Genomic DNA, 60,948 nt, shown 5'->3' with positions numbered 1-60,948 from the left:
TCTTTGCACTCCCTGCACCTCCCCTCCCCCCAAGAGTTCCTTAAGACAAGGTCTTTAACTGAATTGTTATAAGCCAAGGGAATGAGTGTTTTTAGTGTCTGCCAAGGCTGGGAATCTCCCAAGCTTTGAGAAAATTGTGTGTGAGGCCAGTTGGTTCTCTTGCTGGGGCCTACCTTGCCATCTTGGCCAAAGGAAGACAGTAGGATTGTTTCGTCAGGGGTTGGGAGCGCTTAGCTAGCTTGTGAGTTAAAAAGCCAAGTGTTACTACCAAAATGGTCCTTCCACAGCATCCCTGGAAAGGGCAAAGACTTCACTTTGACTTTGGGTTAGGTACCCCATAATCTCCTGGGGTTTGCACACTCAAGCTCCACACTGCATGAAGGTCAACTTAGGAAGCCCACGTCACTTGGGGAGAGGAGCTAATGTGGGTCATCTCAGTCCAGACTCAGCCTTTGACAGGTTTATGGGTGGTGGAAGGCTTTGGGCTCCCAGCTGGCTCAGGTTGGGACTCTGTTCAGTCCCCTCTTTGGGCCTGCAGATGGATTAGGCCCCAGACTTTCCTGGGGTAATTTGGAAACTGCACAGGACCTCTAACACATGGCCCTGATAAGAATCTCTCTCTCAGAGATAAGGAGCTGTTTAAGGGAATCTGAGGAAGCCTGGGGGTTTGTTTCCATAAAGCTGGACAATGTAAAGTGTAATCCCTACACAGATGTAATTAGCTGTTAAGCATATTAAGTAGCAAGGGAGGGGTGCTTTTTTGGTTCACAAATTCATGTGAGACCACACTAGGGGAACTGAGAGTGGGTATCTTTTCCTGCCAGATCATTAGAATCACAACTTGCTGATGGACCACCAGGCTGCAGCAACCAGGAGACTCCACAGGACCTAGGGGAGCCACAACCATGAAAGACCCAAGGCCCAGGGGCCTCTTGTTTCTCTAATACTGGGAAGGTCAGAGAGTCATCTTTGAGGGAGGCTTCAGATAAGTCATATCAAGGCTCACTATGGAGCCAGCTCACTTAGTGTTTTCTGCTAACACAGGGTTTGGCACTGTGGTTAGGTTGCTGGGTGGTCTCTGGGAAGGCTGAGAGCCCCCCTAGAACTGCCAGCTGGATGAAGCTGCAGTCTGTCAGACAGAAAGTCTCACTTGTGGCCAACTAGCTACTAAATGGCCCTCACTGCGTGTACCAATGGCATCTCCATGGCACTTCCGTTGATTCAATATAAACTAATAATGGACAATTATTAAGAGCTTACTCTGTGCTAGGCAGAGTACTAAGCAGTTATAGATCTATCATCTGATGTCTTTCTCATAACAACCTTAGGAGTTAGGTAGTAATATCATCACTAATTTACAGATGAGGAAACAGGTTTAGGTAGGTTAACGTTTTGTACAAAGTTATACAGTTAGTAAGTAGTGAATACAGGTTTTAATCCCAGAAGCTGATTCAGAGCTAAAATTTATATCATACTTTAAGGCTCATTAGAAACCTCTCTCCACAAGCCTTGTGGAAAAAATCTGCCATTTCTCAGACTCCAGTTGTTATCAAGATCAACCAAAAATAAAAAGGATTAAAAAAATACCTTGGTAGGGCGCCTGGGTGGCTCAGATGGTTAAGCGTCTGCCTTCGGGTCCTGGGATCAAGTCCCACATCGGGCTCCCTGCTCCTTGGGAGCCTGTTTCTCCCTCTGCTTCTCTCTCTCTCTCTGTCTCTGTCTCTCGTGAATAAATAAATAAAATCTTTAAAAAAAAAAAAAAACCTTGGTAGAGTCTATAACAAAACGCTCTTCTGTATCTCCTCTTTGTCTGCCTGGTCTAGCCTGATCTTTGGAAATTCATTTGGGGCTTTTCTGTCATAGTTGACTTTATGTTGTTTGGGAACTTTTCAAGATGATGAAAGAACAGAGTGATCAGTGAAAAGCAGTTGTAATCATGTCTTTTGAGTGTCTTCAAATTTTATAGAGGTTTTCTAGGCAAATAACCAACAGTCAGGTGGAATGATGGGGAGATCACTGCAAGTTAGAATTTGGGATTAATAAGCAAAATCTAGAGACAGTGTCTTTCCTTTGAAACGGCCAGCTATCACTCCCAATAGTCAGGCTCTCTGGAGTTCATGTGTCTGGAGAGGATAAGATGCTCAAGGGTAATGATTGGCATGCTACTTTTTTGAGTTGACATTCTCTTTCTCTTCCAGCCTCCTTTATGCATCTTCCAATCAGAAACCGTTGAACACTAAAAATGTCTGATCTGAGAATCCAGTTTGCGTTCACTGCAGGGACAGATGGTGATGTGACTGCTTAGTGACGCAACAGCTCTCTTCATGATGCTGGCTTGATCCACTGACCTGTGATGGGAAATCCCTAGGGACTGAATCACACTCTAAGAGGAAGCTTTTGTGATTACTCTAAAAGGACAGAAGATTTTCCTACCAGGCACTTAATTAAAAGTTAGTCTGAGGCTAGGGGTGCCTGGGTGGCTTGGTTGGTTCGGCTCATGTCATGATCTGGGATCCTGGAATCAAGCCCGCCTCGGGCTCCTTGCTCAGCGGGGAGTCTGCTTCTCCCTCTCCCTCTGTTCCTCCCCCCACCCTCATGCTCTCTCTCTCACAAATAAATAAATAAATCTTAAAAAAAAAAAGAGTTAGTTTGAGGTTACTAATGACCTCCGCCACAACCTACTGGGGTTCTTGGTCCACGGTCTTGCTCGGGCCCTGCGCTGTAAAACACTGAGTCCACACAAGGGGACAGTATGACGGTCCAGAGCATTTAGCACACCAGATAACAGAGTATGTCCAATAGACTTAGGATGGCAAGGAAGTAAGTGGCTTTGTGGACAGCAAGAACCAGGTGGGCCTGGAGTAGAGTGACCAGGTCAGCCAGGCTATGCCCAGACGAAAACACAGCTGACTCCGTATCTTATCAATTGCTGTTTTGCGTGATTTAAGACAGCCCAGTATTAAATGGAAAAATGTGTGTGGGGGGGGTGGGGGGAGTGAAGTGGGGCAGGCATGGAGGGAAATCTAAATGCCGAGGTACTCATTTCCAGAGCCTTCAGGAGATAACGTCCCACCAGGCGCTGTGTGGGGCACTTAGGGCAGCGTAACCCAAGGTGAAATAATAATCACAAAGTGATCTTTACATTTTCTGATAAAGCTCTCCCTCTTGCCTACTGGCAGCAGCTGATGAACATTACATTTGAATTAAGCGTTAAGAGTAGCAGGGAGCTTTGAGATAAACCACTGCAATTATGAACTCACTTGCCGTTTAATGGCATGAAAACCATCAGTAGTGTGGTAGGCCTGACTGAGTTCCCACAGTGATCCCACCGTCTTGTGGGCCTGGTTTATTATGTTTTATTGGCAACCCACAGCTTGTGTTAATTGTGCAGCCATCCCCGTGAACAGCTGGTCCCTGAGAGGTGCAGGGTTGTCTCTCCTTAGACCAGCTTGCTTCCTGGTTAGAGAGGGTGATGGGTCAGTTTGAAAGTTGCCATTCTTATTTGTGGCTCTCTGATTTTTTCCCCACTATTTACCTCAAAATATATCTAAGTCACCACACCCCTACCTGTCCCCCACTGTACCCACCAACTGCTCAGACCCACACGGTGCTTTTGATAATCTGTGATGAGATTTTATTTCTGAGAGTTTGTGGAACTCCTCTTTTAAGCAGGCACCATTCATAACAGCCTCTTCGCTAAGAGTGATTTTACGAATATTCTTGCATGAAAAAATCTTTTTGACGCTTGTTGGCAATTTATAAAAACGGAATGTGTGAAGATTCCAGAGCCCTGTACCTTTCATAAGGTACCAAACACATAAAATATTTAAATATTGTATTCACTTGATAGTTAAAACTAGACTCGATAATTACTAAAATACAGTCAAACCATTGTGTTAAAGGTAACGCTTGACAAAGTAGTTTTGAAAACAAAAAATAAACACTTTCATAAAATGAGCAGATCCATCCACATCCTCGATCGTTAACGTGTTACAAATATGCAGTCACGTGGAACAGGCTTCAGGTGGGTTTTATTAGCTCCCCAAGAACTAGACGTCAGTAATGAGGTATTTTAGAAGCAAAGACCTCTGTCCCAGGAGGAACCTATATGGAAAACCCCAAAGCAAATCCCTGCCTCGAAGGTTTAAGGAAAACAAGGATGGAGATGTCCGCGAAGGTGTCTTTATCAGTGAAAATGCGTTCGGGTGAAACTAACAGAAAATCCTGAAGCTGGTGGGTTTGCCCCTGAAGACCCTGACATTACCTTAGAATAATCTGGGTTTTAAAATCGCCCTAGAGATTCTGACACACAGGGAAAGTTAAGAACCACTGGTTTAAGCAATAAGAAATTCATTACCTCACATGACAGTAAGTCTAGAGAAAGAAGGAGCTTCAGCACTACAATGTCCCCCGAGGACCCAGGTTATTTCCATGTCTCTGCCTTCCCATCTTCAGCGGCGGGTTCAGTGTTTTACAGCAAGATGACTGCCACTGGCCCAGACTAGTGTAAGGCAGCGCTAGTGTACGAAAGAAAAGGAGAAACCATCTCATCCTGGGGCTCCCTCTCAGCAGCAAGCAAAAAGGGTCCCCAGCAGTTCGCCATCTCCAGCAGGACTTCGCCTGACAGCTCCTTGGCCAGAGTTGGCCCATTTCTGAATCAATCACTGACAAGGACCAATCAGGAACCCCCTTGGAACTGGAGGTGGGATTGCGAAGCCCAGAGCTTTGTCAGGAAGGCCCTGGGTGCCTTTGTTACCAAGTATGGATGAGGTAGGTGATTCAAGCGCTCGCTGGAGTATAATTCTCTATGAGTAATGAGGTGAAGTGGAGTGACATTTGGCTTTATTTTTCTTTGACTTTTACGACTTTGTTTTCAGGTCACAAAAGTAATATATGCTCTTAGTGCAAAAATTTTAAAATTCAGGAAGTTAAAACCATATTGTTTTTTACCTGATAACATTAAATTTTGGCTTCTACCTACATATATATTATAAATACAGACTTATATGTACATAGTCATATAAATATGTATCCTTAGAATATATCCATTTTTAGGATACATAAATATACAGAACACATATGATTAGAAGCCAAATATATATATAGTTACAAGTCAAATGTTAATATTAATAACTCACACATATATATTTTGTGTATATATGTGTGTATGTGTATTCTATATGTGCACACACACACGCATACATATATGTGGATATAATGGAATTATAATAAAGCACAGTGTTTTGTACATCTGCTTTTTCACTAAAAATATCTTGTGAACATTTCCTCATTTTATTAAATACTCCTCTAGATTCTAATTTTTTCCATTGTTAACAACCTGTTATGATATTTGTTGTTTGACATTGTTTCCTTTCCACATTTTCTTTATTATAAATAGTAATTTGATAAACATTGTTGTGTTGCTTTCCTTCTTTCTTTTGGGCATCTAGTCCTAGAGGTGGAGTAGCAGACTTAAGTAAGAACATTGTTTAAAGCTTTTAATAACTATTGCCAATTTATCAACTGATACAATTGGTATGACCTAGGAAAGCAATTTAGAGAATGTATTTGGGCAATTGTATTGAAAGTCTTAAATATGTTTATATCTATTAATCCTATTCCTGGGAATTTATGCTGAAGAATTAATCTGAATTAAACAAAAGTAGGAGAGGGCTATCTGTATAAAGATGTTCCTGGCAGCATCTTTTATAATATTAAACTCTTGGAAACAACCCAAATGCATTAAAAACACATTACTGGAAGGGTTCTTGGAAATCCTGTAACTCTTATTTTTCAGATGTGGAAAAGTAACATCTAGAGAGCTAAAGTAGTTTCCTAGCATCACATAGAAAGTCGAGGTTCTCTGACTCCCATTGTGGATTGTAGCAGTTGACTGCTAAAACTTAAAACTTTCAAAACGTTACAACCTTTTTCGTAATGAATACTCAGCTCTTAGTGACTGAATCTCTTTTGGGGGGAATAGAGCTTTACCAAAAATTTACCAATTTCTTTTGAAATTGTTCGCCATTACTTTATACATTCATTTCTGATTTCTGGTTTCAGTTTCTTTTTGCATCCATTCTTTCCTGTGAGGACTTATGCATTAATAACTTCCTTTGGGCGCCTGGATGGTGCAGTCGGTTAAGCCTCTGGCCCTTGATTTCAGCTCAGGTCATGATCTCAAGGTTGTGAGATCGAGCCCCATGCTGGGTGTGGAGACTGCTTACGATTCTCTCCCTCCCTCTCCCTTGCCTCTCCTTCACCTGCTTGCTCTTTCATTCTCTCTCTCAAAAAAAACTTCCTCAATCTTTGTTAATCTGATGATATTTATCGCACCTTCAGACTTGAATGATAAGTTAGCTAATTATACAATTCTTTCTTAAAAATTTTTTCATAACTATGAACATATTATTCCATTATCTTTTGGTAATTATTATTGCTGATCAGGATTTGCTATCTAATAGCCATTTCTTTGGAGATAATTGTTTTTTCTCCCTTGCAGCTTTAACACTTTGTTTTTGAATTTAATATTTGCAGTTTTACTACAATGAGCTGAGGTATAGATTTATTTTTATCTATACTGCTCCAGATGTAGGGTGTTCCTTCAATCTGAGGTCTCATTTATTTCTTCATTTCCAGAAAATTCTCAGCTATAATCTCTTTGAATATTGCCTCTCTTCCACTCTCTCTGTTCTTTCTGGAATTTCTATAGATACATTGGAGATTGGAGATTTTCATTCTATCTTCCGAGTTTCCTTGATTTTTCCTTCACGTCTCTCATCTCTTGGCTCTCTGTATTGCATTAAGGTAATTAACATTTCTGTGCTTTAGTTTCCTCATCTGTGACTTGTGGATCAAACAGTTCTCACATATCAAAGGTTTGTGGGACTGTAAAATGAATTGCAGTAGGCATCCTTGAAAATGGTCTCCAGTGATCTTTAAGGAAGAAAGGAAGGAGAAGGAGATGAAAGAGAGAAAGGAGGAGAGAGAGAATGAAGTTATATCCCCAACATTCTCTTTTTAAAGACACTGCTGCAAGTCAAAAATGCAACAAAATGTTCAAGGCAGTGTGTACCCATGCTTACTATTTGGAGATTTACCCAGAAGGAAGATGAGGTCTTCAGTCCACCTAGGCCAATATAGGAAGAAAAATTTATGAAGGTAAACATTTACAAAATAGCTCAACATTAAAATTTAAAACATTATTTGAGCAACAACATGGATGAATCCCATCCATAGATGTATTGAGAGGCAGGTGTAAGTGACAAAAGGATACCTATGGTTAGAATTCTTTTGGTTGAAGTGCATTTGTATAGAATTCAAAATCAGGCAAACCCAAATTACATTGTTTTGGGACATATACATACTAAAACTGTGGAGAACAACCAGGAGTTTTTATCACTAAAGATTACATAGTGATTATCTCTAATGAGAAAACAGGAGAATGTAACTGGGCAGAACCATGTCGGGAGGGCTTCAGGGACACTAGATATATTCAATTTCTTGAATTAGGCAATTGTCCTCAGAAGTGGATCTCTTTCGGGATTTGGGTCATAAGATGGTATTAACTTTATAACTATTTTAACTATATCTAAGTCTTATGCGCTATTCTGGATTATGATAGATCTCATATTAAGAAGAAAATATATAGGGATTTTATTTTATACTTATTTTTTGATCAATTTTCATATCTAATGATATGATGTATGTTTTCAGAAATAGAACCCTGATTTATAATATTAAATCTGTGCTTGTAACAGCTTGACAACATTTTCACTGTGGCCTAGAAATCGCTTGTCCTAACTCAGACCCATTTAGGTATTCATTTTTAAATAAGGTCCAGTTCAATAGAAGATTTTTCAACATGGAGAAGAGAGACTGTGATGGGGAGTGGAGGATTGCACTAAAGACACATCTTAGGTACTTCCTGATTCTCTGCAGGATGAGCTTCTTCACCCATTCTATGGTTCTTATGTCCCCATAGGGTGCTATCCTTATGCTATTGTTTAGGGGTGGGTATGAGCAGAGCAGGAACATCTATACATGTCCAATGTTCAAAGTGACCTTCAGTGGGGAGAGAAACAGGGCTCTGGAGTGTTCATCAAGGGCACGGAGAAACAACAAACCCCAGGAGCAGTCCTCTCATGAGAACAGATATCCAAAACAAAAAACAGAAACAAAAATTAAAACACATAAAACTGTGCTGGGTGGAGAATAATAATGCTGGGGCAACTATTTCTATTAGAGGTAGGAAGAGCGTTCTGGTTTGGACAGGCTTGTATTTACTAGAGGGTGAGGAAGGGAGAGGCCAAAGGCCAGGGAGGATGTGCTTCCTTCCTCCTTTTAATTGTTCAGGCAGTTACTAACACACACACACACACACACACACCCCTAACACACACACACACACACACACACACCCTGTGGTCTACAGTGTGTGCTTGCCAAAAGTAGATTGTCCATATATGCACAGGTGGAAAAGCAAGCTGACTAGATACTAGCCTTTCTACTTTTATTTATATGTTCTATTGTACAGAACACATTTACCTTATACTGTACTAGGTGCTGTAGCTGATAAGCTTTAGTGTTAGGCAGCTTATATTTGAATGCTTTGGGTCTTACCAGCAGTATATCATTTGGTAAATTATTTATCCTGGCTAGGCACTGGTTTTCTTATCTCATTCTTACCTTTCAGGATTATTGCAAAGATGGGCAACAAGGTAAGGTGTTTAACATGGTCCCTAGCTTTATAGCACTTGCTCAATGAATGGTAGCATCAGTAGTAATAGTTTCAGTTGTTCTCTTATTGGGAGAACATACTAGCCATTTAGACAAAGATATAAAATTGTGTATTTAATCAAGACCTTGCTGGGAAGTTGTGGGTTTTTTTGTTTTTTTTTGTTTTTTGGTTTTTTTTTCTGCTAGAGCTGAGTAGAGAGGGTGGTTGAAATGTGTGGATCATTTGAAAGTTACTCCAAGATTTCCAATAGGAGGGATCATTATTCATTTGTTCAACAAATATTCAACAGGGCTTTACTTTGTGCTAGACACTATAGTAAGTGCTGGAGATAAAATGGTGAGAAAGATAGATACATTTCTGCCTTCATGGTGTTTACAGTGTAGGGAATTTTTTTTCTTTTGGTATCCTTTTTAGGGCTATATAGGAAATATCCTATGGGTTATAGTAGAATAACAAGATCTTTTGAGATACCCATTTATAGACCTTATCCTCTCAATAGATCTCTTAGTCTGAGTGTTTTGGGAAGCAAATGCTTGCTACATTTGGGGATCCCTAGCTCAGTCCCAAACAGGACACCAATCATGAACTGGCCATGGCAAATTCAGGCAAGGAAATCTACAACTTCAGGAACCTGGACATTTCCGACCTATTCTGGAAGGATTTGAAAACCACTTAATATAGATATCCTGTAAAATTCTGTTCTCCTGGGATCCTTTAGTCAGTTTTTTTTTCTTTAGTCAGTTTTTATAGAAGTATTTTCTTCTCTCTGTAAATTAAGAATCACAGCAAAGAAAGAGCAACTCCCCAACTACTCCCTCTCTGCCTGCCTACCCCTTTCCCCTTTCCTAAAGAATTTGTTGGGCTTCTTTTTTAAATTTCCAGGATTTGAACTATGAATACTTCAACAGCATAGCTGAGGGAGTTTTACAGTGTATACCTGAACATTCTCTACCTATAGCCTGCCATTGACATTTAACTATATCTGCTTTCTTGTGTATCTATCGATCTATTTATTTCCCTAAATAACCATTGACCCATTTTTTTCTTTATTGCAAAGTAAATTACAGCATCAGTATTCTTCCCTATAAATATTTCAGCTTGCATAACATTAAGTAGAGTTCAGTATTCATTTATAGTTTTTCCTTTGATGTAAAATACACAAACAAATCTTCATAAGTACTAAGTATATATTTGCTGATTTTGACAATTCATGAAACTGTATAACCTAAACCTCTTTCAGGAAAAAAGGCAGTAGCATCAGGCCCAGGAAATTGTCTTCTGCCCTTTCCTTCTCAATTTCTGCCAACTCCTGCCCCCACCGTCAACCACAGTTCTGATTTTTTCTGCCAGAGAGTACTTTTTTCCTTGTTCTAGAATTTTGGGTAAGTGGATTTGTACAGAATATGCTCTTTGTGTAAGGTTTTTTCCACTCAGCATAATATTTTTAAGCTTCACCACGTTGTGTGTATCAGTGGTTCATTCCTTTATATTACTGAGTAGTAGTCATTTTATGAATATGCCACAGTTTCTTTTCCTATTGATGAACACCTGGTCTGTTTCCAGTTTAGGCTATTTTAAATAAAGCCACTGTGAACATTCTTTTTTTTTTTTTTTTTAAGATTTTATTTATTTGACAGAGAGAGAGAGGATGTGCACAAGTAGGGGGAGCGGAAGAGAGAGAAGTAGGCTTCCTATTGAGCAGGGAGCCTGATGTGGGGCTTTATCCCAGGACCCTAGGATCATGACCTGAGCCGAAGGCAGATGCTTAACCAACTGAGCCACCCAGGCACCCCCACTGTGAACATTCTTGTACAAGTACTTTGTGAACATATGTTTTTATTTCTTTTGGGTAAATACCTAGGAGTAGAATTGCTGCATCAAAGACAAGTACATGTCTAACTTTATCAGTTATTGCCAAACTGTTTTCCAAAGTGGATGTACCATTTTATAGTCCATCAATAAATGCATAAGAGTTGTAGCTGATTTACACTGGGGGTCGGTATATTTTTTCTGTTAAGGGCCAGAGAGGAAATATTTTTTTTTTTTTTTTTAGATTTTATTTATTTATTTGAGAGAGAGAGAATAAGAGAGAGCACATGAGAGGGGGGAGGGTCAGAGGGAGAAGCAGACTCCCTGCTGAGCAGGGAGCCCGACAGAGAGGAAATATTTTAAGCTTTGTGAGCTATATGGACTCTGTTGCAACTAAACAACTCTGCTATTCACATCTTATAAACATGAATGAATTTGGTTGTGTTCCAGTAAAAGTTTATTTACAAAAAAAAAAAAAGTTTATTTACAAAGACAGGGGGTAAGCTGGCTTTGGCCTGCCAGCAGGAGTTTACCAATCTACCTCTATATCTTCATTAGCATTGGTGTCATTCCTTTTTAATTTTAGCCATTCTAATGGGTGTGAAATGGTATCTCAATGTGGTTTTAATTGCATTTTCCTGATGACTAATGATATATTTTATGAAGTGTCTGTTTCAGCCGTCTGCTCATTTTTTAGCCATACTATTTTATTGAGTCCTGTGACTTCTTTATGTTCTAGATACAGTCCTTTCTTATATCAATGAATTGCAAATATTTTCTAAAAGTCTGAGGATTGCCTGTTTATTGCTTGGTCATTCTACCTGGCATATGGTGGTGTCTCATTGATGTTTTTAATTTGTATTTCCCTAATGAAAGTTGATGTGGGACATCTTTTCATATGCTTATTTGCCATCTGTTTATCTTCACTGGAGAGATATCTGTTAAGACCTTTGGCCCATTTTTAATCACATTATTTGTTTTCTTTTCCTTATTGTTGAATGTCAAGAGTTCTTTGTATATTTTGGGTAACAGTCCTTTATCCTTTATGAAGTATTCTTTTGAAAATATCAGTCTGTGGACTGTCTTCTCATTCTTTTGACATTGTTTTTTTACAGAGCAGAAGTTTTTAATTTTAATGCAGTTCAGCTTTTCAATTCTTTCTTTCATGGATCATGCTTTTGGTGTTGTATCTAAAAAGTCACTGCCCTACCCAAGGCCATCAAGGTTTTCTCCTATGTTCTCTTCAAGGAGATTTATTTATTTTTTTTCATTTTTCATTTAGATCTGTGATCAATCATTTAGAGTCAATTTTTGTGAAGGGTTTAAGATCTGTGTCTAGGGTTTCTTTTTTTCTTCTTTTTTGCTTGTGGGTGTTCAGTTATTCCCACACCAGTTTTTGTTTTTGTTTTCTTTTCCAAGAGAGAGCACATGCATGCAGGTGGGGGAGGGGGGAGGGGTTGGCAGCAGAGGGAGAGGGAGAGAGGGAATCCTAAGCAGGGTCCATGCCCAGTGTGGAGCTGACACGGAGCCCAATCTCATGACCCTAAGATCATGATCTGAGTGGAAATCAAGAGTAGGACACTTAACCAACTGAGCCCCCCAGATGTCCCACCCACACCAGTTATTGAAAAGACTATCTTTGCTCCATTGGATTGTGTCAAAGATCAGTTGACTTTATTTGGGACTCTATTTCTGGGCTCTCTGTTCTGTTCCATTGATCTATTGTCTTCTTTTGCCAGTACCACACTGTCACGATTCTTGTTGCTTTATAGTAAGTCTTGAAGTTGGGAAGCTTCGGTCCTCCAACTTTGTTCTTCTCCTTTAATATTGTGTTGGCTATTCTGTTTCTTCTGACTCTCCATGTAAACCTTAGATTAAGTTTGTTGATATCTGTAAAATAACTTGGTGGGATTTTAATTGGAATTGCATCGGATCTATAGATCAAGCTGGGAATAACTAACATCTTGACAACATTGAGTCTTCCTATCCATGAACATGGACTATCTCTCCATTTGTTTAGTTCTTTGATTTTGTTCATCAGTTTTGTAGTTTTCCTCAATATAGATCTTATACATATTTTGTTACATTTATAAGTATTTCATTTTGGAGGTGATAATGTAAATAAGATATTTTAAGGAAGAGTGCACAACTTTGAAAAGAATCTTCTGAAGTGTTCTTGGTCATCTTATGGAAGCAAGAGAGCAGCTGGCTTAGCTGACAGGTTTGTGTATGTGTGGGATACCACAAGCAGGAGGATTTTGTGTAAGTTGCCTGATCACACTGGCTGCATCAATGAAGTGGTTCCCCCCCACCCCCCACCCCACCGCTGAGCCCATCACTCTTTCTGCTTCCAGTGACAAGAAACTGTGTATGGGGGAGAGTCAGTGAAGATATGAAATGGAAGACTCTAAGCCTGCTTGAACTTGAGACCTCAGATTACCACTTATGCATAAGCAGCATCAAATGGTGCCCAGGCCAGCACCCTCCCTTTGGATGAAGAGCATTACTAGCAAGAAACAAGGAGGTGGCCATATTCCAATGGCCACATGTATTCCATTTCAAGTGGTTAAGGCAAGCTTCCAGTGGCCTCTAACAACCACCTGCCATATTTCACAGACTGTTTTTCTTCCTTTTTTTTTTTAATAAGATTTTTTTCCAAAGGGACAGACATTGGCTTTTGAAAAAGGGCTTATAGTTTCCTGTTTTCCAATCCAGGCTGAAGAGAGGGAGTGTGACTGAAATTTGTTTGTTGGGGATTTTTTTTCAATAACTACTTTGTACGATATTTTCTTTCTGTGCTTCTCTGACTTATTTTATATTAAAAGCCAAAAATGAATGCCTTTTTACTGGGCAAAAAAATGTGTTTTCAATTTTAAATTTCACTTATTCATTGTTGGTTTATAAGAAAGCAACTGACTTTTGTATTTAGCCTTATATCCTGCAAACTTGCAATGATTGCTTATTAGTTCCAGGAGTGTTTTTGCTAATTCTTTTGGATTTTCTACATAGAAAATCATGTCATCTGATAACAAAGACAGTTTTATGTCTTCCTTGTCAATCTGTATGCCTTTTATTTCTTTTTCTTGCCTTATTGCATTAGTAGGACTTCCAGTATGATTTTGAAAGGGAGTGGTGAGAGAGGACATTCTTGCCTTCTTCCTGATCTTAATAGGAAAGCTTTGAGTCTCTTACCATTAACTATGATGTTAGCTATAGGGTTTTTGCAGATAGTTTTTGTCAAGTTGAGGAAGTTCATTTGCATTTAAAGCATTCCTTTATCATGAATAGATGTTAGATTGGTCAAATGTTTTTTTGCACCCACTGATTTGATCATGCAATTTTTCTTTTTTGGTCTGTTGAAGTATTGAATTACATTAATTGATTTTTGAATGTTGATCTAGCCTTGAATGCCTGGGACCCCTTCAGTTTTTAACGTTCAGAGTTGTCCACACTCAGCCTCCAATAATTTACCAATTACAGTTCAAGTGTTTCTACCTTGGCACTGGGTCCCAAGGAGACTTCTGCTTGTGAATTTCTGCTCCAATAAGTTATGATTCTCTGTATTCACCTGTCTGTTTCTCCAGTATGAGGGGGCAATGGTTTGCCTGTGACCTCACTTCTCTGACATATCTGAAAAGAGTTGCTAATTTTTCAGTTTGTTAAGTTTTTAACTTGTTAGTCAGAGTGACAGCTTCTAAGCTCCTTGCTGGACTAGAAACTGGAAATATGTTACCTATTTTCCTCATTTTTTCTTCCTTCCTGTATATTCAAGTTTCTATCTGGTATCTTTAGTCTGAAAACAATTTTTTAGCATTTATTTTAGTATAGGTGTGCTTGCGGCAAATTCTCTCAGCCTTCTTTCATCTGAAAATGTCTCATTGTTACCTTCATTTTTAAAGAATTATTTTAGTTGAGTTTAGAATTCTACGGGGACAGTTCTATTCCCTTTAAAGATGTTATTCCATTATCTTCTGATACATTTTCTGTCTTGCATAGTTTCTAAAGAAAAATCAGCTACCATTCATATCACTGTTCCTGGTTAGTATGTCTTTAATTTTCTGGTTACTTTTTTTTTTTTAAAGATTTTATTTATTTATTCATGAGAGACAGAGAGAGACAGAGGCAGAGGGAGAAGCAGGCTCCCCGCGGAGCAGGGAGCCCGATGCGGGACTCGATCCCAGGACCCTGGGATCATGACCTGAGCCGAAGGCAGACGCTTAACTGACTGAGCCACCCAGGCGTCCCTCTGGTTACTTTTAAGATGCTCTTTTTCTTTTTATGTTTCATCGATTTGGTTACCATGTGTTTAGGAGGGATTTTCTCTGTTTCGTCTTGCATGAGGCTTGTTGAACTTCACAGATCCATGGTTTGATGTTTTCATCAAATTTGGAAAGTTTCAGTTATTTCTTCAAGTATTTTTTCTGCCTGATTCTCTTTCTCCTCACCTTCAAGGACTGCAGTTACATATATGTTAGAAACTTGATATTATTCCATGCTTATCAATAATCTATCTACTTTCCTACCTTTTTTCTTCTCTTTCCTCTTGTTTGAATGATTTCTATTGATTTTGCTTCCCATTCACTGATCTTTCTTCTGCAGTGCCCACTTGTTCCTTGTAGGCCCCCAAATATCTTAGAGATATTTTTCAGTTCTATAATCTTTTTAATGTTTGAATTGTTCTCCTGAAATACTCCATTTCTTTATGTATTATATTTGTATTTTCCTATAAATTATTTAACATATCTGTAATAGTTGTTTTAAAGTCTTGGTCTGATAATTCTCATAATTGGGCCATCTTTGGATCTGCTTCTATTGACTGCCTCTGCATCCTAACTGGAAATATAAGCTCTCTTATGCATTTAAAAAAATGCCAATTCTCCTAAAAGCTTTTTAGTTGGTGCAGGGAGGACTCCAACATGATCTGTAATGCCAATGAAGCCTCTTTTCTGGCCCAGAACTTACCTAGGAGGTGGAAGACAGAATGGGTCCAGAGATGGTGGAGATATTTGAGTGGCTCTAGACATCTGAACAGTCCTGGCTTTTAGATGTGGGAGATTTTTTTGGTTCAGTTCTAGACCCCACCCTTTTCTTACTCTATATATTTTTACTGCTTGATATGTTCCATTCTTATGACTCAAATTACCATCTATATTCTATTGAATTCCACATCTGTGTCTGTAGTCTGAATCTCTCTCCTGAGTTCCAGACCCACATATCTAGCCACGTACATTTCCACTTAGAGGTCATACAGGCACTTCTAACTGAGGAGTGTTGAAGACTTAACTCACATACATGTTCTCTCTCTCACTCTTTCTCTCTCCTGCTAGACTTTAGGCTTTCACAGTAGAAAACTTATAAAATATTTTAGAAAAATTTTATATGAGATTTTTATACTTACTAAAAATATTTGGGTAAAAATACTAGATTCCTAAAGTACACACTTTAAAAATTAGAGTAACATCCTAGGGATACCTGGGTGGCTCAGTTGGTTAAATGTCCGACTTCTTCATTTTGGCTCAGGTCAGAATCTCAGGGTTGTGAGAGAGCTTAAGATCCCCCCCCTTCTCTCTCCCTCTGCCCCTCCCCCCTCTAAAAATTAATAAAGTAAAAATTAGAGTAACATCCTATACTTAAATCATTTTACATTAGATTTTTTTATTATTTAACCTTTTGTATATCTATTACTTATATATCTATTACTTACATAATATATATTACTTATATAATCACAAATTTAAAAGCCTATTAAGGCACCTAAGTGGCTCAGTTGTTAAGCGACTGCCTTCGGCTCAGGTCATGATCCCCAGGGTCCTGGGATTGAGTCCCACATCGGGCTCCCCTGCTCTGCAGGGAGCCTGCTTCTTCCTCTCCCTCTGCCTGCTGCTCTCCCCTGCTTGTGCTCTCTCTGTCAAATAAATAAAATCTAAAAATACATACATACATACATAAGTAAATACATAAATGAAGTTATTGCCCAGGAGAAAAAATGATTTGAAAAGAACATAAGGGATTGTTTTTGAGTGTGTAAAGGGATCATGTGCAGAAATGCAATGTCTATCTGCACTTTATCCAAAATCAAATAAACAATTCTCCTAACCTCTCTGAGTTGGTGTGAGTTGGTAAACTCTATGAAAGTAAAGTATGAGTATCAGTAATATCTTTATCACTGAAACTTGAAAAATAAGATTTTGTTAGGTTTATCCTAGGAAACCAAAGGGCATGTGTCACATTCCTTAGCCTGAGATATGACATAGTCCCCCAAAATATGACTGCTAATGTGAAATTTACAGGTAAAACTGTCATGTATTTCTCCCAGTATGAGATTACTGGAAAAGACAATCTTCCCTTTCTTTCTTTAAACAACACAGGTGGCAGTTTGTGGTTCTGTTAGTAGCAGTTGGATTAGGCCATTAAAACAAGGGTGCTTAAAAAATCCTTAAAAGTCTTCTCTAAGATTCACTTCTGATTTCCATGCTTTTCTCCTATTTTACATCTTTAATGGACATGACAACAGGGACTTGGTGTTTGTCTCAAAACTGCCCCTGAGAAATTGCAAGTCCTGCATCCAGGAAGACTCTGGGCTTTCTCTAGAAAAATCCAGTGTGTATCTTTACACATTCCAATCAAATTAGACAATCCAATGTGTATCTTTGTGGAAGACCAGCCCCAAGGGACCAGACTCAGCCTGCACCCATGTGTCCAGAACTGGGTCCACAGTTGGACTTTGTTTTTCCATAAGTCAATAGAGTGGTAGAAAAGGCACAAAATCAAAAGATTTTTGAGCACAAAAATCTGGTCAGAGACCTATATTAAAATTCCAGTTCCAAAAACCCATTAGCTGGCTAACCTTAGGTAATACTTGCCTTTCCTTCTCTGAAAAAACAGAAATAACAGTACCTTCTTTGCATGGTTGCTGTGGTAATTAAATAAGACACTCTAGTACCTCATACCAAGATGGTGCTCTATAAATGCCAATTTTCTTCCCCATCCCTTTTCCTTTTAGTCTCTAGGTAAGTTATGGGAAACAGTGGTGAAAATCATTAGCTACAGCCACAAAGACATTAGTGAAAGAAAGTTCTGTGGAGGTGAATATTGTGTATGTTTGTATTTTTATTCCCCTTTATTCTTTGTTAATCCTACAGTTCAGTATGAAAAGAAAGAAGAGAATTATGTTCTCCTACTAAAGTTGGCTACTTTCAGCTATATGCAATCTGTATGGCAAAATTCCCCCAAGCAGAGAGCAGCATCTTGCTGCTACTTTTCTACAGATACCTCAAGCTCTGAGGGTATACTCCCTGAAGAAAAATTCCTTCCCATATGCATCCTCTGTAGCAGTGGAGGGTAGAGCTTGGGGAACACTCATGGAAAAACAATCCTGTTGACAATGCCAAGGATATAACACTGACTCAGGTTTTTCTCAGTTCAGTAGCAGCAGTTCTCCACATTCAGCCTCAAAGAAAAAAGAGGCTATATGAGGAAGGCAAATTTGGAATATAAAAGCAAAGGATTTCTGATATTTATAAACACATAAACTATTTTTTTTCAGTGGTTCACGTGGATATTCAAGAACAACACTGCTCTTCTGAAAGCTATTTCAGGGTTCCACACATCTTGTTGACATTTGGATGCAAGCTTAAGCAGTGGTGTGCTGGTAAGCTGGCTCTCTGGAAGGATAAAAAAAAAACTCTATTTGTGGCACCTGCTGATCTCCATGGTAAATACTGAAACCATGGCTGATTGCAGGCTACCAACATGACATCACTGAGCATGGAGTTGGGAAGAGCCATGAGTAATTGGCTCTCTTGAGTTGGTACAAGCTGGCTTTGGCACACCACTGAGCTTGAGGCTCATGTTTAGGGATAATAGCTATTGGCAAACTCAACAGTTGTTGAAAATAGATGTCATCAAGTTCTAGAATTCACTGCCTCTTCCTCTATGGCCTGCATTTTGATCATTGTTTTTCCCACTTTTGGATGCAGCTCAGTAAATCTCCCTGCTGTGGACCCCAGACTCTTTGACTTAATGAAGATTGATGTCTTCATTAAATTTTGAAAAGGAATGCTCAAACATTTTATTACCTGGTTGCTGGTGCCTAGTACTCTCTGTTCCATGGCCCATCTCCCCCACCTTCTGTGACACATTCCTGAAAGGGCTCCAGGAAAAAAAATGTTACGGCCTTGGCAGATCAGCGATTTCTGATTGTGCAATGTCCTTCCTGAGAAACCCCATTCTCCAAAGACAGTCATTCTGAAATAGGAGCAAGAAGTAAGGGTACAGGTCGGCTACTGAGAGGGCAGCAGAGGAGGCCAGATAGCAGTGAACAGGATCAGCATAAATCTAGGAAATGGCATCCATGTCTATCTCACCAGTTTTAGAGGTTTAGAACTGTCAAAGGGTTCACTGGAAAAAAGAAAGGGATGAAATGATTGTTACTTTTCCAAATATTCTACTTCCATTTTAATTATTCTTTGCCCTTTACAAAGCAACTACACAAGCATTATCTCATTTGCTCCTCACAGCAGGCTGATGAGACATAATAATATTAATATAAATATAATAATATATTACACATAATATATACAGTATGTAATATAATATAATAAATAATAATAATATGATAATTTTTCCCTTACAGGTGAAGACACTGAGACTCAGAGAAGATAAATGACTTGCATAGGGTCACACAGATGTTAAGGACAGTGGAGGAATTTGAACTCCAGATGCCAGGCTAGAGCTCTCTCCATCAGACTATATATATATGGTGATTGGAACTTTCTGTCAGCTCTAATTATTTCATCACTTGTGCTAGGTGGAATCAGAATGGTCAGAACATTAAAAAAAAAAGCTAAGGTTATGCTACCGTCTGAGAAGTTTCAACAGGCTCCTCGGGGTCAGATGTTCTCCAAGATGTAATTCAGTGATACCTCCCTTATCTAGGGCTGGCAGGGAAGGAGAGATTCTGCAAAAGTAAAATGTCTGTGTAATTGTTCATATACCTAAAGCTTCCACATTTCAAATGAAATCTAAAATTATGTTGCTTATCACCCTGTGTTCTTAAAAGTAGAATGCCAAACATAGCTTATTTAACCTTTTCTTGTTGACTTAGGGCATCATTGTAAATCTCAATGGTTTTAGACTTTAATTTCTAATCCTCTATGGTTTTACACTCCAAGATTCCAGACTGCTATGCTTTTTGGAGTTCCTGTTTGTTTTTTACTTCTCAATTGGTGTATTTACATTTAAGAGTTTCTGCACTCTCTTCTCTCTTGTTGTTTCTAATCTGTTAGGGTGTGAGGCTCTAGTCCAAAGAGACTTGTTGATCTAGTAGGAGTAGATAGGTTTTAAATAAAGTCTTGGATAATCCTTGTAGGAGTAAACACTTTTCTACTGTCTTTATTTTTAGGGATGTGGTTAGGGCTTTTGCTGTGCTGCTGAGATTCTTTCACCAGTCCAGTTTTCTTGTCACTCAGCTGCTGTGAGTGTTGGTGACCAGTGGCTTACAGCCACACCCATCACTGAAGACTTGCTCTTGGCCCTCCGGAGCTGATCCACCTAGAACTGCCTGGGAGGTTGTCCCCCGACTTCTGGGTGTGACTTGCAGACAACTACTAATGAAGCAGTGTAAAAGCCCAGCTCCTTTGCCTCCAGGTGGGGCAATTCTGTGAGGCCACCCTTGTCTCAGAACTTCGCATAGGATTGAGTGGAGACTGGACCACAGCTGAACCCATGTCCTCACTTTGCTTCTCACATGCCCTGTCTTGCTTCCCTCACTCCCTTACAAGTCCTTCCTGTGAGCATTTGCCCAAGACCCCCGTCTCAGCCTCTGATTCCAAGGACTCTAACGTATGACTGGCTTCCCCTGCTCCTGCTTTTCACTTTTTCGGCTATATGCTAAAGAGGTAGGGTAACAAAAGACTTCTGTACTCTTTCCTGTCCCTTCCCTCAACCCAACACCAAGAGAGGACAGCCTAAGCATGAAACAAAGAATGTATAATGAGGAAAAAATAACTTTTGCAAAAAGATATATTAGAAATTCATTAATTTGTCAAAGTTTTACTTGAAGCCTACCTTATGAATCACCGGGTGAGGGTCTGAGAACACAGATACAAAACACACAATTTCCCTTCACCTCACCCTTTTGAGAAGCTCACAGTCTGAAGAGGAAACCAACAAGTAAGTAAGACAATTAACATATATCATAATAAATGCTATTATTGAAGATAGAACTCATTCACTCAAGAAATATTTCTTAAGCATCTATTATGCGCCAAACTTTTGGGATCTAAACAACCTGGAACAAAGGATTGTAGAGTCCAAAGGCTGGAGAAGACATGATAGTTTTTACTTTGGAATTGATACTGGAGTAGTTCTGGTAGAGTGAGCAGGAGTTTACCAGGTGAAGGTTAGGGAAGGTGTTCAGATTGAAGGACAATGTCCTGAAAGGGTGTGGGGTTTGGAAGAACTGGGGAGAAACTTATCATGGCAGGATTTGAGAAGAAGGCAGAGAAGAAGGCAGGGATGGATGTGAAGATCTTTATCTGCCAGACTAAGGAGTTTGGGTTTTATCCTGCAGGTAATTTACCAAGAAAGTCTTATGAACCAAGGAATGTGGCCACGAGGAATATGATTGTCATCCATAGGGTGAGTTGGGCAGGGAGAGGGTGGGAGCTCACAGTTGGACAAGCAGATGCCTATGTCAGACTTTTGTGTGCAGTGCCCATACTGCACAGTAGCTTAATGGCCTGTGATATCACGGCTTAGTTATGGTGCCTGTGGCCCAAGCCATGTCTGTCAGGAAGAAAATGAATTCCTTCCGTTCTCACTTTGAAAGTTTGATCTGTAAAGGAACTTGAAATTCTCCTGCTGAGTGCTCCTTATGTTAGAGGAGGTTGGCTATCTATATATAGGATCTATATACATATAGGAATCGACAGGATCAAGAAACATCCGAGAGAATCTCTATCCCCAAACCCCTTATTCTGTCCTTGTTGCCTGAAAGGCCACAATTGCAGAGGCCTTCCTTACTATTCACCAGGATCTCAACCAGCCCTGGCTGAGGGGAGGTGGGGTATAAGTGGGGATGGAAGACAAAGAAGAAGGATTGTGAGCTCGGTGGGATATGGAGGCAGTGGGGGTGGGGAAGGTGCTAAAAGAAGGAAAAGGCAAGAAATCGGAGCTTGAGGAGGTAATATATATTTTCCTTCCTTCACAGTACTGATGGGGGCAAATTATCATGGCAGGAGATGAGAAGAAGGCAGGGATGGATGTGAAGACCTTTATCTGCCAGACTAAGGAGTTTGGGTTTTATCTTGTAGGTAATTTACCAAGAGAGCCTATTCAAATTCACATGAATCATACTTAATACCAAATATTTTGATTATTTCATTACAGACTAAGTAATCCCTGCCTTTGTTCACATTTTCCCTAATAGTGACAACAACAGCAACAACAAATACTGTTTGAACAGTCACTATATGACCGACATTGTGGTAAGAGCTTTGCCTATATTAGCTCATTCAATTCTCCCCAAAATCTATGCTGGAGGTGTTGTTAGTACTCACTTATCATGCAAGAGGAGAGTAGAGCTTTGGGATATTACTTAATTTGTTCAGAAACACAGCTGGTGTGTGCCATACCTAGGTCAATCCACTTGACTCCACAGTCAATACTCAAACCACTGTGCTACATGACTTTTCTAGCCATGGCTATTTGCTCCTTCCCTCTGCCATTTCAGATGCTTTTCATCCTTCGAGGCCCATTTCAAGTTTCCTTCATTTACTTAACCAATATTATTGAGCACTTTCTGTGTGTATTGTGTCCTTGTCCTCCATAGAACTTTCCCACACTGATTTCTATCTTCTTTAAACACCTTTGAGTCTTGAAGGTAGAAGGTGAATCTTAATATGAATAGATTTGTTCGCTAAGTGTTTTCAGTGGGTTTATTTTGTTTTCTTTCCCCAAAGATTTTAAACAATTACTGGGTCAGGATCAAGTCTTTAAGGTCCTCTTAACCCATCCAGTGGCTGCATTTTGAGGAAAAAGAAACGCACATGTGTGGATCTGATAAGTTCTGAGTGATATCTGGAGAAGAAGATGCCCCATAAGTGACGATCAGCTGTGTTTACCATTGAAGTCCACAGCAGCAAGCCAAGATAACTGTCGCAGAGTCTGTGGACAGAAGTTCATGAAGATCACTGCTTGACAGGTCAGGGTAAAGGTCCCTTTCTTTCAAAATATGTGAAGGGGCAGGAAACGTGTGCACCAGGTGTTTGTGTTCATGGCTGCCTGGGAAAGATAATTCTGTCTGTTCGATAAGAACATTGTGCTCTACACACCAGGTTGTTTTTCCAGCAGCTATTTTCTGCCTATAAAAAAGAGCATCGCTGGCTCTCAACTTCTTTCCGCAAATCCCTTGGGCTATAAACAATAACAAAAGGTATCTTATATTTATACAAAGCTGTCCTCGGAAAAGCTCAAGGACCCGAACGAAGCTTGTTTTCATATATGAGTTCTTATATAATCCCCAAGGGGAAAGAAGCAGAGGGTGACAATTCAGTTAGGAATGCTGTCATTCTCAGCTAACAAAACGGAAAAGTGAGTTCTACGGCGCAACGCACTGGCAGTTGTGACCAGAACAGGAAGTCCATCTTCCCCACTTCCTGTCCAGGGTTCTGCACACTGGGCCACACTGCCTTATCAGAAATCTGAAAGGCTGGAGGAGAAAGATTGGGAGAGAAAGCCCAGACACACAAGAAGAGATGCTGCAGTCTCGCTGTCTCTAGTGACTGCTGTCCCCCCTGGTCAGGATGCTCCAGCTCCTACACTGAGCGTCCCTCTTGTCCTTAGTAGAACCGATCCTGGGGAGAATTTCCATTACCCTCATTAGGAGTTATAGCTGAATCACAGTAGATTTTGGAGATCTGGGTGGTTTGGGGAAGAAGAACCATCTGAGCAAAGGGCATTCTGTAAATATTTATTGAATGGTTGGATACAAAGATGAGTAAGGCATAAACTCTGCATTTAGTAAGTGCATCATCTAGCAGGGGAGATAAACACAGGATAAAAGGCTCTAGGTGCTGGATGAGTACAATATTGGAAAGGCAGTTACTTTTGACTGTGAATTTGAGTCAGGATGCTATCAGGCTGGGAGAGAGGCATTTTGGCTGGATCTTGAAGGATAAGCAGGAAGAGTTTTAAGGGATATCTTCTTACTGAGATGGTCACTATGTATTAAAATCACCTGAGGAGCTTTTAGAACATACCCCATCCTTAACTAATCAGATGAAATTGATCTGAGTGTAGCCTGGACATTAGTATTGTTAAAGAGCTCCCAGGTGATTTCACTGAGCAACCAGTATAGACAACCAGAGAAAAGGCATCAGCTTTGGAATTAGCTTGTTCTAGCACCCGGTGACCTTGAGCAAAGCCCACTGGGGAGTGTGGCAGTGTGAGTCTTCCACAACTTCACTGTTTGTTTCCTCCTACTTCTACCCACACCTGTGAGGAAACTCTGCCATGGGAGAGTCCCTCTTTGACAAACTTTCCTTGAGAGAAAAACTCTGGATTGGGAATCAGGAAATCTGCATTCCATCCCAGCTCTGCCACTGAGGTGCTGCGTGGGTGTGTTGAATCACATAAGGAAAGAACAAAAACATTTAGAATTACCATTTGCAAGACATTGTGCTAGGTACCCTAGACATTTCTAGATCTCAATTACCCCATCTGTTGAGGTTTCGAGACCGATATTTCTAAGTCATAAAGTCTATTTAATAGACCATAACCAGAATTATTTTAAGAGAAAGTTATAAAACACAGTAGAAAAACGGAGTGCACTGCATAGAGTAGGGCAAGTATTGCGTGGTAAAATTTCATTTTGGTTATTTATGCTTGTGTTTACTGGGTCATGATGTAAAATACATTTCACATTGTGGGTTGGAAGTTAAAAAGCTTAAGAGTGCTCGCTTTAGCAGCACATATCCTAAAGCCGAAATGATGCTGAGAAGATTAGTGTGGCCTCTTTGCAAGGATGCCATGCAACTTCATGAAGCATTCCATATTTTTTTAATGTTATATGATTTTTACCACATTTAAAAAAGTTTGAGAAATCTGGGATTAGATGTTCTTTATGGACACTTCCCTTCTATCCTATAGCCCATGACTACTCTAGCCTACTGAGAACTCTCCTTTCTGTGACCTCCTTTTACTTAGTATCATGTAATTCTGGCTTATCATCTATTTTTTTAAGGGGGAGGCAGTGTGGTGTAGTGGTTAAAAGCACCCTCTTGAGTTAGCTAAGTGTATGTTTGAATTTAACTTCTTCACTTGTTAGTTGAATGACCTAGAAAATGTACCCAACCTTTCTCCACCTTGTTTTTCATATAAGTGATAACCCCTAGGACAAATATGGTTATATGATTAAATAAGAGGGTGTAGGTAAAACTCTTAGCAAAATCACCTTGTTCACAGAAAGTGCCCAGTGTATGGCAGCAGTGATTTGACTTCTTGTCCCACTCAGATTTTTTTTAAAGATTTTATTTATTTGAAAGAGAGAGTGAGAGAAGGAGAGAGCACAAATGTGGGGTGGGGGGGAGCAAAGGGAGAGAGAAAAGCAGACTCTCTGCTGAGCAGGGAGCTCAATGTGGGATTCGATTCCAGGACCCTGAGATCATGACCTGAGCTGAAACCAAGAGTCAGATGCTTAACTGACTGAACCACCCAGGCACCCCCCACCCCTCACTCAGATTTTAAGGCACAGTCTATAATTTCATGCCTGGCATATACAAAATCATAAATACTGTATGCTTATCTGACTAGAAAAACAAGGATTTCAGCCTCAAGCAGAACCTAATGCTGGAGCACAGCCATTCTCTGTTGGCATGCCACATTACCATACAGGTCTTGGGATGAGAGACAGGGCATTCTGTGTGTCCTCTACCTACACATCTCTTCGGCCTTCTCCTCTCATATGGTCAGCTGGACCTGGGAAGGTAAAGCAGGGAGAGGCAGATACTGGCTATGACTTGCTTCAAGGATCAAAGCAGCCATGACATTTCAGTGCCATCAAAATCAACAGATAGACGGAAACTCAGAATCTACTGTATCACAGACTGGGCATCTATCTGAGAAAGTTTCAGAAAGAAGCCTAGGACAAAGAAATGAGAAAGAGCTGGTGGCCCAAGCACTGAGAAACTAGGAATAAGATTCAGATATTATACCAGAATAAATGGCCATCATCAAACAGTCAACAAATAAGCCACCCACTAGGTCCTAATTGCCTCAGAAATAGGCTGGGAACCAAGACATTGTCTTGTAAATGATTCATTTCAGAAAGTGCCTACTAATCAATTACTAGGGTTTCTATAAAATAGTTTCTCCAGATTTATAGGTGGTGATCATGTGAATTGGATCATTGATTCTAGAATGAGATAAGCAGTGATACTGGTAACCTAATCTGCTTACTCCAAGTAGCTACAAAAAATTAGCTGCCCTTAGTGGAAGCCAGCTCATTACTGAGGAGTGAAAAGAAACCCATTCATCATGGCAGAGCCTCACACCAACCTAGTCTCCCTGGAGCTTTCAGCTATGCTGAGAAGATGTTGATGGAGAAGGGGATAATGACCCATAAATAGATGAGAAAGGAGCAGGGGGTGATAAGAAGGATTGAGGAAAGCCTCATGAGATTGCCCAGGGTAAAAAATGGGCCTTAAAATCATAAGTATGTTAAAGTACAGTATTACAAGGACTATATAAATAGTATCACAAAGAATAGAATGGTTGAAAGTAGCCCTCAATGCTAGTGTGCTTTTTTCTGGAAGAAAACTTTGCTTGAAATTGGTGAAAAAGAAAAAATGTATGTGAATAACATAGCCTCACCTAAAAATATGTTGCTAACACAATGGTTTTTCAGGAAAGAAAAGGCAAGGATGCCTAGAAATAGCTGCGTCTAATCAGCCCCCATCCCAAGCAATCAACTGAAGTCCAGGAAATTCCATATGTAACCAGAAGAATAGACATCCTGGAGCATTTTGCCACAGTTAAGATTAGCGGAAACAGACCCCCATCAGCACTAGTAACAGAAAAGAACTAAAGGTGAAGAAACCACTGTAGGTCCCTGTGCCTCCCTTCTGGGAAGGTGGTGGCCTCGAGGTGAGAGGGATGGGACAGGGGCCATTGCTGGGACCACACCAACAGCCCTTTGCTCTGAGACCACGCCTTCAATAGCAGCGCAGAGTGCTGTGTTTCTCCTGGGAAAATAATAAAAACAGCGGTGGCTAGGGCTCAGCTTATCCTCCTGATTTATTCTAACAATCCTTTAAAAATGTTTGTTAACATAGCAATGGTTAAAGATAAGCACTTTTGGGGTCTTGTTTAAGAAATCCTTCTCTAATAAAATCTTTAAAAAAGGGGGTGGTGCCTGGGTGGCTTAGTCATTAAGTGTCTTCCTTTGGCTCAGGTCATGATCTCAGGGTCCTGGGATTGAGCCCCACATCAGGCTCCCTGTTCAGCCGGAAGCCTGCTTCTCCTTCTCCCACTCCCCCTGCTTGTGTTCCTGCTCTTGCTATCTCTCTCTCTGTCAAATAAATAAAATCTTAAAAAAAAAAAAAAAAAGAAATCCTTCTCTACCCAAAGGCTGTAGGGGTCACTCTGCTGTATTTTCTTCTAAAAGATTCCAAGTTTTCCCTTTCACAATGAATTCTTCCTTCTCTATGGAAGTGAAAGCCACAAAGAGCACAAACCAAAAAGGAAAAGCTATAGAAGCTTCACTTCATTGAAATTAATAACTTCTGCTTACTGAAAATATCATAAAGAGAGTAAAAAGATCAGCCATGAACTCAGAAAATCTTGATACTACATCTGACAAAACAATAGGATCCAGAATATATAAAGGGTGCCTGCAACCTGCCAAAAAAGGTCCAGAAAACGTGATGTATTTCAGAAAAATAAACATGATATAATTCACAAAAATAAATCAAGATACTAAAAGATTCTCAAATTTGAGGCACCTGGGTGGCATCCAACTCTTGGTTTTGGCTCAGGTCATGATCTCAGGGGATCGAGCCCCACGTCAGGCTATGTGCTCAACACAGAGTCTGCTTGAGATTCTCTCTCTCTCTCTCTCTGCCCCTCCTGCTCTCATGTTGTCTCTCTCTCTCTCTCTCTCAAATAAATAATCTTTAAAAAAATTTAAAAATTCTCAGGGTGCCTAGGTGGCTCAGTCAGTTAAGTGTCAGCCTTTGGCTCAGGCCATGATCCCAGGATCCTGGGATCAAGCCCGGTGTTGGGCTCCCTGCTCAGCGGGGAGCCTGCTTCTCCCTCTCCCTCTGTTGCTCCCCCTGCTTGTGCTCTCTCACTCTCTCTGTCAAATAAATACATAAAATATTTTTTTAAATACATAAAAATAAAAGATTCTCAACTTTGTTAATAATCAGGAAAATGCAAATTAAAAGCATAATGAGGTATCATTTTCTATCCACTAGATGGACAAAAAATTCAGAAGTCTAATAATACTAAATGTTGGTGAGGATGTGGAAAAACAGAATCTTATATACTGTTGGGACTGTAAAATAGCACAATTTCTTTGGAAAATAACTTGGTATGTCTAGCACAGATAAAGATTACATTTCTGTGGCCCAGCAATTTTACTCTTGGGTGTGTAAACTCTTGCAGGTGTGCATTAGGAGACAGGTATAAGACCGTTAATGAAAGCACTATCCATATTACCTCAGAGCTGAGCAAATATTGTTTGGGGAGAAATACATTGTAGTCAATTATTTTTAAAAAGCAAGCATATGATAAACACAAAAATCAGGAAAGTGAATGTTTGAGAAGGCAGGAGGATGAAAATTGGAGAGGAGGATATGGCTAATTGCAATTATATTTTTAATGTTGGGATCTTCTGTTGGCCAAGTGGGCTTATGTGTATTTCACATATTCCATTGTAGGCACAGAATATTACATAATAAATTGCTTTTAATTTGTAAAAAAAAAAATGCGTGAACAAAGAACAAAAATTTCTAATGGCTCAGTGCCAAGAAAAGTGAGATCTTGGTAATATCAGTCTCACTAAAATATGGGGGTGGGGGGAAGGGACATATGACAAGTGATGGATTGCTCTCTGTCAGGGAGGGTCTGAATAATATGTGTTTTCCTGGAGCTCCTCCCAGAACATGGGCAGCTGGTCTTGTGACCAGGGTCTATACCCAGGCTTACACCATATTACTCAGGTTGGCAAGTGGCCTGAGTGGACAAGAGGTGATCAGTATGGGGAAGACTTGCCACTTAGCACATGAATGTTGTATGTGGTGAGATCTATTTTAGATAAGTTTCCATGCAGAAAACTGAGGGCTGTTCTGGGATAAGGCCTTTGATCCACTATTGGGAATACTCTACTTTTTACCCTGATTACATAAATTTGACATTGAACTAAGGCTGTTTTTTTTTCAATGGTTATCATTTTGAATTTTTATTCTAAAGACTCAATACTTGGGTCTTGGTGCTATTGGACTTTGTAACCACAGAACTACTCATATAGGTACAACCCTCTTTCTGTTGCTATTTGTATTTTTAATATTTTTGGGTTTTACCCACTTTCTTAAAAGGATTATAGTCAACCAATGGCAAGATTTTTCTAAAGCCCTGTTTTGTTCATCCTTAATGTCAAAACTTGGCAAAATGAGTGCTTGATAGGTTTTTTATTCCGAAAAAATTATAAATTCAAAGGAAGTTGAAAAAAATAGTACAGAGAGGTCCCATGTACCCTTCACTCAGTTTCCCCCAATGATGATATCTTACATAACTATGGAACAATATCAAAAGTAGGAAACTGACATTGCTGCAATATGTGTATGGTTCTATGCCATTTTATCACATGTGTAGATTCACCACCACCAAAGTCGAGATGCAGAACTGTTCCATCATCACAAAGATCTCCCTTTATAGTCATACCCAACCCCTCCCACCGCCATCCCCAACCTTTGGCAGCAGCTAATCTGCTTTTTATTTTTATAATTTTGTCATTTTTAGAATGTTATATAAATGGAATAATTTGTTATATGACCTTTTGAGATTGGCTTTTTTCACTCAACCAAGTGCCCTTGAGCATAGAGTTAGGTCATGTTTTTTAATCTACTCCACCAGCCTCTGTCTTTTAATTGGTATATTCAGATCACTTATATTTAATGTAATTATTGATATGTTAGGGTTTAAGTATGTTTTTATTTATTTTATGTTTTCATTTTATTTTCTTTCTATTGTTCAGATTGTAATTGTTCTATCTCCAAAGCACTAATTCTTTCCTCTGTCCTCTCTGTCATTGAGCCCATCCAGTGAGTTTTAAAATTTGGATTATTTTTCTAGTTCTAAAATTCCCATTTGGTTTTTCTTTATATTTTTTCTTTACTAAGATTTTTTTCCTATTTTTCATTTGTTTCAAGTATGTTTGTAATTGCTTGTTGAAGCAATTTTGTGATAGCTGCTTTAAAATCTTTGTCACATAATGTCAACATTTATATCATTTCTGTGTTGGCATCCACTGATTGTATTTTCTCATTCAAGTTGAGATTTTCCTGGGTTTTTCCCCTGGTTTTTAGTATACTAAGTAGGGTTTTTTTTTATTGTATCTTGGATATTTTGAATATTATGTTATTAGACTCAGTCTTATTTGAATCTTCTGTTTTAGCAGGCTGCCTTTGATACAGCGCTTGGAGAGGAAAGTGGGCACTGTCTCACTGCTGTCTGTTGGGGAGAAGACCAGGTTTTCCTCTTGGCTTCTGTGGACACTGAGAGGCATGGTATCTCATTACTGCTGGGTGGGGGTAGGAGATCAGACTCCTTACCAGGCCTCCACTGGTACAAGTTGGCTGGGAGGGGGAGGATCACCTTGATACTGCTCCCACTTGGCCTTTGATAATGGTGGTGGGGTCACATTTTTTTCCAAGGTGTTTCCCTAGAATACAATAGTTACTGTCTAAAAGTTTACTGTCTTGCTAGGTTGTTTCTCTCCCGGTCCTTTGTAGAGAGAATACACTTTGAGAGGACATTCTTTTTCTGTGCCCATTGGCACTTCCTGGTTGTCAGCTTCTCCAGCAGCCAGTCTGAGATAAAGCGGAAAAATAAAACCCAAGGCATTCACCACTGTGCCATTTCTTGGGTCATGAGGTCATTAGACAGTCTGCCTTCTCTCTACAGTTCAAGTCTTCTTATATTTCTTTTATATATAATGTTCAGTGATTTTAACTCTAGTGGGAGTAATAGGGGGCAGTGTGTCTACTCCATGTAGACACTCCATGTGGGTAGTTTTCCTTTCCTTTCCTTTCCTTTCCTTTCCTTTCCTTTCCTTTCCTTTCCTTTCCTTTCCTTTCCTTTCCTTTCCTCTCCTCTCCTCTCCTCTCCTCTCCTCTCCTCTCCTCTCCTCTCCTCTCCTCCCCTCCCCTCCCTTCCCCACCCCTTCCCTCCCTTCTCCTCTTCTCTTCTCTCCTTTTCCTTCCTTCCTTCCTTCCTTCCTTCCTTCCTTCCTTCCTTCCTTCCTTCCTTCCTTCCTTCCTTCCTTCTTGTTCTCTGAGTTTGTGCAAGATGGGCATTATCTGTTCTTTGAATGTTTCTAGAATGCTCAAGTAAAATGTTTGAGGACTGATTTTGACTTTGTGGAGAGATTTAAAATTATTTATTTCTTTAATAAATGTAGGATTATTTAGGTTATCTATATCTTCTGGAGTTGCTTTTGCTTTTGTTTTTTTTCCTTTAGATTTGTTCATGTTATCTATGTTTTTAAATTTAGTTGTTATTAATACTCACTGTTATCCTGTCAATCTATTCTGCATCAGTAATAATGTTCACTTAATTTTTTCAAACATTGCTAATTCATTCCTTTTCTTTTTTTATCTTCTCAGTTTAGTCAGAGTTTTGTTGATTTATTACTGTTTGGAAGTAGTCAACTTTTGCTTTGATAATATTCTGGGTTTTTTTATTTCATTAATTTAAGCTTGTATATTTACTACTTCTTGCTTTCTACTTTACATACTTTCTGTTGTTCTATTACTACATTCCTAGGTTACATACTTAACTTGTTAACTTTTCAGTCTGTTTTTTTTTTTTTTAAAGAAAAACATTTAAGTTTCCAAATCTCCCTCTAAGTATTGCTGTGCCTATATCACACATGTTTCATTATCTTTTCATTTTAGGTATTTAAAATTTTTCCTTATAATTTCTTCTTTGACTAAAGTTATTAGAAGCATGTTTTTAAAATTTCAAAAACAAAAGAGATTTGGTTATATTTTTGTTATTAGTTTCTGACCTAATTATATATTAGTCAGATAACTTGTTTTGTATAAATTCTGATTCTTTGAAATTTGTTGAGACTTATTTTATGGTCTTACACATAGCCAATTTTCATATGTATTCTGTGTATGTTTGAGAATAATGTCAATTACCAAAATTTAGATGTATTGTTCTATACGTGTCCATTAGATCAAGCCTGTCAATTATATTGCTCAAGTTCATATTTTTACTGGTTCTTTTGTCTATCTGGTCTCCCACTTACTAAAAAAGATATATTAAAATTTCTCACTATGGTGATAGGTGTATTAATTTTATAGTTTCTACACCTTGCTATCAAGTTTAATTTTTAAAAAATTACATAGTAACTCTGTGTCTTTAATAACGGTTTGTGCCTTAAAATTGATTTTATCTAATGTCAACTTAGCTTTTATTTGATATTTGCATGATAATATTCTTTCATCCTTTTACTTTGAACATTTTTGTTCCCTTTTAGTTGGGTCTCTTGTAAATAACATATAGGTGGATTTTTTTAAATTTAATTTAATTTTATTATGTTATGTTAGTCACCATACAATACATCATTAGTTTTTTGATGTAGTGATCCATGATTCATTGTTTTCATATAACACCTAGTGCTCCATGTAGTATGTGCCTTCCTGAGTACACATCACCGGGCTAACCCATCCCCCCACCCCCCTCCTCTCTAAAACCCTCAGTTTCTTTCTCAGATTCCATAGTCTGTCATGGTTCATCTCCCCCTCTGATTCCCACCCCCCTTCATTTTTCCCTTCTCCTAATGTCCTCCATGCTATTCCTTATGTTCCACAAATAAGTGAAACCACATGATAATTGACTTTCTCTGCTTGACTTATTTCACTTAGCATAATCTCCTCCAGTCCCATCCATGTTGATGTAAAAGTTGGGTATTCATCCTTTCTGATGGCTGAGTAATATTCCATTCTATATATGGACCACATCTTTATCCATTCATCTGTTGAAGGGCATCTCGGCTCTTTCAACAGTTTGGCTATTGCGGACATTGCCGCTATGAACATTGGGGTGCATATGGCCCTTCTTTTCACTACATCTGTGTCTTTGGGGTAAATACCCAGGAGTGCAATTGCTGGGTCATAGGGTAGCTCTATTTTTAATTTTTTGAGGAACGTCCACAATGTTTTCCAAAGTGGCTGTACCAACTTGCATTCCCACCAACAGTGTAAGAGGGTTCCCCTTTCTCCACAACCTCTCCAACATTTGTTGTTTCTTGTCTTGTCAATTTTTGCCATTCTAACTGGTGTAAGGTGGTATCTCAATGTGGTTTTGATTTGAAGTTCCCTGATGGCTAATGATAATGACTATTTTTTCATGTGTCTGTTAGCCATTTGTATGTCTTCTTTGGAGAAGTGTCTTTTCATGTCTTCTGCCCACTTTTTGACTTGATTATTTGCTTTTTGGGTATTGAGTTTGAGAAGTTCTTTATAGATCTTGGAAATCAGCCCTTTGTCTGTAGTGTCATTTGCAAATATCTTCTCCCATTCTGTGGGTTGCCTCTTTGTTTTGTTGACTGTTTCCTTTGCTGTGCAGAAGCTTTTTATCTTGATGAAGTCCCAAAAGTTCATTTCTGCTTTTGTTTCACTAGCCTTTGGAGATGTATCTTGAAAGAAGTTGCTATGGGCCACGTCAAAGAGGTTACTGCCTATGTTCTCCTCTAGGATTTTAATGGATTCCTGTCTCACATTGAGGTCTTTCATTCATTTTGAGTTTATCTTTGTGTATGGTATTAGAGAATGGTCGAGTTTCTTTCTTCTGTGTATAGCTGTCCAATTTTCCGAGCACCATTTATTGAAGAGATTGTCTTTTTTCCATTGCATATTTTTTCCTGCTTTGTCAAAGATTATTTGACCATAGAGTTGAGGGTCCATATCTGGGCTCTCTATTCTGTTCCTATTGGTCTATATGTCTATTTTTGTGCCAGTACCATGCTGTCTTGGTGATCACTGCTTTGTAATATAGCTTGAAATCAGGCAACATGATGCCTCCAGCTTTGTTTTTCTTTTTTAACATTTCCTTGGTGATTCGGGGTCTTTTCTGATTCCATACAAATTTTAGGATTGTTTGTTCTAGCACTTTGAAAAAAGTCATTGGAATTTTGATTGGGATGGCATTGAAGGTATAGATTGCTCTGGGTAGCATAGACATTTAAACAATGTTTATTCTTCCGATCCATGAGCATGGAATATTTTTCCATGTTTTTGTATCTTCTTCAATTTCTTTCTTTCTTCCTTCCTTCCTTTCTTTCTTTCTTTCTTCCTTTCTTTCTTTCTTCCTTTCTTTCCTTCCTTCTTCTTTTTTTTCTTCTTCAATTTCTTTCATGAGTGTTCTGTAGTTCCTAGAGTATAGATCCTTTACCTCTTTGGTTAGGTTTATTCCAAGGTATCTTATGGTTTTTTGTGCTATTGTAAATGGAATCATTTCTCTGATTTCTTTTTCTACAGTTGCATTGTTAGTGTATAAGAAAACAACTGATTTCTGTGCATTGATTTTGTATCCCGCCACATTACTGAATTGTTGTATGAGTTCTAGTAATTTGGGGGTGGAGTCTTTTGAATTTTCCACATAAAGTATCAAGTCATCTGTGAAGAGAGAGTTTGACTTCTTCTTTGCCAATTTGAATACCTTTTATTTCTTTTTGTTGTCTGATTGCTGTTGCTGGGACTTCTATTACTATGTTGAACAATAGTGGTGAGATTGGGCATCCTTGTCATGTTCCTGATCTTAAGGGAAAGGCTCTCAGCTTTTCTCCATTGAGGATAATATTCGTTGTGGGTTTTTCATAGATGGATTTTATGAACTTGAGGAATGTTCCCTCTATCCCTATACTCTGAAGAATTTTAATCAGGAAAGGATGCTGTATTTTGTCAAATGCTTTTTCTGTATCAATTGAGAGGACCATATGGTTCTTCTTTCTCCTCTTATCAATGTGTTCTATCATACTGATTGATTTGCGAATGTTGAACCACCCTTGCATCCTGGGGATAAATCACACTTGTTCGTGGTGGATGATCCTTTTAATGTATTGTTGGATCCTATTAGCTAGGATTTTGTTGAGGATTTTGGAATCCATATTCATCAGGGATATCGGTCTGAAATTCTCCTTTTTGATGGGGTCTTTGTCTGGTTTGGGGATTAAGGTAATGCTGGCCTCATAGAATGAGTTTGGAAGCTTTCCTTCTGTTTCTATTTTTTGAAACAGCTTCAGGAGGACAGGTATTATTTCTTCTTTGAATGTTTGGTAAAATTCCCCAGGGAATCCATCAGGCCCTGGACTCTTGTTTTTTGGGAGGTTTTTGATAACTGCTTTAATCTTGTTACTGGTTATTGGCCTCTTCAGGTTGTCAGTTTCTTCCTGTTTCAGTCTTGGTAGTTTATAGGTTTCCAGGAAGGCATTCATTTCTTCCAGGTTGCTCAATTTATTGGCATATAGTTGTTGATAATAATTTCTAAATATTGTTTCTATTTCCTTGGTGTTAGTTGTGATCTTTCCCCTTTCATTCATAGTTTTATTAATTTGGGTCCTTTCTCTTTTCTTTTGGATAAGTCTGGCCAGTGGTTTATTGATCTTATTAATTCTTTCAAAGAACCAGCTTCTAGTTTTGTTGATCTGATCTACTGTGTTTCTGGCTTCTAATTCATTGATCTCTGCTCTAATCCTAATTACTTCTAATGCGTGGCTTATGCATTATTTGTTGCTTTTTCTCTAGTTTTTAAGCTGTAAAGTTAGTTGGTGAATTCTGGATTTTTCTATTTTTTTGAGTGAGACTTGGATGGCTATGTATTTCCCCCTTAGGACAGCCTTTGCAGTATCCCATAAGTTTTGGACTGATGTGTTTTCATTCTCATTGGTTTTCATGAATTGTTTAAGTTTATCTTTGATTTCTTGGTTGACCCAAGCATTATTGAGCAGAGTGGTCTTTAGCTTCCAAGTGTTTGAATTTCTTCCAAAATTTTCTTGTGATTGAGTTCCAGTTTTAAAGCATATGGTCTGAGAAGATGCAGGGAATAATCTCAATCTTTTGGTATCAGTTGAGACCTGATTTGTGACCCAGTATGTGGTCTATTCTGGAGAAAGTTCCATGTGCGCTTGAGAAGAATGAGTATTCTGCTGTTTTCGGGTGGAATGTTCTGTATATATCTATGAGATCCATCTGGTCCAGTGTGTCATTCAAAGCTCTCGTTTCTTTGTTGATTTTCTGCTTAGATGATCTGTCTATTGCTGAGAGTGGAGTATTGAGGTCTCCTACAATTAACATATTGTTATCAATATGACTTTTTATTTTGGTTAACAGTTGGCTTATGTAGATGGCTGCTCCCATGTTGGGGGCATAGATATTTACAATTGTTAGATCTTGTTGGATAGACCCTTTAAGAATGATATAGTGTCCTTCTGTGTCTCTAACTACAGTCTTTAGCTTAAAATCTAATTTGTCTGATATAAGAATTGCTACCCCAGCTTTCTTCTGAGGTCCGTTGTCATGGAAGATGGATCTCCATCCGTTTACTTTCAGTCTGGATGTATCTTTAGGTTCAAAATTAGTCTCTTGTAGACAGCATATGGATGGGTCCTGTCTTTTTATCCAATCTGCAGCCCTGTGCCATTTTGTGGGAGCATTTAGGCTGTTCACATTGAGAGTGATTATTGAAAGATATGAATTTATTGTCACCATGTTGCCTGTGAAGACCTTGTTTCTATAGATTGTCTCTGTAAATTTCTGTTGTATATCACTCTTGGGGTCTTTCCCCTTTTATAGCAGCCCCCTTAATATTTCCTGCAGGGCTGGCTTAGTGGTCACATATTCTTTCAGTTTCTGCCAGTCTTGGAAGCTCTGCATCTCTCCATCCATTCTAAATGACGGCCTTGCCGGATAAAATATTCTTGGCAGCATTTTCTTCTCGTTTAGTACCCTGAATATGTCTTGCCAGCCCTTTCTGGCTTGCCAGGTCTCTGTGGATAGGTCTGATGTTATTCTGATGTTCCTCCCTCTGTATGTAAGGAATCTCTTCCCCCAACTGCCCTTAAGATGGTTTCCTTGGTTCTAAGATTTGCAAGTTTTACTATTACATGCCAGGGCGTTTTGGCCTGTTTTCCTTGATCTTGGGAGGGGTCCTCTCTGCCTCTAGGACATGAATGTTTGTTTCATTCCCCAGATTAGGGATGTTCTCAGCTACAATTTGCTCAAATATATCTTCTAGTCCTCTCTCTCTCTCTCTCCACCCGCTCAGGGATCCCAATAATTCTGACACTGGAACGCTTCATGGTGTCACTTATTTCTCTGGTTCTATTTTCATGGATTCTGAGTTGTTTTTCCCTGGCCTCCTCTTTTTCCTTCTTGTCTATTAATTGGTCTTCTAGATCACTAATTCCTTCTTCTGCCTCACTTACCCTAGCTGTTAGATTATCTAGATTTGATTGGATCTCACTGATAGCATTTTTTAAATTCTGCCAGTTCAGCTTTCATTTCTGCCCTTAGAGACTCTATGTTGCCATTAATCAATTTCTCCATTCTAGCTATTGTCTTCACAATTGCTACCCTGAATTCCATCTCTGCCATCTTGGTTATATCTGTTTCCACTTGTAAATCTGTGGCATAAGTCACAGTCTCTGAATCTTTCTTATTTTGGGGGTTCCTCCTCCTAGTCATTCTGTTGAGGGGTGGTTGAGGGAATGTACAGAGTCCAAATTACTGACCACAACCCAAGCAAGATGCACTTGTTTTATGGGGACCTTAGGGTTGCCGGCCTCTTGTTCTCCCAGCCTGTTTTCTGGGGGAGGGTCCTGCCATGCTGTTACTCATGTAACTTTGTTTGGGCAGAGTTGCCCTGCCCCTGTGGCAGGTGATGGGCTCAGTGAAAACCGATTTTCGTGGGCTTTTGTTCTCTGGTGGCTTTCCTGTGGCTTTCTGTGTCTCTTCTGAGAGTCAGAGCAGAAGAGATCATTTCCAACCCTGTGCCTCAGAGCAGAGATCGCAGTCTGTTCTTCAGTGAGCTCTCCAGACCACACTATCTCCATTTCTGTCTGTGCTGCTATAAACTGCAGCGTCCTGGGTTGTGCACCCCTCAGCAGCACTCCCAGTCCTTGCCTCCAGGTCGGGGCACGTCTCTGCTCTTTGTGCTTCTAAATCCACCAGCCACCCCCAGTTCACATGCAGGCTCCGCTGCTCCAGTTTCAGTCCAGGGGGCTGCCCTAAAGTCTTTCCCCCACTGCTACTGGTCTGCGAGTCTGTGCCCTGTCCCCAGCGTGGGAGGCTATCACTCACTGGTGATGTAGGATCCCGATGGCTGGGCTCTCTCCCCCTTCCATTTATCTTCTGATATCTGCCCACGGAATCATGGCTCTGCACTTTGCACCTCAAAACCAACCGCCTGTGATATTCTGTTTGTAGAGATCCAGATATATATTCTTACATGTCAGGCTGATTTCATGGGTGTTCAGAGTGGTCTGGTAGATATCCAGCTCAGTTCTGGGGACCTGTTGGAATAGGGTCCCCTACTCCTCCGCCATCTTTTCCTCCCCCTTCTGGATTTGTTTCTTTATCCAGTCTGACAGTCTTTGACTTTTAACTAAAGAGTTTATGCATTTACATTTATTGTGATTACTGGTGTATTTGTATTCATTTTGCCATTTATGTTGTATTTTCTATTTATCTTTTTATATGTCTTTTTCTCTTTTTTTATTACTTTATTTTGGATTAAGTTTGGGTTTTTTTTCTTCATTTAATTTTCCCCTCAACTAATTGGAAATTATCTATTTTTATTTTTAAATAATTCCCTAGAAATTATAGAATGCATTTTAATTTAGCAAGTCTAAAGTTAATTCATTCATTTATTCTTTTCTCGTGATATAAACAACTTAAAATGCTTTAATTTTAGGGCGCCTGGGTGGCTCAGTTGGTTAAGCGACTGCCTTCGGCTCAGGTCATGATCCTGGAGTCCCGGGATTGAGTCCCGCATCGGGCTCCCTGCTCGGCAGGGAGTCTGCTTCTCCCTCTGACCCTCCCCCCTCTCGTGTGCTCTCTCTCTCTCACTCTCTCAAATAAATGAATAAATAAAATCTTAAAAAAAAAATGCTTTAATTTTGATGATCCCTTCCGAACTTATGAGTATTTGCTATAATTATCTAATACTTTAGTTCTTCTAGTTATTAAACTCTCAAATTACAATGTTTTAGATTCACACACTTATTTAACATTTTCTTGGTTCATCATTTCTTCCTGCATCTCAGACTTCCCTGTGGCTCATATCTCTTTCTTGAGTACATCTAAAATAGGGTGTCTCAATTTTTATTTTCTGAATATTGCCTTAATTTTATTCTTGTTCTTGATAGACAGTTTCTATGGTCATGTCATTCTTGATGGTTGTTTCCTTTCTGCTTAAAAAAATTCCATTATATTCAGATTTTTCATTGTGCCTGTTTGGAAATCAGATGTCAATCTAATTTGCTCCTTTGCCTTTGCCAGTAATCTTTTTTTTCCTAGCTGCTTTTAAGATTTTCTTTCTCTCTCTTTCTTTTTTTTATTTATTTTCTTTCTTTTTTATTATTATTATTTTTATTTTATTATGTTATGTTAGTCACCATACAGTACATCATTAGTTTTTGATTTAGTGTTTCATGATTCATTGTTTGCATATAACACCCAGTGCTCCAAGCAATACATGCCTTCCTTAATACCCATCACCAGGCTAACCCATCCCCCCACCCCTTTCCCCTCTGAAACCCTCAGTTTGTTTCCTGTAGTCCATAGTCTCTCATAGTTCATCTTTCTTTCTCTCTCTCTTTCTTTTCTTTCTTTCTTTTCTTTCTTTCTTTCTTTCTTTCTTTCTTTCTTTCTTTCTTTCTTTCTTTCTTTCTTCTTTCTTTCTTTCTTTCTTTTTCTTTCTTTCTCTTTCCTTCCTTCCTTCCTTCCTTCCTTCCTTCCTTCCTTCCTTCCTTCCTTCCTTCCTTCCTTCCTTTGGTGTTCTTCAGTATCATTACAATGTATCTATCTATCTGCCTTTTATTTCTTTTTATTTATTCTGCTTGGGATTCATTGGGTCTTTTAAATTTGAGGATTTCTGTCTTTTGTACATTCATAATAACTCTTTGTCAACATCTCTTTGAATATTGCTTCTACATTTTCTCTCTTTCTTGTACTCTGATTTGATATAAGTTAGATACCTTAATTATAGTCTCCATGTCTTCTTTCTCAAATATACTTGTTCATTTTTATTTTTTCTTTAAGATTTAATAGCTTAAAACTTGCATATCTCTGGTAGTTTTATAACTAAATATATTCAAAATATTTCGATTAAGAGCATTTTAATCACAAGCCAGCATATGTTACTACAAATCTAGTTAAAATCTTACTCAGTGGGGCGCCTGGGTGGCTCAGTTGGTTAAGCGACTGGCTTCAGCTCTGGTCATGATCTCAGGGTCCTGGGATAGAGCCCCGCATCGGGCTCCCTGCTCGGTGGGAAGCCTGCTTCTCTCTTTCCTACTCCCCCTGCTTGTGTTCCCTCTCTCGCTGTGCCTCTACCTCTCTCTGTCAAATAAATAAATAAAAATCTTTAAAAAAAAAAAATCTTACTCAGTGAAACCAATGGCAGCAATAGCTGGGCCCTTATCCTAAATATATTTGGTGCACACTTCTTGAACTATCTCAGCATCTGCAGTGTTGAGTCCAGATTTTCTTCTTTTGCTTGACCCTTGCATTGAGGTCAGCTTCAAGCTCAGGGGATGGGAATTCTTCTAATATAGCATAACATTTACCTACCAATATCATCATAATTTGGACTTGAACCATAGAGTTGCAACAACATGTTTGTTTTTAGAAGACTTTTGGCTTGTGCAACTTTATTTTCAGTGATATGTATCTACAGTCATATCTATTATTTTTGAACAATATATAACATGTCTGCAACGATGGCTGATTCACAACTCGTATAGATTCCCCACAATCCTACATCTGTGTAGGAAATATGAAAGACTGGAAGCTAGGACAGAGGTTACCATGACAAATGAGCTTGGCCGGCTTGCTAGATAAATTTATTTCTCCTCTGAAATGGCAATCCTGGTTGTCAATCAGTGTGTTTACAACCACGAGAGATTGTATATGAATGCACCTAACCAACAGTTTCAACAGCTCTTGCAAGGTGTGCCAAAGCCACCTTGTCATTTTTCATTCAATTCTTACTTCCTGTGAATTTTCAATGAGGCAAAGTTGGTATTTCTCCTTTGTGTGTGGACAAAAAGTCACAAAAATGAAACCTTGCTAACTCAAGCTATTAATCATAGGAAACTCCTCCAGTTACAGTAGGGACTCTTGTTGGCCCTATACTATGTGGTTACATAGTTCACTAAGTCTTTATGATTTTTAGGTTTGATATTTTCCATTAGTCCCCAAACTGTCCATCCAAGTTCAGTATTCTGATAAGTTGTGGCATGTAGATAATAAAAAACAACTTCCTGGCATTGACTCTGTTTCTCCCAATGTACTGTTTTTTATTATATCATCAAGAATTTCTAAAGCTGTTGACAAATCTTTAAAGAGTTCTTTGGCAAATATATGGTCTACTTTCTGGAGGTATAGGCATTGAAATGAGCACCTATGTTTCATTTTTAAGTTCCAGGCCTAATTTGGGTCTCTTCTTGGTACCCTTGAAATCCATATGTTCCAGAGAATAAAATGTTCCATTATTCTTCTTATTTTCACTTAAGCTTCCAAGATTAATCAATCAAAGCCCAACTGTGTAATTTGAGAGCCCAGAGTCTTCAGAGACCACTAAGTCCATTTTCAAACATGTTATTCATCCATTGGGAACATCCAGAACAACTTGTGTAGTGGCTTATATATTTCATTTGCACCTCTGATCAGGAGCCTCTCAGAAAAACCCCCATGCATGGGTAACAGCATGATTCAAATATCTACTGCTACCATCTCCTCCCCATGTCTTAACTTCCATTTAATTTTTTTTCAATTTCTTTTTCTCTCTTCTGCACATTGAATAACTCTTCAGTTCTTCCTTCCAGTTCATTAATTCTCTCTTTCATTGTATCTAATGCTATATCCATCTACTGAGTTTTTAGTTTCATTTATTATGTGTGTTTTTTTTTTTTTAACCTGGAAGTTCTATTTGGTTCTTTTTTCAAATCTACCTGATCATATTTCATTGTTATTGTACCTTATACCTCAAATATTCTTTTTGTAAAAATAAGTATATCAAACCTACTTTATATTTCTTTATTTATAATTCCAGTATCAGCCATTTTTGTAACTATAATCCTGTTGTTTGTTATTTCTACTTATTCTCATTCAAATGATTTGTTTCCTCTTGTGTTTTGTATTTTTATATTTCAGCGAGTTTATAATTACCTGAGGAAATATTTGGAGCCTTGGTTTAAGGATGCATATTTACCTAGGAAGGCATTACTAATCTTGAGTCACTTTAAATTAAATTCTAAGGTTAGGTATTTGGGGATCACATACCTAGTGTGAATTCTAAATTCTGGCTTTAAACCCTCATGAGAACCACTTGTGAATAAGAATTTTAGACTCTACTCAGAGTCAAGTAAAGAGATAAAAAATTTCTTTACTATTTTCTTTTGTGGGCTAGATTTTCTTCTTTTGGTTTACCCTCTCATTAAAGATGTCAACTATTAGGTCCTGGCCTATTTAGGGATTTTTTTCTGTGTTCATCCTGTTCAGGTCCCAGGCATTGCATCTTTATCCCTCTTTGATTTCCATTAAAATGAAGACTCTAGGCCACCAGGAATAAGTAAATGGACGGAGGGTCCCATTGCTTCAGGGTGGTTACCTCTGAAAATTTGTGTTTTCTCATATTTTCAGACTCTGAAGATTTCTATTATTTTCCTGACAGCTCATTTAAGCATTTTAACATCTTTTATCCAGCATTTTTAGGTGTCATAAGCCAGGGAAGTTCTTCATAATATTTATCTTTAATTTGTGGGAAGTGGAAGTTTTGGTACTATTCTTAAATACTCTAATTTACAAGGTTTCTATTGTAAAATAAGCTGAATTGAGAGTTGATATAGTTCTTCTCCTGCCCCAGTAAAAAAAAAATCCTCCGAACACTCAAACTCCTGAGCTTTTGGAGCCACATTATCATTTTACCTCGTTATCGATGGCTGCTACCGTCCTAGCGCAATCTTGGACACCTTCTGTCAGCAGAAGGCAGATTAAATATAAAGAGAGTGATGAGGAACAGTGTCTGGTTCGTGGATCAGCACCCAGCATGAGTTACTTACTTTGAACTTCACAACAACCTAATGAAATGGTAACACTGCTTTCATTTTGTAAATAAGAAATCTAAGTGTCAATGGTGTTAAGTAACTCATCAGAAGGAAACAGAAGGAGCTGGAATGTTCTGAAAGATCATCCAGGCATGTCTTCCTAGAGCAAGGCTTCAAGGATCCTGTAGGTCAATCATTTATTCATTTATCCATCCATCCATCCATCCATCCATCCATCCATCCATCCATCCATTTGTGAATTCATTCAATAAACCTTTCTTGAGAACTTGCCATGTGTGTGACACTGTGCTAGATACTGACAAACAAAAATGGATAAGACAGAGCTTACATTCTCATATGGGAAGACATATAAACAATTTTAATATATTGCAGTGAGTTAAATGATAGGGGTTATGAGAATATTGGGAAGGGCATCACCCTTGAGACCAGTTCATGTATAGCTTTGGGGTGGGAAAAGGGAAGGTGGTTGCTGACTGAAATGGGTAGTGAGATAAAGGATAGAGGTAGGAACATCAATAGCAAGAAAAGGTGGAGCATTCTTTTAGGACATGGCTGCTCCTTTTTGTCTAAAAGAAGGGGAAATAATAAGAGCTTAAAACTATTGCCTTTAAAAAGGATTTATTCCTTACAGTTACCAGCACAAAAGCTTTTCAGGTTCAGCCACTTGCTGGATGGAACAGATCAGTGATGGTTTGGTTATCCAGCTTGTGATATTTTCTGGAATTAAAACATCACACAGGGGCACCTGGGTGGCTCAGTCGGTTAAACGACTGCCTTTGGCTCGGCTCATGATCTCAGGGTCCTGGGATTGAGCCCCGCATCGGGTTCCCTTCTCGGCGGGAGGCCTGATTCTCCCTCTCCCACTCCCCCTGCTTGTGTTCCCTCTCTCGCTGTCTCTCTCTCTGTCAAATAAATAAATAAAATCTTAAAAAAAAAAAAAAAAGAAAGAAACATCACACAGAAGAAAGACTTGTCTGGTACAACTGCTTTTAACTGCATTTTTTCTTGATTGCTCAAGCCCTTATATCAGAAGCTCTAATCCAATTTTCTCATACCCCATCTCCCTACTGGCCAACAAAGGTTCCATGCTGGGTCTTGCAAAATTAAGCTATAAGCTTTTCTTCCACCAAAGGTTCAAATCTGAGCACAAATGTTAGTTAATCCAGTTACCCCGGCACTCTTAAACCCCTAAAAAAGTAGATTTGTCTTGATGCCTTTTTAATGGTCTGGAATTTTCCTCCACTCAGCAATTTTCCTCACTTTCTTGGTTATACCTAATTTGGTTTATCTTTGTCTAAACCAACATGATGGACAGACCTTTTGGCAAGTGGACTGTGTTTCTTTCTAAGGCTTAAAATGTGGGTCATAGACACTGCTAGAGACTAAATATCCACTGGGAATCCTTATCCCACTCTAGCTGTTTGTTTTGAAAACAAAACTGTCATCAATGACCCTGGAAAACAGAACCTGGAGCTTTAAGGATGTTGTAGAAGTTACATGATATTACAGCTAAACTGAGTATGCCCAGTGGTGTTAATTGGGGTCAACTTCCAACATGTTTTTGAGGTCTGTGATTGCTACCACTACAGCCTAAGTTTCTTAAAGGCTGCATATTTATCAGTAGTCCAACCCAATCCCTGGTCTTTTAGATAAGTCATTTACCATCATAGTTGAACTTAGAATTTGAGATTGGGGTCTTTCCTAACTCAACTTCTGCTGAATGATTTCTACTCAGTCCTTTATATCTGTAATTGTTGGCAGTACAGTTTGGACAGGACAGAAAGACTTGTCACAAATTCTGACTATAACACTTTTTAAGTGTATTACCTTGGGAAAATGACTCAACCTTCATTAGCTTCTTCATGTGCAAAATTGGACAATAATGTTCATTTCAAAGGTTTCTTTGAGGACTAAGTGCAATGTATGTAAAGCATATAACATAGGGCATGGCTTAGAGTGAGTGCTCAATAAATAAAGTAAGTAGTGTCATTCTGATTTCCTTATTCACAAGGGCATCATGTCTTCAGTTCTACCAAGAATGAGTTGCTGACTGATTGCCAAGAAAAGAGAGACTATAGATTTAGGTTTAAGATTGTATGGAGAGCAATAATGAGAAGTCAGATTGGAGACTGGTAGACTGATTTCCTACACTCACCTCTGCCCAGTCTTTGGCAAATACTTTACATTATTGCAGGAAATGTTAAACAAAATGGGAGAATGGTCAGAAGGTGAGAGAGGTTGAAATTATGCCATTGTTTTGCAGTCGTGGTCCCGTCTGTTGCCACAGCCGGAGTCCATCATCCCCATTGTGTGCAGGTCTCTGGTGCCTGCAGTGCCTCTTTGCTTCTCACTCCAGGATTCTTGAGATCACTTTGTCTTGTGTGCCAGAAGTTGGGTCTTAAACTAAAGGAGCTATCTTGGGTGTGGTGATGCTGGAATGTATGGAGGAAGAAAATTCCATACATACATTCTATACAGGAGGCATACTGAAAAGTGACTGTAAGAAAAGCCCAGCCACATTTGTGTGCTGGATGCTGTGCTAGGAATGTAGGAACAATGGCCATGAGACAACATCTCTGTCCTCAAATTGCTCACCACAGTTCAGTGCATGAGACTGACCAGCACACAGGCAATGCCATTGCAGAGCCGTGACTGCCACATAGGTTTCAACATAGGACTCTAGGAGTCACAGCCCAGATATAGGGACATCAATGCTCAAAGGTAGGGTTGTAAATAAGGAGTCAGCCAAAAGAGCTGACATGTGTGCAAGTAGATGCATGAGCCCCTTTGTGCTTAGTGGGCTATAAGGTGGGGGTAGGAATGTGGGGAAGAGACAGAGAAGGAGCATTTGGAAAATGCTTCTGGTGTGAAGGTACACCTTTTGTGGTGCTTGGAGGTGAGAAGAGCAAGGGATATTTGAGGAACTGTTTGCCCAACTGCTACTGATGCCCCACCTTGCCTCTCTGGTGTCTGGTGAGTGGGCTCTTTTGCCTCTGGAAGATTCCCTGGTGACCTGCTCAGCAGCAAGGTGGAGGATTCCTCTGCTCTGAAGACCCACTGTGAGAGCCAAATCCTTTTCTCACTTCATCTCTTTGGTATTCGTTTCTTATTTTCTCTCTTCCTTCTCCTTTACTTCCCTAAATGTTTCTGCTGCAACTCTGTGCTATGTTGGAGGAGCTTTGCTGCAATGTGGAACTCTCAGGGAACAAACCCACAGGGTAGGATCTGGGGTGCAGCCCATGAACTTCCTCGCTAGGTACACCTTGTTCATCAGGCATGGACACTTGCAATCTGAGCTTCCTGCTGTGTTGAGCTCCCACTTTGGCCCTGGCCCCTAATCCCCAGGGCCTCCTTGCCTGTTTTCCTCTAAAAGTGGGGTTTTCTTTCAGCTCCTATGTTCAGAAAAGAAACCACAGTGTTTCTTCCTGCATACTAGGTCTGTCTCTCAACTCCTAACTGAAAGTATTTTACAGTCCCCAGAACCTGGCTAGGAAAAGCACCCATAATCCACCATTCACAGAAATATCTCTGCAACAGTCTCTCTCCCTCCTTCTTCCTCTCTCTCTCTCTCTGTCCCTTTTTCTCCCCAACCCCACTCCCTTCTGTTTCCTCTCTCACTCTCCATCTCTCTGCCATTCTCTTCTCCCTCCCACTATGTACAAAAAATCTCTGAGCTATCTCTCTTCAACTTTCAAAGCTTTTACAATGATCATTTGCCAGTTTCCCAGTCTCTCAGCCTTTTCCATGCAATCCCAAATTTATGTCTTTCTAAAAGTGTAACTAATATTTATTGAGATTCTAATATATGCTACATGCTTTATATATATGTGATCTACTTTTTCAGGTGAAAAAATTAAAAGTCAGAGATATAAAGTAATTTGACTAAGATCACCTAGTATATAGCTGAAAATTCAGTTCAAGTCTGACTCAAAAGGAATACAAAATTTCTTTTGTATTTTATAAGTTTTTTCTGATTATGAAACATTTATGTAGAAAAATTCAAATAAAGATGTACCTTCCTATATCCTACATCCTAACTCACCATTAACATTTTATGGTTTGTGTTCTATCTTTATCTTATGCAGTCTTAAATATATATTTATAAAATTGGCACATATAAATGCATGTATACAATTTTCCAGCTTAATTGAGATATATAATAATATACACACATATAACCTTGTGTAAGTTTAAGGTATACAATGTGATAATTTGATACACATATATATTGCAAAATGATTACCAAAATAAAGTTAACACATCTATCACCTCACATAATTCTTTTTTGTACAAAAGTTTTGGTGAAAATATTTAAGTTCTACTTTCTTATTAACTTTTAAGTATACAAAATAGTATTATTAATATACTAGTCACCATGCTGTGCATTAGACCCCCAGGACTTACTCATCTTATAACTGGAAATTTGTACACTGTGACCAACATCTTCCCATTTACCCCCACCACCAGTCCCTGGCAACCGCCATTCTACTTTATATTTCTGAGTTTGGCTTTATAATTCCATGTATAAGTGATATCATACAATATTTGTCTTTCTCTGATTTATTTCATTTAACATGTATGTATATATGTGTATACATATATATGCATGTATATATATATATATATATATATATATATATATATAACTTTGTACAACAGATTAATTTCAGGCTAAATTTCACCTATTCACACCCTTATCAGAAGTATATAAAATCATCCCACTGAACCTCTTCTAACAATAACTTCATAAAAAATATTTGTCAGTTGTTTGTTGATAAACAATTACATCATTGTTTAGATTTGTAATTCTTGGATTCCTACTACATTGAATATTTTTCAAATGTTTATTAATCGTTTATAGTTCTTAATTTCCTTTTCTTTAGAGCAAGGTTTGGCAAACTACAGTCCATGGGCCAAATCTAGTTCTCAGTCTGTTTCTGAAAGCAGAACTTTATTGGGGCACAGCCTCACCCCTTTCATTTATGTATTTTCTATGACTGCTTTTATGTCTTTTTGCAGAGTTGTGTAATTTTGACAGAAACAGTATGGTCTGCAAAGCTTAAAAAATTTACCATCTGGACCTTTACAAAAAGTTTGTTCACCCCTGTTCTAGAGAATAAACTCCTATACTGTCAATCTCCTATTTCCTTTATCTTGGATTTTCAGTACTTTTCTCATATGTCTTGCGTTGATTTTCTTCATGCTACTCATCCTCAATAAGAGAGATCTCTCTAGACTATGTGTTTGTTGATAAGCAGGATGCAGGGATTTCCCTTGATTGTTCTTGCTGAGTATCAGCCTTCTGGTTGAGTCCTTTCTCAGGTCTACAGAAAAATGATTGTACATTTTATGCCTAATTCCCAGTGTCCAGCTGGTGCTCATGTAACCTGACTCTGGGATTCTAAGAGAAGATTTTCTATCTCCATTCACAGTTTGTTTCACTGATATAAACCATTAATGAAATAACTGGTTATTTCTATTACTTTTGAAAGGTATTATGATATAATTTTTAGAAGCATGGATTCTGGAATCAGTTTGTCTGGTTAAAGTATCAGGTCTACCACTTATTAACTGTGAATTTAGGTAAATTACTTTTACTTGCTTGCCAGTTTCCCATCATCTGTAAAAGTCATGGGGATTATGCTATGATCTTTCTCATAATGGTTGTAAAAGAGACGGTGCTCACTGGGATATCCAGGGGCTCCTCAACATTTCCCAGCCTCCCTTGCTGTGATTGGGGCCATATGACTAGTTCTGGCCAATGGCCTGGGTGTGGAAAAGTCATATGTAATTTCAAGACTGGGGCAGGTAAGAGCCAGTTTCCCCTCTGCATCCCTCTCTTTATGTACAACAGTGCCCTTGGGTGGTATCTCAAGGTGGAGGGAACCTGAATCCTTGAGTTACCAGGTGCAGGAGAGTCTCTTCTTATCCAAATCAAACCTTGAATGAGCAAGAAATAAGGTTGTGTTGTGCCAAAAATGGAGATTTGGGAGTTATATTTTTACCACAACATAGCTTATACTAGTATTCTGACTAATGCAGAGTTGTTCTAAACACTAATTAATATATAAAAAGCACTCGGATGAATGCCTAGCATATTAAGTGCTATAAGAATGTTTTCCTTCTTACCCCTCTTCTTATTATTTAAAAATAATAATTCTTAGCATTGACCCTTTTGCTTTCTACTCACACCTTTATCCCTGTACTTACTACTCTACTTATAAAGAAACACCCGCATAAGGATGGACACACACACACACACACACACACACAATAATGTCTTAGAGAAGTTAGTAGTCTACAAGTAGGTCTAGAATATGACTTTAAATCTTAAGTAAGTCTTAAATATGACTCTGTGTCCCTGAGCAAGAGGAGGGGATATGTGTGTCTTGCTACCTTCTTTCATGTGGGAATGCACAATCATTTTGTTTTCCCAGTACACTTCAGTTCACCTTACAGTTAGTAGAATTTTCTCCCAGATTCTGTAGTAGGCTGTTTTATCTCTCAGTGTTAATCATTTTCATCCTTTTCTGAGTCTCCATTGATTCTTTATCAAACCATCAGTCTTGTTTCTGATCTCCACTGGTATTCATTCACAATCACGCCTCTTACACAGATTACATTCAGTTCATACATTCTTAATAACGTTATTTTCATTCCAAAGCTGTTTGCTTTGATTACTCTTTCATTAGTTGGAACATGGAACACAGGAAAACAGATATGATTAAGAGAGTTGCTGAAGTTCAGTATTTTCAATCCCCTATATTGTTGCTCATTTCAAAGAGCAAGCCATCCTTTGTTTCTTCTTTGACATATCAGTTATGCATAATCTAACTTTCTTGTTCTTGGAAAATGTAACCCTATTATTCACTGTCTACATCTGAGCTCCAGTGTATATCATCTCTCCATGCTGTTTTGGAGTCAGTAGATTTAAGGGAGTGTAAATGGGCCAATGATTTAATTTGGGGTGGAAAAATGAGTAGGGGCAAATCATGAGGGACTTTAAATGTCAAAGTTAAGACATTGCATTGTATGGAATGTGGTAACTCGATACAATATGCATTTTGGAATGATGATCCTGGTAAGAAACACGGAAGACAGTGAAGAAGAGGAAGGTAAGGAGGCCTGGAGCAAGGTGAATAAAATGTGGGTGTGGCCCAAGAGCCTTTGGTTTACTGAGTCACCCTTCAGGGAATAGGGAGGAATGATAAGACAGTTGTGAGGAAGGTGGAACTGATAGGACTTGATGTCTGGTTGAAGAGGACATAGGGTGATTCTAGGTTTCTGACTTGAGTCACTGTGAGTGCTGGTATCATTTATTCATCAAAATTCAGCCCACAAGAGGCAAAGAAGATTTTTGGAGAAGATAATTTCTCTTTTGGATGTGTTCTGTTTGCAATGTGTTTAGGACATCCTGTTGGGATGTCTGGAAGGTATTTGAACATGTAAGTCCAGAGCTCAGAGAAAGTAGCCAGAGTAGGAAGGAGTAGAGAAGTAGCTCAGTAATCTTCGGCTGAGAGATGGCCATACTGCTGGGGGAGCCCTGAGGTGTGCGAATAGGCAGCTGGGACCTGAGGAACAGCAGCAGGGTTACTAAAGGATAGCATTAGTCTGCTATGCCCATGACACCCTGGGGATTCTTGGAGATTCTAAAAGGGAGAGAATCTTAATGGAGAAGAAGTAGATGTTCAGCTGATGGGGCTCTGTAGCCAGCAAAAGCTGACATATTAAAGTGATCTCATTAGCGTCTACATGCAAAATGGCTTACCCATTCATCCTCCAGGAATTATATTACTATTCAGTAACAGAAAGGCTTCATGTTTTTCTCTTCACTGCACTATCTTGGTCTTTTCCTTTGTCATCCACACAGAGATTATTGCCCCATATGGAGGCAGCATGTTATGAAAATAGCAGGGACTCTAGAAACTTTTATTTTTATTTTTTATTTTAGATCTAAATTCTGGGTAGAAACTTACCAACTAGGTAAAATTGGTAAAACTGCTTTGCTTCCCTGAGCCTCGGTTTCCTTGGGAACCTCACATATTGTTGAGAAGATTAAATAAGGTAATATAAAAACATTTGACACAGTTGGTTTTCTTTATTTTAACTGAGTGGTACTTTTATGCTTTACTGTCAGGCTGTCATCCAGAGATGTCTTTTTTCCCCCCACAAAAAAGCACCAATATACCACCTTCTGGCAAAGGTTCCAGTGCCTTTCACTGAGGTCCAAGAACCTGACCCTCATTTTAATGAGTGTTGGCTTTAGCTTCCTTTCAGGTGTGTATCTGATAGACTCTGACTAATTAAGTAGGGTTCTTTTTCACTTTGATGAAGTTCCAGAAAACCATTCAACAAAACAGATGGGTTCCCTCCCCCTTTTATGTGGGCCTTAGAAATTGCAGTCAAATCCTCTGGTAGTTCAGTCTTGTCTAACACAACTTCATTTTTCTGAGAACCATGGACAGAGATCTCTGCTGCCTCTGTTTCTCTTTCTGCCCACTAAGGTCTCTTCTATCTCATTCATCTCTTTGAGATTTGTGATCTTGAATTCCTCTTTTATTTATCCCTGTGGTCATTGATTGAACTTCACATCCTCTCAGTAGTTCTTGGTCTGGGGAATTATGTGGATTCCTCTGATCTTTTGTAAATGGTATAGCCATTTTATTGGGATGTTCAAATACTTGATAAAAGATAGGGCTTTGTCCACCAAAACACTGTGGTCATAGTTTGTTATGGCCTCATTGAGAAAACTAGTCTTCTAAACTTCCGGAGATGAATTTTAGTGGTTCTTATATTTTCTTTTCAACTACTTCAAGCTAGATTCTTAAATTGTATGGCTCCTTCCCCTTGTCATTATTAGCCTGGGACCAAGGGCATTGAGTACACTTGGGGAGCCTGACACAGTCCCTGACCTTGGACCTCAGAGATATCTTAAAGGTGAAGCTTATGTACTGGAGGATTTCCAAAGCAATATGGAAGGACCATTCTCTTTTGGCCAGTCTTATTGATTTTTAGGAAAACGAGCCATTACCACAACTTCTTTAATCCATGCCATTATTTGATATCTCTTTGTCCCTTTCAACAGTTAAATACTTAGTATTTTATAACCTAAAGTGACCTGTAGCAGACTATAGAGTACTTTGTTTTATCTTAACTACCTTCAGAAAAATGACTGAAGCTACTATCCTCATAGGCATCTTTCCTTATAAGTCTTATTGCTCTAAACTATTTTAAAATTAGTAACTGGTGGAATATTATTTTATAACTTTTGTGAATAGTATCGTAACCTACTGAAAAACTTTTTAACATAATCATGGCCTCCTTTTTTATCTCTGGAGTTGCCCTTCTGTTTTCTGAAGTTACTTTAAGGATCATCTTTCAGAAGGAAAACAACCTGGCATATAAACCACTTCAGAGTCTGTTTACCCAGAGTGGAGAGTGAGGATACTATTAGGTGTGAAAAAACAATTAATTTCATGGGTATTAAGCAGTAGTTCCAGGATTCACCTTCAGGGGCCAAGTGTCTCAGGCTGCTGTTGAACAGAGGATGTTGATGCAATGCCCCTGAGGAAGATGAGAGACTAGATTGAATATTGCTGAATTTGTTTTTTGAATAAATATTTAGAAAGATGCACCCTTTACTTTTCATCCTTTCACCTGTATACCAAATTAAACATCTACAAAAATAACTGCGAAGTTGAATGATCACCACAATGAGGACCAGATGCATTGTACCTCCTGGGAGAGTGAAGAGGGGTGGAAGAAAGGGAGTGGGGGGAATGACCAGGAAAGGGAAGACAAATGAAGCAGCCAGAGATGTGTCTCAGGAGAAGCCTGGGGAGATGATTCTGGAACCTCCTCAGTCTCTGAACTAGGCTGGAAGGTTCAGGCTGAGCCAAGAATGATGGTAAGTGAGTTAATCATTTATTTGGATATGGAAACTATGTACGGGCCTCAGGATTAAAGGTTAACAGGCAGGGTTTCAAAAACAATTTCATTAAGTAGGCAGTAATAGACTACAACTAATGTCTTGTGTCCCCACATTAAAATAAGAAACTGGTTCAAATGAACTAATGCATCCTGGATTCAAAATTATAAAAAAGCTATGATTGACATATTGAAGAAAGCTGAAATCTTAAAATAGAAATAAAAGAACTATATAGTATGTAGCATATAACAGATATTGGGAAATTATTTGTGCATATGTTGATCTTTCTGAATAGACAGTGGTTTAAGGAAGGACCTGTCTTCATGTTTCTGTTCCTCACAGTGGGTTAATTCAATAAACAGGGGTTGAAGTCAATTCAAGTTAACTTCACACTTGCATTGTGGTTGTATACTGTGTATACAGAAAAAAAAATTAATGGAATTGTTTATAGTATCAAGAATTCCCTATAATGGATTTAATTGACCTCTACCTTCAAATTGGGAAAAACAGAAAAAAAATGATATACTTATTACTTAATAAAATTAAGGTATATATTTTAAGCAACTAGAAATAAATCCAGCTGTTATGTTTCACACCCCCCAAAATCAAGTGGACTGAAAATAGATTGCTAACCACCACAATAATAGCAAACATTCAGAGTAGAGACACTATTCCAGGTACATATTAGTGCATTTAATCCTCATCAAACTCCTTAAGAAAGGTAATTATTGTCCTCATTTTACAAAGAAATAAACTGAGGCACAGAGAGGTTATATTACTTGCCCAAGGTCATACAACCGGTTAGTGGCAGGACCTGGATTTGAATCAATGCAGTTATGTTAGACTGTAGACTGCTGTGAACCCTTACTTTACTGCTTCACTATGGTACTGTGAAACAAGCTGGAGTAAGCATAGAAAAAAATACTGTAAAATTACTAGATAAGGAGCATTTCATTCTATCTGGAGTATTCAAGGAAGACTTTATAAAGAAGGCACCATGTGAGTTAAATAAATGAGTTGGATGTCAGCAGGTAGAGAAGGAAATAGATCATGAAAGATGGGGTGGGCTTGCATGGATGGATGGAGGAGATAAAGGAGGGTATTTCAGAAGAGAAAAAAGGGAGAAGAAATAATATGGAGTAAGATAATTTGGGGGATTAGTGGATAGACCAATTTAGCTGGAGAAGACAAATATAGGGCTGACACAGGAGATAACCTTGGAAAAGCACAGATGATGGAGGGATGAATTTGACCCCTAAGGCAATAGGGAAGCTATTGAAAACTTTGGAGCCAGTAAATGACATGAATAGAAAATATTCCTGGCTTCCTCTAGACCAAGAATGGTCCTGGAGACTTGGAAACCAATCCTGCCCCATGACTGAATTTAATTAAAAGTCAAGCCCAAATATAGAGCATGGGTTTCAAGGGTCTCAAATCTTAGTTGTACAATTATGTTATTTTGTACACTTTCCTTTTCATATAAAAGAACTATTGTAGGTCCTAAGAAGATATTAATGATAAAAACAAACAAAAATAGCTCTGTCCTCAGGGAGCTAATGATTTAGTGGGAGAAGACATAATGCACAAGATAAAATAAGTAAAAATAATATATGAATGTTAGATAGTGATAAAAGAAAAGGAAAAAAAAAAACAAGGGACGGTGGACAAGAAGAGTGAGGGCGTTGAATTTTGGACAGGCTTTCCAGAAAAGACCTCTCTAAGAAGGTGACTTTTGAGTAAAGACTTAAAGAAGTTAAGGAGTAAGCCATGTGGTAGAAGAACTTTCCAGGAAGTGGGAAGAGCAAGTGCAAAGGCCCTGAGGTAGAAGCATGCTTGGAATATCTGAAGAAGGGGGTGGAGTGGCTACTGTAGGGAATAAGGGTGAGATTAACAACAGATATAGTGAGCAAGATAAGTTAGAGGCAGATTAACATTGGTCCACCTACAGGTACTAAGAACTTAGCTTTTACTCTGAGGACACTGTGATTTTTAAGCAGAAGGTTGACATGATCTGACTAATATTTTAATGGAATTAGTGTAGCTATCATGTTGAGATTCAGCCATGAGGATGAATATGGGGTAGGAGACAAAGGCAAAAGCAGGGAACCTGTTAGGAGTAAGGGGTAGCAGAGGAGAGTGTATTCAATCTTGAATATATTTTTAAGATAGAGCCTATAGAGTATAAGGTGGAGAGAGGGGGTAGTCAAGAACAGCATGATGGATTTTTGCTTGAATGACTGGATTATTGGAGGAACTATTTCTTTTGATAGTAGTGTAAAGGAGAGCTATTATGGCCTCAATTTAACATGGGATAGGTTGGAGATGTCTACTAGATATTCAAGTAGAAATATCAACCAGGAATATAGATATAAGATCTGGGGTTCATATTGGAGTTGTAGCACACAGATGGTAGTAAAGACAAACTGGATGAGATCACCTAAAGAGTGAGCATAGATAGAAAAGTAGAGGTCTAATTACTGATCCCTGGACACTGAACATTCAGAGACTGAAGGGATGAGGAGAATCAGCAAAAGAATCCAAGAACGAATGGCCAGTGAGGTAGGAAGAAAACAAAGCCAGTGTGATGTCCTAAAAGCCTGGGGAAGACAAGTTTTCAAGAAGAAAGTTATCAACTGGGTCCAATGCTTCTGATAGGGCAAGTTAAATGAGGCATGAGAAATGAGCCCTTGATGTAGCAACAGAGAAGCCATTGTGACCTTGAAGAGCAGCAAAGGTCAGAAGGAGAGAGTGTGGGTAAGTGGGTTTGAGAAGTTGGATCAGTTACTTTTAGTAATGGCATTCTCTTGGCTTGACATCTTCTTAGGTGGGTACCTGGTGGAGAAAAGGTGTTTTGTTTTTAAGTGTTTTCATGGAACTCTGCCTGTGCCTGGCTTTTATCATGTGTTAATTTGTGGATTCACGGGTTTTCTTGCCAGTAAACCCATGTTGATGGAATCTTCCCTTGGGCAAAAGCATGGGAATGCAGAGAAATGAGAGACATAATTCTAGTGGTCGCTATTGTGCCCATCACACTTTTCCTCTTCCTTCACTCTGGAATCATGCTTCACTGTGGCATGCATATGGCTTAGGTTGCCTCTTCCAACCAATAGCGGGCAGGTGACCTAGGCTTGGCCAACCAGAATGCTACATTTCCTCTGTCACAGTGATTGGTTCAAGGGCCAGCACCCGCCATCATGCCAAAAGCTCCACCCTCTAAGCACCTGTATTCAAGTAGTGTCCCTGGCTTGGGGAGTACGGGTACAAGTGGCTGGAAAGGAGAGGAGTCTTCAGCTCCCCCTAGAGGCCCCAAACTGTCAATGTGTATAAGGTAGGAGGCTGTGTGCCTTCCGAGGGCAAATGTCAGTCTCCATCAGCAAGTGGGCAATTGTCACTGCAGGGAGATCCCTGGCAGAAGGGCAAGTCACACAGGGAACCTCCCTTTCCGACTTGGCCCCCAACAGCTGACTCAGTACTTCATTGGAGCGACAAGAGCTGCCTGGCTGTTTTGCATTATCAGCATCCATTACAAAGCCACATGATAAATGATGGCCTGTTTCCTCACTTCTGTTTTTGAGGGCACCACAAAAGGACATCACACTCAACAGTCATGCTGGCCCAGAGCTCCCCCTGCCCCCACCCTCTCACCCCCACCACGAGTAAGATTCTCCCCAGTGCATGATTGATCACAGGAATGGCAGGACTCCAGCTGAAGATGGAGAGAGAGGAAGGATGGGCAGTGGGATTAAAGTGGATGGAAAAGTTAAAAGAGTGAAAATTTTTTCTTTTGCAATGTGCCCCTCTGCTAACCATTATTTCAAAGTTTCCTGAATGGAAACGAATCAGGAAACAGCAGTGGGACTAATAAAACCTTGCAGGGAACAGCTGGGGATAGCTTTGGTGATCATTAATAATACCACTATTGTGTGGGACCTTTGGTCATACATAAGCTTGGCTAATATCCTTTTTTCCCAAATGGCCCCAAATTTACTTTTTTGGACAATAAAAGTATAATTCAAAAGGTTAAGTGACTTGCCCAAGATCACCACAGTGGATCAAGACAGAGCAAAAAGTTGAAATTATGTTCTTGAATTTAGTTTCTTTACCCCTCCAAGTTGGATATGTTTAACTTTCCTGGTTGTGCCCTTGTGCTACCCCCTTCAGCCCTGACGGGGGATCCAGCTCATTTTCATTGTCAGCTAACAGGGCTAACAATGTTACTTTCAACAGAAATCCAGAAAATGAATGTCCTAGAACAAATCCCCGTTGCTTTCTCTGGTGACTGACCTGGTTGACCTGGCCTGAATATTGCCTTATGCAAAAGGCTTTCAGACCTTAAAGAATTTATTTTCTTTGATTCTTCATTCCTTCTCTTTGTCCTCCTGGTCCTCAGGTATAAAAATTCACATTGATCTTAGCTTCCCTTTCTGTTCATTTGCTCTTTCATTCATCCATCAAATGAATTCATAAAGTAGCAATCTTTACTGAGCACTTACTATGGGCCAGGTACCATGCTAAGTTCTGGAAGGACAAGGGCCCAGTCTAGTTTAAGGGGTTAGGAAATCTTTCCCCAAGGCAGGACTGACTAGGCTGGCGCTTGAGGCATGAGAAGACTAGCCAGGTGAGGAGGGGGCTCAAAGAGTCTTTTAGGATAGCAGGTACATGTACCTGGAGACTATAGAAAGAAGAACCCCCTCAGGCAAGTGCCAAGGTGTTCAGTTAGTGAGGAGGGGGACTTGAAAAGGTAGACCAGAATCATGAAGACATTTAAGGAGTGTTGACTTTCTTCCAAGAAAGATGCGTAGCTGGGAGGGTTTTATTTATTTTTTATTTTTTTTAAAGATTTTATTTATTTATTTGATAGAGAGAGACACAGTGAGAGAGGGAACACAAGCAGGGAGAGTGGGGGAGGGAGAAGCAGGCTTCCTGCTGAGCAGGGAGCCCGATGTGTGGCTCTATCCCAGGACCCTGGGACCGTGACCCGAGCCAAAAGCAGACGCTCAATGACTGAGCCACCCAGGCACCCCGGGGAGGGTTTTAAATACACATAATTCTAGTTCCATCTCTCTCTCTCTCATCATTAAACCATAATGACTATGGGAGAAAATCAAATGCTTTTTGATAAATACCTGAGTTCCCAGGCTCTGGCCACTCCCATACCTCTTTAACCATGGGTATGAATTTCCCCCAGGACCTCAGATTACAGTAAATTAATCTGTTTTGGTGGAGAGAGGAGGGAGGAGTGCCAAGAGCTACTGATCATCCCATGGCTAAATCTAGTTTCAAGAGTGGCCCTGAACAGAAAATGGTTAAGAGAACTGCAGGGACCAAGGTGATGCAGAGAAGGGGATTAGGGAATAAGCACAGCTAGGAAGAAACAATTCAGTCCTAAAATTCTGTGATCCAAGGCCAAATTCCACGAGTGCTTCACAAGACACCAAGCAGTATTTGTAACTGCATGAGGAATCAAAAACCCTATGACCGGGGCTCCTTGTCTCCTGCTGATTTGTTTTGGGTGTGCCCTTTAGATTCCAGTTCTTACTCTCTGCTCAGGGAGTGGAATCTTGGAACATGCTCCTTTTTTTTTTTTTAAAACTTTTTACCCCTCCTTTTCACCCAGGCACAGCCCAGTCCAAAGAGCTGTCCCTGTTGAAACCATCTTATTTGTTTTTCCTGCTGCCTCAAAGTCACACTCTCTGCGGCCCATGGAGAACAACTGTCTTGTCTGAGGCCTCCCTGACAGTGGAAGAGAGGGAATTCAAGTCTCAGGGTGACCAATAAATGGTTCTGCCTCGGTACTTTTGCTTGGGCTGCTGTGTCAGCCTGGACACCTTCTTGAGAGATCTGCCTAGCTACTTGCCTTTGCTTATGTATTACCTTCTTCCCAAGGCCCACCGACCTTATTTAATACCACCCACCTGCCCAATCCTCCTTACCCTACTTTTCTTGTCCTTTTTTTTGTTATACATCTATCTTATAATATACTATGTCATTTACTGACTTACTATGCCTATCTTTTATTGTTGTTTAACTACAATACAAGCTTACTGAGGGCACAGGTATGTCTCAAGTGTATAGAGCAGTACCTGGCATGTAAGATGTGCTCATTAAATACTCACTGAGTGGAGGAACGCTTTCTCAGCAGGATGATGCATTATTTTCTCCGTTACTACTTTCACACCATGTGGGCAGTAGATGCAGATATCATGGTGCGTGGTGTTATGCACAGGTACCATGTCTGCTCCAGGGTCCTCTGAGTTATTCTCAATATTCAGTAAATTCTCCTTAGACACAACAATGAAACAAAGGATAAGGAACTGATCTCTGATAGGCATTGAGGACCAAGGAGAAAAGGTTTGATGCCAATAAGCAAATTTATAAGCAAATGCTTTTAAAATGGGGAGAGGGGGATTTCTGAATCCTGAAGAACTCTCCCTTGGTATGAACCCTCATGAAATCAGGAGGTGGCAGGCCAGCAAACATTGACCACACTCTCATCAACAAGGTCAGTGAAGAATTTACATGCAGGAAGTCATCTATTTTTAATATTGCAATTGCTTTCCTGTTTTCCTTTATTCGGTGTATTACCACAGGAGCCCAGTTCCAAGAGTTTTGTTTGAATGCTTTCCTCTCCTATTTTTCTTTTTTAAATTTGGATGCAGGCTGATATTTCCAGACAGCAAATGTTCTCTCATTATTTAAGGAACACCAGGAGGCTGGATCATCTGTCAGGCTGAACAAAGCTGGATTGATGTAAAGGGTAAGGGTCACAAAGGTAGTGTGATTCTAAGTGGTAAGGCTGAAAGCGAGCTCTTCTGGGGAACAGTGTGAAAGGTTGTACAACAAGCAGAGAAGGGTGGGATGTGGGCTAGGTGAGCCAGCCCAGAGAAGCAGGAGACTCTTTGCCGAGCTGGCAGGACTTGGAGCGAGTCCCTAGTTGTCCAGCTCCCACCCCAGTCCTACCTCACCACACCCCCATAGTGCTGAAGGGAGGCACTCCTTACACACCCAAAGCAGTCCAAGCCCCTCTTTGATGTACTTTTCTGGCCAATTATCTGTTATTCAGCTGACATTTTATAGACTTTGTATTTTTCAAGCACCAAAGCTGCAAAGTTTCACAACTGATTATAATTCATCAATTGACCTTTGTTTGCTTTATCCTTTGGTTCGCCCTTTGCAGAGCACAATTGGCAAAGCCTGGGTGGGAACAGAAGTAGAACCACTCAAGAGATTTCCTGAACACAGATTTTTCATTGTAATGCAATTAATGGTGAGCTATGTCTTGGCCAGGCTAACGCAATTCACTGGGTCCCAAAGTCCTAAGGCTTGTCTTCCCCTCTGTGTGGATGAAGGACTTGGAGTTGGATTGATGGACTGTTGGTCCTTCCCAGCATCTACGCCCTGGTCTTCAGCAGGCCTCCCAGGCCCTGGGTTATGCAGCATTTCAGTGTTGCCACAGCGGCCCCAAGAAAGGCACTTCCCTCTCTGAGAAGTAGCCCTGGACTTCCTGCCCTGACCTTGCAGATGTTTCCATAATTTCTCCTAGAAATCTTGATGATCCAGTGTCCCTGCAAGTTCTAAATTCTTGCCCCCAACCTCTTTCTATGTCTCTTGTTTGGTGTCTCTGAGTCATATTCAGATGTCCAGATTGGGCTCCTTTTTGCTGGTAGCTGGCTCTACCTATTTTTCTGGTGACTTCAGTAGACTTTTAAAGGAAATGGTTTCATAGAGCAGAAAGACTGGATTAAATTCGTTAAAACTGAATAACAGGGCCAGAGAAATGTAAATTAGAATAAGTACAAAATAAAGATGATGGAAACCTAAAAGATCTTACACAGTTACAATAATTGAGCAGTAAATTCACCTCAGAGTTTTCTGATGGCCAAAGCAAAG

The 60,948-nt window shown here is 39.4% G+C and overlaps 1 non-coding gene and 1 pseudogene across 1 annotated transcript; one reads left to right on the top strand and one right to left on the bottom strand.

The window, feature by feature from the left end:
• The first annotated feature begins 24,503 nt into the window (after window positions 1-24,503).
• Window positions 24,504-24,610, top strand: LOC123849124 (U6 spliceosomal RNA). Its single transcript, XR_006791962.1, has one exon. It is a non-coding gene; the product is annotated as a U6 spliceosomal RNA (small nuclear RNA).
• A 15,832-nt stretch (window positions 24,611-40,442) lies between these two features.
• LOC123848957 (mitochondrial-processing peptidase subunit beta-like) lies at window positions 40,443-44,994 on the bottom strand (annotated as a pseudogene).
• Between the last annotated feature and the right edge of the window lie 15,954 nt (window positions 44,995-60,948).

This window comes from Mirounga angustirostris, unplaced genomic scaffold (assembly GCF_029215605.1).
Source record: "Mirounga angustirostris isolate CCGP_5_RB_7025 unplaced genomic scaffold, mMirAng1.0.hap1 SCAF_2, whole genome shotgun sequence".
Classification (NCBI taxonomy): Eukaryota; Metazoa; Chordata; class Mammalia; order Carnivora; family Phocidae; genus Mirounga; species Mirounga angustirostris.
Note: the sequence above shows the minus strand (reverse complement) of the source record. Positions and strands in the feature narration are given on the sequence as shown.